Source organism: Lepus europaeus, chromosome X, assembly GCF_033115175.1.
Source record: "Lepus europaeus isolate LE1 chromosome X, mLepTim1.pri, whole genome shotgun sequence".
NCBI classification, from domain to species: Eukaryota; Metazoa; Chordata; class Mammalia; order Lagomorpha; family Leporidae; genus Lepus; species Lepus europaeus.
The window spans coordinates 192,511-255,678 of NC_084850.1; the positions used below are offsets into that span (position 1 = coordinate 192,511).

General features: G+C 53.1%; 3 protein-coding genes and 1 long non-coding RNA gene across 9 annotated transcripts; 3 read left to right on the plus strand and 1 right to left on the minus strand.

Annotated features, from left to right (window-relative positions):
* Positions 1-1,227: 1,227 nt before the first annotated feature.
* Positions 1,228-3,124, plus strand: LOC133753791 (uncharacterized). The gene is made up of 3 exons (XR_009865085.1): positions 1,228-1,350; positions 1,711-1,924; positions 2,913-3,124. It is a non-coding gene; the product is annotated as an uncharacterized LOC133753791 (long non-coding RNA).
* Positions 3,125-9,788: 6,664 nt separating this feature from the next.
* LOC133753161 (large ribosomal subunit protein eL42) lies at positions 9,789-10,233 on the plus strand. Its single transcript, XM_062183567.1, has one exon. The coding sequence runs from the start codon at positions 9,813-9,815 to the stop codon at positions 10,131-10,133; it is 321 nt and encodes a 106-aa protein (XP_062039551.1). The 5' UTR covers positions 9,789-9,812; the 3' UTR covers positions 10,134-10,233.
* Positions 10,234-25,961: 15,728 nt separating this feature from the next.
* On the minus strand, positions 25,962-50,226 carry IKBKG (inhibitor of nuclear factor kappa B kinase regulatory subunit gamma). Of its 5 annotated transcripts, none has more exons than XM_062184311.1 (11): positions 50,123-50,226; positions 47,347-47,394; positions 41,716-41,914; positions 38,850-39,061; positions 36,156-36,274; positions 35,240-35,392; positions 31,896-31,992; positions 30,445-30,588; positions 30,051-30,193; positions 29,824-29,885; positions 25,962-29,544 (listed from the first exon to the last, which is right to left on the minus strand). In XM_062184311.1, exons 3-11 carry the CDS (start codon positions 41,900-41,902, stop codon positions 29,402-29,404), a joined length of 1,260 nt encoding a protein of 419 aa, XP_062040295.1. In that variant the 5' UTR covers positions 41,903-41,914; positions 47,347-47,394; positions 50,123-50,226; the 3' UTR covers positions 25,962-29,401. The 5 variants fall into 5 exon arrangements, with proteins under 5 accessions (XP_062040295.1, XP_062040293.1, XP_062040292.1 ...); XM_062184309.1 differs by lacking the exon at positions 50,123-50,226 and adding an exon at positions 49,369-49,466 and having other exon boundaries at positions 36,156-36,271; XM_062184308.1 differs by lacking the exon at positions 50,123-50,226 and adding an exon at positions 49,369-49,464.
* Positions 46,114-59,747, plus strand: G6PD (glucose-6-phosphate dehydrogenase). 2 transcript variants are annotated; one of them, XM_062184306.1, is made up of 13 exons: positions 46,114-46,370; positions 47,240-47,370; positions 55,057-55,094; positions 55,171-55,279; positions 55,875-56,092; positions 56,868-57,026; positions 57,145-57,270; positions 57,362-57,455; positions 57,548-57,734; positions 57,860-58,095; positions 58,178-58,254; positions 58,377-58,469; positions 58,575-59,747. In XM_062184306.1, the coding sequence occupies exons 1-13, from the start codon at positions 46,136-46,138 to the stop codon at positions 58,663-58,665; spliced, it is 1,794 nt and encodes a 597-aa protein (XP_062040290.1). In that variant the 5' UTR covers positions 46,114-46,135; the 3' UTR covers positions 58,666-59,747. The 2 variants fall into 2 exon arrangements, with proteins under 2 accessions (XP_062040290.1, XP_062040291.1); XM_062184307.1 differs by lacking the exon at positions 46,114-46,370 and adding an exon at positions 46,576-46,654.
* Positions 59,748-63,168: the final 3,421 nt, after the last annotated feature.

The following is a 63,168-nucleotide window of genomic DNA, read 5'->3' on the forward strand; positions in this document are numbered from 1 at the left end:
TTGTGAGAGGAGGAGCGTGATGGGGGGCAAGAGGCGGGGCCCTGTCACCACACAGACCCCAGGAGGCGAGCAGCCCGCAAACTCATTCATTTCAGTCGGTTTGGCAGCTTAAATAGCCGAGGCAGCCAATCCAGTCCAGGGGCCGGCTACGCCCTAACCAATCACAGCCTGTTGCCAGGCAGTATCCGAAGCCATCCAATCACAGCCTGTGGCCAGGCAGGCTCCGAAGCCATCCAATCACAGCCTGTGGCCAGGCAGTATCCGAAGCCATCCAATCACAGCCTGTGGCCAGGCAGTATCCGAAGCCATCCAATCACAGCCTGTGGCCAGGCAGTATCCGAAGCCATCCAATCACAGCCTGTGGCCAGGCAGTATCCGAAGCCATCCAATCACAGCCTGTGGCCAGGCAGGCTCCGTTGCCAGGTGGGTTTGGAAGCCATTCCCGAGTACCTGGCGCGGGCTCGCCGGCGGCCATCTTGGCATGGCCTTCTCATGCCACCACAGGGGCGCCTTCCCAGGGGCCTGGTGGCGCAGGCGCGGGGCTCCCCGCTGTGGCGTGCTGTGGGAGGTCCGGAGCTGGGCGCCAAGCTCGCCGCAGAGCCCCAGTCCCTCAGCGGACTCTAGGAGGCGGGAAGCCTTTGCCGGGGGCGTCAGGAGGCAGCGAGAGCCTCGATGCATGCCCCCGGCAGGGGCTCCGACGGTGCCGGGGACGCCGGCGGCCGGGAACGGGCCGGCAGCTGGACCGGCCCAGAAGCAGCGGGCCCTGCTGAGGGGGCGGCCGCTCCTCGAGCCGACGGGGCGCCGCAGGCCGCAGGGCAAGGTGGCGAGGCCTCCGCCTCAGCCCAGGCGTCCAGCGCGGCAAGGCGCCAGGTGCTGGAGTTGTATCCTTTCCAAGGCGCACCCCAGGGCCGAGGGGCAGGGCGGAGGGACGGGGCGGAGGGCCCGGGCGGAGGGACGGGGCGGAGGGCCCGGGCGGAGGGACGGGGCGGAGGGTGGCCGAGGGCAGGCAAGGAGCGCTCTGGGGGCGGAGGACAGAACGAGGAGTCGGGGAGTCCACGGTGGCTGGAGGAGGCAGTCTGAGAGCACCGGCCAAAGTGGCGGGAGCGGGTGCTGTGGGCGAGCGTGGCGCCGGGAGACGGCGAGGAGCCCCGGCTAGGCCGAGCGGCGGCCCGGGAGGGCAGAGGCTCGAGCGCAAAGTTGCCTTAGCTGAATCCCCACCAGCCGACTTTCGGTGTCATTCCTGTCCGCCACGGAGGCAGAGACTGCCCTCAGATGCCTGGCTCCAGGTGCCCGGCCCTTCAGGGGGGCGGTCCGCAGGGAGCTCACAGTGACTGGCAGCCAGCTGCTTATGTACGTTCCAGGAGGGGCAGGCGGTGGCCGGGGTCGGGGGTGGAGGTCGGTACAGGCAGGCGGCCCGTCCCGGCGCTAGTCTCTGACAGAGGGCGCCCTCTGGTGGACATCTGGAGACATTTCGGTGTGAAGTCTAAGCAGGGGGCGTGGTCACTGCCGCACCTGACTGAGGCCTGCTGAGCCGCACGCTGGAGGGTTAGGCCCAAGGACTGCGGGGGGGCGGTGGCAGGGCGGGGAGGGGGGCTGCGGCAGGACTCAGGGCACTGGGCGGCAGGACTCAGGGCACTGGGCGGCAGGACTCAGGGCACTGGGCGTGAACTTAGCCCCTCTCACGTGATTTCTCTTTCCCTTCCCTTTTAGCCGAATAGCTGCCGAAAACTCTGGTCTTCTTCAGGTTTCCATAGCCTCCTTGTTCAACCAGCTGTCCTTGGTGGTGCAGGCCATGCAGCGCTTTGTGCCTCCAGGGACATCTCACCGTGGCACAAGGGTGTGAGGCCCAATCCTGAGTCTGGCCCTAGGCTGAGCGACTTTCTCTAGGGCAGAGACTCCTGGCATTTGGAGAGAGAACCAGTGGGTAAGGGACTCGCTCAAGCTCTTTCTCCCCCACCCCACCCCACCCCTGCTCTCTCTCAGAAAACTCGCCTGCCGTCCAGAGAAGGTCTCCACAGAGCTAGAAATCATTTTTAGTGATTAATATGCAGAGCAGCAGAATGGGATGTGTTATCACAGGCAGGCAGTCCACTCAGAAACCATAAAGACAGAAACTTCATCCTAGCAGAGCAGATACAAACCATTGCATTGATGTTCTCAGGACCATCAATAGCTCGTCCTCCTGTAAGTTGACCGCACCCTCTCTCACACATAGTTCATGATGCATTTGTAGCATGACAGTTGACAGTTGTGGTAAATAAATCTCAAAAAAAGAAAAAAAACCAAACATAAATCACATGTGGAATTCCCTTTAAGAAAGGAAAGGTATAATCTACTTCCCAAATAGTGGGTGCCAATGGTCCTTTTCTACTCAAATTACAGAACGATTTAGACTGGGCATAAAATTTTACAGTGCTTCAGGGCCAGCACAGTGGCATCGCGGATAAAGCTGCAACCTGCAGTGCCAGCATTCTATATGGGAGCCAATTCACGTACTGGCTGCTATATTTCCAATCCAGCTCCCTGCTGATATGCCTGGAAAAGCAGCAGAGAATGGCCCCAGTCCTTGGGTCCCTGCATCCACGTGAGGGACCCAGAAGAAGTTCCTGGCTTTGGATCAGCCTAGCTCTGGCCATTGCAGCCATTTGGGAAGTGAACCAGCAGATGGATTACCTCCCAACCTCCCTCCCTCCCTCCCTCCCTCCCTCTCTCCCTCCCTCCCTCCCTCCTTCCCTCCTTCCCTCCCTCTGCCTCTCTCTAACTCTGCCTTTCAAGTAAATACATAAATCTTTTTTTAAAAATGCAAGTACAGGGGCTGGCACTGTGGCACAGTGGGTTAAAGCCCTGGCCTGAAGCGCCAGCATCCCATGTGGGCGCCAGTTTGAGACCCGGCTGTTCCACTTCCAATCCAGCTCTCTGCTATGGCCTGAGAAAGCAGTAGAAGATGGCCCAAGTCATTTGGGCCCCTGCACCCACGTGGGAGACCCGGAAGAAGCTCCTAGCTCCTGGCTTCAGATCGGCGCAGCTCTGGCCATTGCAGCCAATTGGGAGTGAACCAGCGGGTGGAAGGCCAACCTCTCTCTCTCTCTCTCTCTCTCTCTCTCTCTCTCTGCCTCCTCTTCTCTCTGTGTGTAACTCTGACTTTTAAATAAATAAATAAAACTTTAAAAAAAATGAAAGCTAAGACCAGCCATCAGAGTTTTTCTCAAACCCTGAAGCTCCAGTGCCCCAAGAATTCTTGGTGGCTTACACCACTGTACCTTAGATATTCAACCCCTAAGGAGCCTTAAACTCCATGTCTGGAGTCTATGATCTGGGGTAGTGCTAACATTCAAGCATCTCCAGATGTCGGAACTGAGAAATCTCAGTGTTCCTATTTCTCTAAGCTGACCTCTGCAGTGAGTGAGGAAGGGGTTGACTATTTCTGAACTATTGGGTCCCATTGGCCAGAAGAAACAACATTCATACGCCAGGAACCAAAAGCCAGCCGCATTTTAAACCTGCTTTCCTCACAGCTAGTAGTTTTCCTAGAGCAGGGAGGACGCAACAGCCATCAAGTTCTAACTAAACTGCTAAGCAGGCCAGCTGCCACTCAAACATGGCTGGCACTGTCCACTTCCTGGAAAGGGAAGCTCTCCTTCCCTACTTCCCACAAAGAAGAAAGTCTCACGTCCTCAGCAGCAGGACGCAGACAGCGGGAAGTGGCTCTTCCTGCCTCCCTCTTCCAAGAAGCAAAGGGGAGGGGCAGGGAGCTATGCAATGAACAGAAAGCAATATGGAGAACAAAGCCAGGTGATACAAGTGTTGTCCAGCAATTACCGCTCAATGCTAAGAGCTCATCTGCTCCACACCAAGAACTAGTTCTAAAAATACATTGTCTCTAGAAGACACCCCACTCCAGCACCATGACTGGTAAGGAACAATGGCTTTAACGATGTTTCCAGCTTGAGCCTGAGGCTTGCCTCCAACTCTGACCAATGCAAAAAACAAGACTATAAACACTTGCATCTCAGAAACTGCCCCCCAAGACTCCGAGAACAAAGAAAAAAGGAAAAAATCTTTATACTGCCCAAGCAGTTTTCCCAAAAAACACACACACACACAAAAGCACAACCAAAGTTTATTCACCCACTGCTGCTTTGCAGTTACACACGCCTGGCTATAATAGGCTCACCATTATGATGTGGGCAATGAACTGATTAATATTTCATCTAGGCTCTTGTCTCCCACATAGATAGAATACTAAGTGGAGACTTGTATTGTGTGCAAGCATGAACAGATTATCTGGTAGTGAGGGGAAAAAGCATACATTTATGTGCAAGTATGGACCACCCTACCTGAAGAAATATACACAACATGAGTGTGCCAAAGACTGGCCCACAAACCAGGGGGTAAAGGGAAACAAAAACTGGACCTGCAATAGGAGAAGTCTGTCCAGGAATGAGAAAGGCAGGAGAGAAGATTTTCCATTTAGGCTGATGTTCACGTGCTGAGAGAAAAGAAGAAAAAAAAAATGAGTGCCAGATGGACAGCTACAGTAGCTTAAAATGAGATCTGTGGTGAGAAGAGGCCACTGTCTCATCTTCCACTTCTTTTATAACCTCTGCACACAAGTCTGGATGTGAAGTGCACTACAGGAGGGCAGGTGCTGTGGCATAGTAGTTGAAGCCTCCCACCTGCGGTGCCAACACCCCATATGGGTTCCAGTTCAAGTCCCAGCTGCTCCACTTCCAATCCAGCTCTCTGCTATGGCCTGGGAAAGCAGTAGAAGATGGCCCAGGTCCTTGGGTCCCTGCACCCTCATGGGAGACCTGGAAGAAGCTCCTGGCTCCTGGCTTCGGATCGGCCCAGCTCTGGCCATTGTGGTCATTTGGGGAGTGAAGCAGCGGATGGAAGATAATTTCTCACTCTTTCTCTCTCTGTCTGTAACTCTACCTCTCAAATAAATAAATAAATCTTTTCTTTGAAAAATAAAGGTGCACTACAGGAAAGTGGATGTTTTGATTGACAGGGGAGGGGGCTTCTTGCTCCACTCCATTCTGAGGGAAGCAGTGCTGACCCCAGCCCAGAACCTGTACCAAGGGGGTAGGGCAGGACTGAGCCAGGCCACTTCCCCATCCAGATCCCACATAATAGTCAGTTGGCACAGACAGAATCAGCCGGATAGCAAAAGGACAGAGAACAGGGGACATGTGTGTTTTATTAAGATTTTATTTGAAAGGCAGAGTTACACAGAGAAAGAGGGAAAGAGAGAGAGAGAGAGAGAGAGAGAGAGAGAGAGAGAGAGATTGATTTCATCTGCTGGCTCAGTCTCCAAATGGCTGCAAAGGTCAGGTCTCGGCAAGGCAGAATCCTGGATCCAGAACTCCATCCTAGTCTACCACATGGGTGGCAAGGACCCAGTTACTTAGGCCATCTTATTATGCTGCTTTCCCAGGCACATTAGCAAAGAGCTGGATCAGAAGTGGAGCAATCAGGACTTAAGCTGGCACTCATATGGGATGCTGGCATCACAGGCAGCAGCTTAACCTGCTGCACCACGACACTAAAGATCACCATTGTGATCTCACAAAAACTAAGCCAATGGGCAGAAAAGTAAGACAATTTTTACCTTCAAAAGAGAAAAAACTCGGAAATAAGTGAGATATGGGGCTGACACTAGCATAGTGGGTGGAGCCACTGCCTGTGACGCCAGTATCCTGAATGGGCACTGGTTCATGTCCTGTCTGCTCCACTTCCCATCCAGCTCTCTGCTGGTATGGCAGAGACCTTTGTCTTTTAATTAAACTTGTTTCTAACTGACATGATCAAGTGGTGGTAGAGGCCTTCCCAAGGTCAGAAGAGGAAAAAGGCAGGCGTCTGTCCTGGAAATGAAATGTGTTGCTATCTGCTTGCCTATGAATGTTGCAACTGCAGATCCTATCTGCTTCTGTGTAACCATTTCAGGCTCTGCTCCTTAGTACAGAGCAATGATGTTAACCCTTGCTAGAAAGCTTACAGCTCAGTATGTGTGTAAAAAAATCTTCAGTAGCTGTTCGCGTGCACAGTATTATATCAGTCCTGTGGCCACCATGTAACATTAGAATATCCAATCAAATGTATGCAAGTAACCATATAGGAGAGACAAAGAAGCTAAAGCCATATATAAGAGAAAACCGATCTCTGTCCAGGACTCAGGTTTTTGGATAAGAAATTGCACCTGGCCCTTACGCCAGCATAATAAAAGACTACATCCTGTTAAAAGGCCTTGGTGTCTTGTCTCGGTACAAGAATCCTACTCCACAATGACCCACCTCAGGCTGTCATGGAGCTCTGAGCCTCTGACAGCAGATACAGTGATAGCCCAGAGACCAGCTATATCCCACACCCTACTGTGCAGTCACAGAGTCTCCAGAGTCCCAGTTCACAAGGCAGCCACAGTCACAGGATACAGAGAAGCCCCTCTCTGCCCTGCGAGCCTGCCCCATCTGTGATGAGAGCAGCGATGTTCCCAGAGCCAACTGCCTGTGGGTGCTCTACCTTGGCCATCTAAGCCTCAGAGCCTGTGATAGGTTGAGAGGATGGGGACACCTCACAATCCTAAGTGGCTGCCCAGTCCCCTGTCAACCCTTCCAGCCAGACTCAACATCATTGGGAAAGGGGGATTTTTCCCTCTGGTAAAATCCCCTGATCAGGTGCACAAAAGCTGTCACAGCCTCTACTGGTGTCAAGATGGCATCTTCTCCCTGCCGGCTGCTGGGCGCCCTTGTGGGGGGATGGGGAGAAAGAAATGTGGTTTTCCTTGCCCCTCACTAGGGATCCAGCCCAGACTCAAATTCAGTATGGTCCCCAAGGACCTCCTCAGGCAATATCACCAGTGGTACAGGCTGTCACAGTGCACCTTCACTTGATTCTCAGAGGCTGCTGTCTCCGCTAAGCTCCCAGCTGCAGGAGTTGTGTGTGGTGTGCCCGTTCATTGTTGTGTCCATTACTTCCACGCTGCTCCACAGTGTCCATCTTCTTTCTGTAGAATTTCCACTGCAAACATCTCTCAAACTCTCCCCGGGAATACACTTTGTCTGTTTTTCTTCTGCTATTTCCCTCGTCCAAATCAGCATGTCTTTTCCCTATTTAGCTGTCTTGCAATCTCTCTCCAGACTTCCTTTTCATCCTCTCCACCAGCTCCTCCCCTAGGCGGCGGTGGTTTCCTGGTGGGCTTATGCTCATCAGCGGTCTACTGAATGCTTGAGTGGGACCTGCTGGGGATGTCCAGGCTTCTCGCCCTCTGCAGAGCTCTGCTGTCTGCCCCTCTGCATTGCAGACACCAGCTCCTCGTGCTCTCTGACCCAGCGTCTCACCAGGCTCCACCAGGGGTTTTGTCTCTGGATGGAAAGCTGGGCCAATAGCAGAGATTTTACATTCTGCGCTTCCCAGTTGCCATAGGTCACAATCCCTCCCTGCCAAGTAACCAGTTTCTATTCTGACATCTTACTTGTTTTGTGTGTTTTGGGGGTCTTCTCAAGTGGTCCCTCTTAGTCCATACAAAATCTCCCTTTGCACAACCTGAAGAGCTCTACCTTCATGGGCTGGAGGGACAGGGAGGCCATTGCTGGTGATGGTGCTAAAGGTTGTAATGACGATGATGGCTTAAGAAAATGCTTTATGGTTTATTTTCGAAAAGCCTGACCAGCCTCCTTCCAGCCATAACATAGACCTCCAGCTGCATGTACTGTAGGATTAAAACAAAATGAGATTATAACAAATCTTAACAGCTGCAACAAGTCTTCCCCTACAAGGTCTCTGCCACAGTCCAAACTAATATCCATCCCCTTGCTGTTTGCCCAGCAACTGGTCTGGGCACCCAATCACATGCCCCACCTTAGGTGACATCCAGGAAGATTGTGACTTTCAAACTACTCAGCCATTGAGGAACTGGGGGAAGGGACCTGTGCAGTAGGAAATAAAAGGGTAGTTGGTTCCTGTCTAGGGTGTGCCTGCCACCAGACACCACCTTGCAAGCTCGTGAACGAAGCCTCATTTCTCGCTGCAGTAGGTGGTCTCAGGTGGGCTTATTCCCACAATAGGAACTGTGATGAAGAACTTCAGGCTATAGCAAGGAAGATGAATTGTTGCCATAGGGCTTCCTGGCCTCCCACCCTCACGCCCACACTGCCCTTCTCTTTCCTGTCAGTCTTTATGTAACCAGCTGTTTCACATCACGATCCACTTGGCTCCCTAGCCCCATTCTCCCAATACAGACGGTACTATCATATCATACTTATTTCATTTTTAAAAAAGATTTTTAGGGGACGGCACCGTGGCATGGCAGATAAAGCTGCCACCTGCAGTGCCGGCATCCCATATGGGCGTCACTTGGAGTCTCAGCTGCTCCACTCCCAATCCAGCTCTCTGTTATGGCCTGGAAAAGCAGTGCAAGATGACCCAAGTCCTATGGCCCCTACAGCTGCGTGGGACACCTGGAAGAAGCTCCTGGCTCCTGGCTTTGGATCAGTGCAGCTCTGGCCGTTGCGGCCATCTGGGGAGTGAACCAGAGGATGGAAGACCTCTCTCTCTCTTTCTGCCTCTCTGTAATTCTGCCTTTCAAATAAATAAATATATATATTTTAAATAATATTTTTATTCACCTACCATAAACAGCTACAGAGACAGAAGGAGAGACAGGGAGATCCTCCATCTGCTAGCCCACTTCCTAGAAAACTGAATGGCCAGGGCTGAGCCAAGCCAAAGCCAGAAGCTGGGAGATTAACCCAGGTCTCCTACATGGGCACAGGGACCCAAACACCTGGCCTGTCCACTGCTACACTCCTAGGCCAGCAGTGTAACAGGGTTTGCATCGCAAGAAAAGACAACAAGGTCTCTTACAGGACGTAGTCTTTCATTATGCCGACATAAGGCCCAGGTGGCCCATCACTCCCAGGGTTAGGGAGAAAACTGCAGAGGAAACTCCATGAAAATTGGGGGACTTCAGGCACGGAAAGCCAAGACATAGTGGCAAAAACGGTTCTGCATGAAAGATCTCTGTGAGTGAGACCCCAGTGGAAAAAAGGAGCCATCAAAGAAGGAGGTAACTTTCTCTGAAGGGGGAAGAGAACTTCCATTTTTCACATGGCCCTGTGTAAAAGCCAATGGGCTTTGTGAACTCAAAAGGCTTCCATAGCCTTGGCAGCTCATGTCAAGAGGCTCAGGTGATCACTGACATCATAATAAGAGTGTCAGTTGTTATATCAACAACAGGAGTCACTGTGCACTTACTCCCCATGTAGGATCTCTGTCCTTAATGTGTTGTACTGTGAGAATTAACAGTAAAACTTGTTTTCAAACTGTAATTTATATTATGTGTGTCTGTGTGAGTATAAATAGTTGAAATATCTCATTAGTAAAAAGTTGGTCTTAGACCGGCGCCATGGCTTAACAGGCTAATCCTCTGCCTTGCGGCACCGGCACACCGGGTTCTAGTCCCGGTCGGGGCGCCGGATTCTATCCCGGTTGCCCCTCTTCCAGGCCAGCTCTCTGCTATGGCCAGGGAGTGCAGTGGAGGATGGCCCAAGTGCTTGGGCCCTGCACCCACATGGGAGACCAGGAAAAGCACCTGGCTCCTGGCTTCGGATCAGTGAGATGCGCCGGCCGCAGCGGCCATTGGAGGGTGAACCAACGGCAAAAAGGAAGACCTTTCTCTCTGTATCTCTCTCACTATCCACTCTGCCTGTCAAAAAAAAAAAGTTGGTCTTCTGTATATAAAGTCAATTAAAAATGAATCTTAATAGAAAATGGAATGGGTTTTCTTCTTTCCGAGCCGATAGCGCTCCGTCAACATGGTGAACGTTCCGAAAACCCGCCGGACCTTCTGTAAGAAGTGTGGCAAGCACCAGCCCCACAAGGTGACACAGTACAAGAAGGGCAAAGACTCTCTGTATGCCCAGGGAAAGCGGCGTTATGATAGGAAGCAGAGTGGCTATGGGGGACAGACCAAGCCGATTTTCCGGAAAAAGGCTAAAACTACAAAGAAGATTGTGCTGAGGCTTGAGTGTGTGGAGCCCAACTGCAGATCCAAGAGAATGTTGGCTATTAAGAGATGTAAACACTTTGAATTGGGAGGAGATAAGAAGAGAAAGGGGCAAGTGATCCAGTTCTAATCTTCATCTTCTGTTTTGTTACGAAGACAATAAAATCTAAAGATTACCACTGTTCATTTGGTCTTTTGGAAGGGAATGAACCAGAGCCATCAATAAAACTCCTCTTGGAAATTTTTAAGCTTCGAAAAAAAAAAAAGAAAAGAAAATGGAATGGGAAAGGGAGTGGGAGGTAGGATGGTAGTGGGGGTGAGAGGGCAGGAATGTTGGGGGGGGGGGGAGAAACACTATATCCCTAAAAGCTGTACATATGAAAATGTGTATTCACTAAATAAAAACCTTCAAAAAAAAAAAAAAAGAAAATTGTGGGGACATTGTGGACCTACATGGAAGATCTGGATGTGCACAACTTAGGAGCCCAGCAGCCGAGAGCTTCACCACCAGCTTGGGACTGAGGTGAAACCAGACTGCACCTGCTGGGGGCCGGCGCTGTGGCGTAGCAGGTAAAGCCACCACCTCCAGTGCCAGCATCCCATATGGGCACCGGTTTGAATTCCACCTGGTCTACTTCCAATCCAACTCTCTGCTATGGCCTGGGAAATCAATGGAAGATGGCCCAAGTGCTTGGGTCCCTGCACCCATGTGGGAGACCTGGAAGAAGCTCCTGGCTCCTGGCTTTGGATCGGGGCAACTCCAGCCATTGTGGTCAACTGGGAAGTGAACCAGAGGATGGAAGACCTCTCTCTCTGTCTCTACCTCTCTCTCTGCCTCTCCTTCTCTCTGTGTAACTCTGACTTTCAAATAAATAAATAAACCTTAAAAAAAAAGACTGCAGCTGTCAAAGCCACTGGCAATAAAGCTGCAGGAACAGCCTGGCAGGAGTCTGCCTTGGAGCCCTGTGGAGGACACTGTACCTGCCAACCTATAAGGAAAAAATGAGGGGCACGTTTGTCTCCCCAATCACCCAGCACTGGTGTCCTGTAAGGAGCCGAGAGAGGGTGGGTGCCATTTTGGACATATGTAACAGTTGTGCCAGCTCATGTCTGCATGTCCAGCAACCATCCAAAAGGAGATACCTAAGTCTGGCTGGGAGAATGGACAGGGGTCTGGGTGCTCGTGACCCTGGGAACCTCATATGGGCGTCAGCTCGAATCCCAGCTGCTCCACTTCCAATCCAGCTCTCTGCTATGGCCTGGGAAAGCAGTGGAAGATGACCCAAGTCCTTGGGCCCCTGCACCCACGTGAGACCCAGCTCCTGCTTTCGGATCAGCCCAGCTCTGCCCGTTGTGGCCAATTGGGGAGTGAACCCGCAGATGGAAGATCTCTCTCTCTCTCTCTCTCTCTCTCTCTCTCTCCTTCTCTGTAACTCTGTCTTTCAAATAAATAAATGAATCTTTTAAAAATGGATTAAAGACCTAAGTCTATGATCCAATAACATCAAATTATTAAAGAACATTGGAGAAACCCTGCAAGACCTTGGAATAGGCGACGAATTCTTGGAAAAGACCCCAGAGGCAGAGGCAATCAAAGCCAAAATTGACAAATGAGATCACATCAAATTTAGACGATTCTGCAGTGCAAAAGAAACAGTAAAATGAAGAGGCAACTGATAGAATGGGAGAAATTATTTGCAAACTATGCAACTGATAAAGGATTAAAAACCAGTATATATAAAGAGATCAAGAAACTTAACAACAACAAAACAAACAACCCAGTTAGGAAATGAGCAAAGGACTTAAACAGACATTTTTTAAGAGAGGATATCCAAATGGCCAGCGGACACATTAAAAATGCTCAGGATCACTAGCCATCAGAGAAATGCGAATCAAAACCACAATGAGGTGGGGGCTGGCGCTGTGGTGTAGCCAGTAAAGCCACCGCCTACAGTGCGGCATCCCATATGGGCGCTGGTTCAAGACCCGGCTGCTCCACTTCTGATCCAGCTTTCTGCTATGGCCTGGGAAAGCAGTAGAAGATGGCACAAGTCCTTGGGCCCCTGTACCCACGTGGGAGACCTGAAAGAGGCTCCTGGCTTCAAGTCAGCACAGCTCCAGCCATTCCGGCCATTAGGGGAGTGAACCATCAAATGGAAGAGCGCTCGCTCGCTCACTCGCTCTCTCTCTCTCTGCCTCTCCTTCTCTGTGTGTAACTCTTCCAAATAAATGAATAAATCTTTACAAAAACACAATGAGGTTTCACCTCACCCCTGATAAAATGGCTTTTATACAGAAATCAACAAACAACAAATGCAGGCAAGGATGTCGGGAAAAAGGTTCCCTAATCCACTGTTGGTAGGAAGGTAAACTGGTACAGCCACTGTGGAAAACAGTATGGAGATATTTCAGAAATCCAAATATAGACCTATCATATGCCCCAGCCATCCCACTCCTGGGAATTTAACCAAGGGAAATGAAATCAGCATATGAAAGAGTTATCTGTACCCCCATGTTTACTGCAGCTCAATTCACAATAACTTGGATATGAAATCAACCCAAAAGCCCGTCAACTGAAGACTGGATAAAGAAATTATGGGATATGTACACTGTGGAACACTACACAGTATTAAAAAATGAAATCCTGTCATTTGCAATAAAATGGATAAAACTGGAAAACATCATACTTAATGAAATAAGCCAGTCTCAAAAGGACATATACCATATGTTCTCCTGATCTGTGATAACTAATAGAGCCATCTAAAAGATAATCTATAGAAGTGAAATTAACAAAGGGCTACAAACTGGAAAGTAGGAAGTCAAATATCCCTGCTTGCAGATGACAGGATTCAGCATATACGGGGACCCAAAAGACTGTACTAAGAGACTATTGGAACTCATAAAAATGACTTTTGTAGGGGCTGGTGCTGTGGTGTACCAGGTAAAGCTGCGACCTGCAGTGCCAGCATCCCATATGGGCACCGGTTCAATTCCCGGCTGCTCCACTTCCCATCCAGCTCTCTTCTATGGCCAGCGAAAGCAGTGGAAGATGCCCGAGTCCTTGGGCCCCTGCACCCGCATGGGAGACCAGGAGAAGATCTTGGTTCCTAGCTTCGAATTAGCCCAGCTCCAGCTGTCGTGGCCATTTGGGGAGTGAACCAGCAAATGTAAGACCTCTCCCCTCTCCCTCTCTCTCTCTGTAACCCTTTCAAATAAAATAAATTTTAAAAAATCTTCAGGGCTGGCGCTGTGGCATAGTGGATAAAGCCACTGCCTTCAGTGCCAGCATCCCATATGGGCACCAGTTCAAGTCCTGGCTGCTCCACTTCCAATCCAGCTCTCTGCTATGGCCTGGGAAAGCAGTGGAAGATGGCCCAATTCCTTGGGCCCCTGCACCCATGTGGGAGACCCAAAAGAAACTCCTGGCTCCTGGCTTCAGATCAGCGCATTTCTGGCCATGTTGGCCAATTGGGGAGTGAAGAAACAGATGGAAAACCTCTCTCTCTCTCTCTCTCTCTCTCTCTCTCTCTCTCTTTCTCTGCCTCTCCTTCTCTCTCTGTGTAACTCTCTCAAGTAAATGAATAAATCTTTTAAAAAAAGAGGCCAAAGATATGAAAGATGTTTACGATGAAAATCACAAAGCATTAAATAAAGAAATAGAAGAAGCACAAAAAAGTAAAAAAAAAAATCCATGTTTGTGGACTGGAAGAATTAATATACTCAAAATGTTCATATTACCAAAAGCAATTTACAGATTCAATGCAATTTCAAATAAAATATCAATGACATTCTTCTCAGATCTAGGAAAAAATGCTGAAATTCATATGGAAACACAAGAGACCACCAAATAGCTAAAGTAATCTTAAATAACAAAACCAAAGTTGGAGGCATCACAATACCATATTTCATGACATAGTACAGGGGACCAGCACCGTGGCACACTAGATTAATCCTCTGCCTGTGGCGCCAGCATCCCATATGGGTGCCAGGTTCTAGTCCCGGTTGCTCCTCTTCCAGTCCAGCTCTCTGCTATGGCCTGGGAAGGCAGTGGAGGATGGCCCAAGTGCTTGTCCCCTGCACCCACATGGGAGACCTGGAAGAAGCACCTGGCTCCTGGCTTCAGATAGGTGTAGCTCCAGCCATTGTGGCCATTCAGAGGGTGAACCATCGGATGGAAGACCTTTCTTTCTCTCTTTCTCTCTCTCTCTCTCTCTCTCTCTCTCTCTCTCTCTCTCTCTCATTATCTGTATCTCTAGCTGTCAAATAAATAAATTTTAAAAATTTAAAATTGGACAACGCCATGGCTCACTAGGCTAATCCTTTGCCTGCAGTGCTGGCACACTGGGTTCTAGTCCTGGTCAGGGTGCCGGATTCTGTCCCGGTTGCCCCTCTTCCAGGCCAGCTCTCTGCTGTGGCCAGGGAGTGCACTGGAGGACGGCCCATGTGCTTGGGCCCTGCACCCCATGGGAGACCAGGATAATAACCTGGCTCCTGCCATCGGATCAGCACGGTGCGCTGGCCGCAGTATGCTGGCCGCGGTGGCCATTGGAGAGTGAACCAACGGCAAAGGGAGACCTTTCTCTCTCTCTGTCTCACTCTCTCTCTCAGTGTCCACTCTGCCTGTCCAAAAAAAAACAACAACAACAACAAAAATTTAAAATAAACACATAGTACATGGCAATTATAATCAAAAAGCCTGGTACTGGCACAAAAATAGACATGTAGACAAATGGAACAGAATAGAATCTACAGAAATCAATCTATGAATCTACAACCAACTTTTCTTTGACAAGTGAGCCAAAATCAATCCCTGGAGAAAGGATAGTCTTTTTAACAAATGGTGAGGAGAAAATTGGATCTCAGTGTGCAGAAGACCCCTACCTTACACCTCACACAAAAATCAACTCTAAATGGATTAAGGATTTAAATCTACAACCTGATACCATCAAATTATTAGAGGAGAACACTGGGAGAAACCCTGCAATACACTGTCATAGTCAAAGATTTCTTGGAAAAGACCCCAGGTGCACAGGCAATCAAAGCCTAAATAGACAATGGGATTGCATCCAGGTAAGAGGCTTCTGCACTGCAAAGGAAATACTCAGCAAAGGAGAGGCAACCAACAAAATGGAAAAAAAATATTTTCAAACTATGCAACTGATAAAGGATTTATATACAGACTCTATAAAGAGCTCAAGAAACTCAAAAAAACAAATCAAACAATCCAGTTAAGAAATAGGAAAAGAGGCCGGCGCTGCAGCTCACTAGGCTAATCCTCCGCCTTGCGGCACCGGCACACCGGGTTCTAGTCCTGGTCGGGGTGCTGGATTCTGTCCCGGTTGCCCCTCTTCCAGGCCAGCTCTCTGCTGAGGCCAAGGAGTGCAGTGGAGGATGGCCCAAGTGCTTGGGCCCTGCACCCTATGGGAGACCAGGATAAGCACCTGGCTTCTGCCATTGGATCGGCGCGGTGCGCTGGCCACAGTGCGCCGGCCGTGGCGGCCATTGGAGGGTGAACCAACGGGAAAAGGAAGACCTTCCTCTCTGTCTCTCTCTCTCTCTCACTGTCCACTCTGCCTGTCAAAAAAATTTGAAAAATAAAAGAAATAGGAAAAAACTTGAACAGGCATTTTTCAAAAGAGGAAATTTAAATGGCCAAGACACATGACAAAAATGCTCATGATCACTAGCCATCAGGGAAATGCAAGACAAAACCAAAATGAGGCTTCACCTCATCCCAGTTAGAATGGCTTATATAAATAAAAAATAATAAATGCTAGTGAAGATGTGGGGGTAAAGTTTCCTAATCCACTGTTGGTGGGAATGCAAACTAGTACAGCTATTATGGAAGACAATATGCAGCATCCCATGTGGGCGCTGGTTTGAGGCCTGGCCACTCCACTTCTGATCCAGCTCTCTGCTATGGCCTAGGAATGCAGTAGAAGATGGCTCAAGTCCTTGGGCCCCTGCACATGCGTGGGAGATCCAGTAGCAGCTCCTGGCTCCTGGCTTTGGATTGGCTCAACTCCAACCATTTGAAGCCACTTAGGGAATGAACCAGTGGATGGAAGACCAACCAATTTCTCTCTCTCTCTCTCTCTCTCTCTCTCTCTCTCTCTGCCTCTACCTATCTGTAACTCTGTCTTTCAAATAAATAAATCTTTTTTAAAAAGTTATTAGAACTAAGTAGTAACTTTAGTAAGATTCCAGAACTCAAGCTCTCTCCACCCCCAAACACTTAACCAACTACTCCCATGCTATCCTTCACTAGCCTGAAAGAAAACCAGTAAACCACAAAATTTTTTAAAGATTTATTTATTTGAAAGAGTTACACAGAGAGAAGGAGAAACAAATACAGAGAGAGAGAGAGAGAGAGAGAGAGAGAGAGAGAGAGATCCTCCATCCGTTGGCCCAAACCCCCGATGGACGCAACAGCCGGAGCTGCGCCAATGTGAAGCCAGGAGCCAGGAATTTCCTCCAGGTTTCCCATGCAGGTGCAGGCGCCGAAGGCCTTGGGTCATCCTCCACTGCTTTCCCAGGCCACAGCAGAGAGCCAGATCGGAAGTGGAGCAGCCAGGACTCGATCCAGCACCCATATAGAATGCCGGCACTGCAGGCGGCGGCTTTACCCATTACAGCACAGCACCGGCCCCCACAAAATTTTTATCTGGTGTTTCTGTGTCACTTACTCTGATCCAGCTTCCTGCTAATGTGCCTGGAAAAGAAGCAGAAGATGGCCCAAAAGCTTAGGCCCCTGACACCTTTGTGGAAGACCCAAATGGAGTTCCAGGCTCCTGGCTTCAGCCTTGCCCAGTCCCAGTCATTGCAGCCATTTGGGAAGTAAACCAGGAGACAGAAGAGCTCTCACTCTCAGTCTCCCCTCTCTAACTCTGCCTTTCAAATAAATAAATCTAAAAAATATTGAAGCATCTGAAAAACAGTAGAAAATAATCTCTCAGTAACTTTATGTCTCACAATCTCTCCTTAAAGAAATAACCATTCATTCTGTAAGTAGGAAAATGGAAAATTTTAAATGTTCAACAATTACATTGCAATGGATTTTTACACATTCATTCAGTACTCTTTTTGAATAATTTTTAGGACGTGGGAAAGCTAGTATATTCAAAGAAAAAACTTCAGGAAAGAAGTGTAATACTAAAGTTAAATACATACATTACACGTTAGTACTGTGCATTAAATGCGTAAATACCACTATACACATATAACTAAGAAAATATTCCAAATACTGATGGGTTAGTACTGAACAAGAGAATTACATAGATTTTCATATTCTTTTACTTCTGAAATTGTCTTCAATTGATCTGGTACTGGTAGAGCCTGCCCTCCAACCCAACCCATTACTAGGCTAAAAGGGAAGACATCTGGAGGCTCTGTAGCTGCAAAGAAACTCAAACACATAACAATTGCTCAGTTTTATTTTCTGCAGAAACAGTTAACACCCACTCCTCCAGCAACAAACAGGGAAACAAGCTGGCTGAGGTAAGAAGGCCGGCACACAGGAAAAAACTTGGAACTCCGCAATACAGCGGCAATTACCCCAAATATAAATGCCTATCACTTGCCTAGTAGGGGAAAAAAGGTCAGAACTGGGGACCCTTCCCCCTTCCTTGTTTTGGCAGAGTCAGGGACGCAAGGTGTCGAATGTTCCGGATCACCAGGGAAAGCCGATCAAGGAAGGAGCTGATGGCAATTTGGAAGAGAACAGGATCTTTAGCAGTCCATCTACTAAAAGAGAGGGAAAAGGGAAACCTGGTTAAAGGCGAGACCTCTCAGGTAGGTCCGGATACCACGCCTCCTGCTTCCCACCCAGTAAATGTCACTCACCCCACCCCAGATTCTTCAAGAACTCACACAGTCAGGTCACTGCCTTTCACCGCAAACTCCTCCAGAATCACTCCTTGGTGGCACGTGGCAGCTGGATCCAGGGACCTGCGGGCCATCTCTGCTTCCAGAGGGGATCGGAAAGGCGCAGTTAGAGTCCTGGGGGAACGTACGGTTAAGGCACCATCCACTACTGAGCTTGCTTGCGCCTCAGGCCTCCTTACACTTCAGGGGCCAGCCTTCACTCCAGGCCCCGGAAGCTATGCCTCGAGCCAGCTCAGACCAGCCCGAGCTGCTTGCCTGCCATTCCAGCTTTCTTCCGATCCCCCTCCCCCCCCCCGGGGGGGGTTCCGGGACAGGCAATTTTCCTGTCCTTCCAAGATGCCCACTCCTGCCGCCCCTGGTTGTCCCCTTGCAGAGCCTTCCGTCTGTTTCCCAGGCTGCCACGTACCTCCCTGGAAACCTCTCCCCAAAGTGTTGCCTGACCTGTCCTACCTCCGATCGCTTCCCCTCCCCCAGAGCCTCCTTCAAAAGGATACATCTCCAGCGGTTGGCTTCCAGGCCCTGCAGCCGGGACCGCTGTGTCTCCACTGGGTCCGGCAGCCTGTGGTGCTGGATCACCCCGCGGAGGAGCAACCGCTGCGTCGGCCGCTGCTGCTGCCGCACCAGGGCTACCTTGGTCGTCAGGGCCACGGTGCGCGTCCTGACCGCTGGCACCGGCCGGCCCAGCACGATTTCCTGGCTCACTCCCGGGATTCAGTGTGCTGTGGCCACCCTTGCCCTCAGTGCCGCCTGAGGTAACCCGACAGGCAGGGTGTCCGAGGCTCCGCTGGCCACCCTGGCCTTCTGAGCTACCCATTCCGCCATCCGCGCTGCCACCCGGAGCCTGCATGGGCTTCTCCGCCTTCACCCTCAGGCGTCCGCGGCACTCTCACAACCCGACAGCTCACGACGACGGTTTGCGACTGAGGGGATGAAGCCCCAGGAAAAGCCCCGCCTCTTTGCTCGCAATGCAACTTGGGATGCACACTGCGCCTGTGCAAACAAGCCACCCACATGCCCACCCAACAGCACTTCCGGTGAGCGCTGGAGGCCCTCATCGGTTGCCAAGGGAACAACCACTTGGAAACTCTTCCGTGGAGACAGTGCACCACCCCAGGGCACTTGCATCAGTGCCCCCCAGGTATTAGTTCCCTGAACGCTGGGCCAACCGCAAGTCTCAGGGAGCCCCTCGGCTGCAGAGACAAGCTTCAGGAAGCTCTCACCCCTTGGCATGGGACTAAATGGTGGGCTCCTCAAGAGCCTGTGCAGAGAGACTCTGCTCCATGTCCCTGGAGACACTGGCAAGGCTGCCAGGCACGTGACTGGCTCTCGCCAAGCCTGCCCTGCGCGCAAACCTCGGCGCCCTGTGCCACCGCGGTGCGGCTGCGCGAACAGACGCTGCGTCGTCTCCCGGCCTGAATGCCCTGACTGGGTCCCCGAGACCCCGTGAGGTCTGGAGGAGGCCACGCACGCGCCCGGCTCCCGCCAACAAACCCCGTGGGCCCGGAAGGCCGCACCCCGTCGGCAGGGCCGCCCTGACTCGTGACCACCCCGTCGGCAGGGCCGCCCTGACTCGTGACCAGGCTGCCGGCCTGTCCCCTCGCTCGGCAGGAGCCTCTGGGCCCAACTCCGCCGGTCAGGTGCTGTCCTGTGCTGTCCCTCCGTCCCCGCGCCTTGCCCAGCCCTGGGACACGAAATGACAAGAGCCCCGCAGTGCCGTTCGTTTCCAAAAGTCACTCCTGGGCCCTGCCAGTCCTCGAGGACTGCCCCACGCCATCCGTGTGGCTGAGGCCGGCCTTGCACCTCCAGGGACGTTTGTCACTGTCACGTCGGTGATGTTTGCCCCGTGAGGGAGCGGGGGCTGCACGTGCGCGTGTGTGTCTGGGGGGTGCAGTGTGTGTATGTGTGTGTGCGGGGGTGTGCGGGGTGTCGGCTGTACGCTGTGTGTGTGCACGGGGGGCAGTGCGGTGTGTCGGGTGTGCAGTGTGGGGGGTGTTAGCGGGTACAGTGTGTGTGTGCAGTGGGGGGGTGCAGTGTGTGTGCGGGGGGTGCAGTGTGTGTGTGTGCAGTGTGTGTGGAGGTGAAGTGTGTGGCGTGTCAGGTGCAGTGTGTGGGGTGTGTGTCTGTGGGGAAGTGCAGTGTGTGTGTATGTGTGTGTGTGCGGGGGTGTGCGGTGTGTCGGGTGTGCAGTGTGTGGGGTGTCAGGGGGTACAGTGGGTGTGTGTACAGTGTGTGTGTGGTGTGTCGGGTGTGCAGCATGTGTGGGGTGTGTCTGTGGGGGGGGCAATGTGTGTGGGGAGGGTGTGCGGTGTGTCGGGTGTGCAGTGTGTGTTGGGGGTTTCTGTGGGGGTGCAGTGTGGGGGGGAGATGTATGTATGGGGGTTGTGCGGTGTGAGGAGTGTCTGGGGTTGCAGTGTGTGTGGGTTGTGGTGTAGGTGTGCAGCATGTGTAGAGGGTGTATCTGTGGGGGGTGCAGTATGTGGATGTGGGGTGTGGAATGTGGGCGGGGTGCGGTGGGGGGGGAGTGTCTGTTTCAGGAGTGTGTCCTGGGGCCTGGGCTGCAGGGGGGAAGAGCTGTGACCCCTTGGGGCAGACCCCAGTCACCCCAGCTGTGCTCTCCCTCTCCTAGGAACAAAGTGTTGCGGCTCTCGGGGGGCTGGAGGTGCCGGGGGCCCTCAATTGGGAGGTGACCCTGTGTCTGCTGGCCTGCTGGGTGCTGGTCTACTTCTGTGTCTGGAAAGGGGTGAAATTGACGGGAAAGGTACCGCTGGGCTCAGCAGGGGAGGGGGCGGGTCTTGGCCGGAGGTGTGTGTCTGCTAGCCAGGGGCTGGGGCGGAGCAGGGAAGAGGAACTTAAGCATGTTAAATGACAATGGAGTCTAGGTGTTGAGGAACGAAAAGAAACAAATCCTGCAGGATCTTGATGCGCTTTTCTTTTTTGTTACATGAAGTGAGATTTGTGGTGGACAAGAAACATCTCTGTCAAAAATGTTTTTGGGGCCGGTGCTGTGGTGTAGCAGGTAAAGCCGCCACCTGCAGTGCCAGTATCCCATATGGGCGCTGGTTCAAGACCTGACTGCTCCACTTCCCATCCAGCTCTCTGCTATGGCCTGGGAAAGCAGTACAATATGATCCAAGTCCTTGGGCACCTGCACCCACGTGGGAGACCCAGAGGAAGCTCCTGGCTTTGGGTTGCCACAGCTCCAGCCATTGTGGCCATTTGCAAGTGAACTGGCATATGGAAGACCTCTCTCTCTCTCTCTCTCTCTCTGCCTCTCTGTAACTCTGCCTTTCAAAAAAAGTAATTCTTCGGCCGGCGCTGTGGCTCAATAGGCTAATCCTCCGCCTAGTGGCGCCGGCACACCAGGTTCTAGTCCCGGTAAGGGCACCAAATTCTGTCCCGGTTGCCCCTCTTCCAGGCCAGCTCTCTGCTGTGGCCCGGGAGTGCAGTGGAGGATGGCTCAAGTGCTTGGGCCCTGCACCCGCATGGGAGACCAGGATAAGCACCTGGCTCCTGCCTTCGGATCAGCACAGTGTGCCGGCCACAGCGCGCTGGCCGCAGCGGCCATTGGAGGGTGAACCAACGGCAAAGGAAGACCTTTCTCTCTCTCTCTCTCTCTCTCTCTCTCTCTGTCCACTCTGCCTGTCAAAAAAAAAAAAAGAAAAAGAAAAAAAATTTTAAAGAAAGTAATTCTTCAAGAAAAGTTTTCAACAGAATTCTCACCACCACCGTTCTATCACTCCCCTCCCTGCCATGTTTACACTCTGTCCCTGTCACCTTTTTCTCACTTTTTTGGCCCAAACTACACCACTGCCTTTCACATCGCATTGGTTAGCTGCTTACTCGATAAATTTTATCCTAGAATTTTTCCATCTGGACCACCGCATCAGCTGCTGTTTCTCCAGTTGACTTGGGGCATCTCCCACATTGACAGCAGGACATGTCCTGGACTAGTATGGTGCTCAGGGCATGGAGGGGAATGGCCGGAGAACTCTCTAGAGGACCGGCATCCTTTATTCTCTGTTTCTGAGAGAGTGACCTGGATCTGCCTCTGCCATGTCTCGCCCCCTTAAGAGTACTGGGAGACGGGGACTGCAACATCTGGGCTAGGCTTCTGCCATCCTCTGGACTCACTTCTAGTCCACCAACCTCTGTGCCACTACCACTGCTCTGATAACTATAGCATTGTAATACATTTTGAAATCAGGAAGTGTGTGTTCTCCATCTTGATTGTTTCAGGACTGTTTTAACCTGTCCAGAAGCCATGCTGATGGGGGAACAAATCACGATGCACTTTCTCCAACACTTCTCATCTAGCTACCTTGAACTTTGATGCAATATACTCTTCCTACCTATACATACTATCAGTATCTTCCTACATGAGATGGGAGCTGTCAAAAGCTAGGATGAAATTTACACTCAACATTAGTTTGCTCAGTATCAAGTTCTGCTAGTTTATGTTCAGGAACTACATTATCCACCCCTTGTTAACTAATTCAAGTTCAGTGGTTATATGTGGATAGACTCTTTTTCCAAATTTATCTTTTTCACCAAAAAACCTGAAGATATCACTTCTTAGGTTAAGAGCTGCTTGAATCTTTCTAAAAATTTGTTTCAGAAGAGTGACAGGGAGACAGGGAGAGACAGACAGAGATGTTCCATCAGCTAGTTCACTTCTCAGATGGTTGCACTGGCCAGGACTGGGCCAGGCCAGGCCAAAGCCAGGAGCTTCTTCTGGATCTCCCACATGGGCAGGGGCCCAAGCACTTGGGCCATCTGCTGCTGCTCTTTCTAGGCCATTAGCAGGGAACTGGGTTGGAAACAGAGCAGCCAGGACACAAACCAACACCCACATGAGATGCTGGCATTGCTGGCAGTGGCCTTACCTGCTATGCCACAATGCCAGCCCCTACTTGAATCTTTTGACATAAGTTTAAGTCTACTTGCGAAAAAATTACCATTCAAAATTTTATTCACTCTGTTTCATATCTTAAATCTCAAAATTAGGTTCATGAAAACAACTATGACACTCATTGAGAAAACTAAGTTAACACGAAGAAATATATACATCTGTTTTCATAGTTTATAAACTACTCAAGCATAAGAATATGTCTGATCTTTATTACATCCCCTCAAAAATGTACTGAGAACTTTGCAGTAACATTCTCTACCCCCAAGGCCTGCTCCAGCTGCATCGGCACTGGCTCACTCCAAGTTCTGGGCTTCTGCTAAGCCAGCACTAACATCATTTCCTTCCAGCCACCACGTTGATTATCTACCAGGACCTCATCAGTCACGAAGAGCCGTTCTCTGACATTTTCAAGATCTAGGAGATTGAGGGCGGGGTATGCCTGGAGGTGTAGGGGAGGATGGCCAGTAGGACCAAGGGTAACACCTATGATTCACTCAGTGGTGGAAATGCGTCCACTGAAGTCTTGCAGGATGAAAATTCTGAAAGCACAGTAATAAGTAATGTTGGGGTCATCACGAACGGTCACCTCTAGCATGCCAGTTTCACAAAAGAAGCCTACAAGTACAGCAAAAAGAGGAAGGAATAGGGACTTCCAATACAATGGGTGTGGAATTTCAGTCTTGTAAGACGAGAAGTGTTTTGAAGATGGGTTGCACAGCAGCGAGAATGCACCTGGCACTCAAGGGTACCCTGGAGAACAGTTAGGACAGAAACATTTTATGTTCTCTTTTACCACAATTAAAAGGGGAAAAAGTGCAGTAGGTACTGTGGTGCAGTGCATAAAACCACCACCTAAAGAGCCAGCATCCCATATGGGCGCCAGTTCAAAACCCGGCTGCTCCACTTCCAATCCTGGGAAAGCAGAAGATGGCCCTAGTCCTTGGGCCCCTGCACCCATGTGGGAGACCTGGAGGAAGCTCCTGACTCCTGGCTTCAGATCGGCGCAGCTCCGGCCATTGCGGCCACTTGGGGAGTGAACCAGCAGATGGAAGATACCTCTCTGCCTTTCCGTAACTCTTTCAAATAAATAAATAAATCTTAAAAAAGGTAGAAAGTTTACCAAGATTAAGGGAAAACATTTTATATATTTTAAATGGTTTTCTTGTAATCTATGTGTTTGTTAGATAACTCACACAAGGTCCATCATTTCTTTTTTGTTTCTTTTGACTTCGGAGGCATCTCAATCTGATAGCGGTATGCTATCTCCCATGACCTATTGTGGCTTTATCTATTTCTATTTACATGTCTAACACATCATTTACTATTTTATGTTACAGTTCAATACCTTCTCATTTTTGTCCATAGATGTTGGTGCCTTCTCCTTGCTTGTTTGTAGCATTGACTCTATCAGCTCTTAATGACTTTTGTGCCTGCCAGCTATAGCTCTATTGTTTATCCTTCCAAATAACCTATGATTTCCCTTTAGAATACCTATTCAAAAAAGCATGGAGCGGGTCTTTGGCAAAGCAGTTAAGTTGCTGCTTAGTGCCCCCATATCCCACATAGGAGTGCCTGGTTTGTGTCCCTGCTCCACTTTCCTTTTTTTTTTTTTTGACAGGCAGTTAGTAAGGAGACAGAGAGAAAGGTCTTCCTTCCGTTGGTTCACCCTCCAATGGCCGCTGCGGCCGGCGTGCTGTACCGATCTGAAGCCAGGAGCCAGGTGCTTCCTCCTGGTCTCCCGCGTGGGTGCAGGGTCCAAGCACTTGGGCCATCCTCCACTGCCCTCCCGGGCCACAGCAGAGAGCTGCACTGGAAGAGGAGCAACTGGGACAGAACCGGTGCCCCAACCGGGACTAGAATCCGGTGTGCGCCGCAGGCAGAGGATTAGTCCAGTGAGCCGTGGCGTCGGCCCCTGCTCCACTTTCTGATTTCACCTCCCTGCTAATATGTACCCTGGCTGAAGAGTTGGAACCCTGCCACTTATGTGGGAGACCTGGCTTTTGTTCCTGGCTCCTGGCTTTGGAGTGGCCAACCTTAAGTATGACAGGCATTTGGGAAGTTAAATGGCAGATAAAAGATCTCATTCAAATAAATGTTTAAAAATTAAATTTTATATATGTCAAATTTGTTTTCTTGCCTACTAGGGGAATTCTGTCATTTAATAGAGAATATCAGGGCTGGTGCTGTGGTGTGGTGGGTAAAACCACCACAGTGGTTTTAAATCCCATATAGGTACCAGTTCCAGTCCCAGCTGCTCCACTTCTGATCCAGTTCTCTGCTATGGCCTGGGAAAGCAGTGGAAGATGGCCCAAATCCTTGGGCCCCTGCCAGAAGAGGCTCCTGGCTCCTGGCTTCGGATTGGTGCAGCTCCAGCCATTGCGGCCAATAGGGGGTGACCCAGCAGGTGAGAGACCTCTCTCTCTCTCTGCCTCTCCTCTGTGTAACTCTTTCAAATAAATAAATAAATCTTTTTTAAAAATAGAGAATGTCTAGACTTAAATGTGTATTTTCAGAATTGCTATGCTTTATCACTTTTAATGTAAGAGTACAGCAAAAGACTTGTGTAAAAATGGAATTAAAAATAAGGTTTTTTTGATACACTAAAATCTGTAATCCACACATACAATGGGCCTTCAAGGTGTTCATGTAAAATCTGCATCATGAAAAAACTAGGCATTTGTTTTGCACTTAAAAAAAGTAGTACATCAAAGATGACATGAAATCAATCACAGGCAAACTAGAAGAACAGAGACCAGAAAGAGTAAAACCTTTCATGACAGGGCTGCAGAACAAATCAGGCACATGCTTGCTAATTCGAAAAAGTGATTCTATGTGGGTAAACACATAAATCCAGATGGCAGGCTGCTCTGATGGAGAACCGTGAGGATGGTGTGACCCCGTTTGTGATTGTGTTTAAGACTGGCTTAGACATGGGCGCAAGTTCGAGACCCGGCTGCTCCACTTCCGATCCGGCTCTCTGCTATGGCCTGGGAAAGCAGTAGAAGATGGCCCAAGTCCTTGGGTCCCTGCACCCACATGGGAGACCTGGAAGAAGATCCTGGCTCCTGGCTTCAGATTGGCTCAGCTCCGGCTGTTGTGGCCAATTGAGAGAAGCAGTGGATGGAAGACCTCTCCCTCCATCCCTACCTCCCTCCCTCCCTCCCTCTCTCTCTCTCAACTTTGACCTTCAAATAAATAAATAAATAATTTTTTTTTAAAAAGTGACAGAAATCCTGATGGAGCTTCAAGATAAGCCTGTGCCACTCTGTGCTGAGCATTCATTGTCCCAGGGATTCTGCCTGACCAGGACAAATAGGCCTCTGCTCTCCCTCTAGTGGAGAAAGAGAGAAAACAAAAAACAAAATGGTCATTTCAACTGTCAGGCAAGGGGCAACGGGATTGAAGACAAACACTACGTTTAGATGAAGGAAGTGCTGTTTAAACTTAGACTTGGGTGACAGAAAGAAATCAGCCACGCAAAGATTCGTGGAAAGAACCTTCCAGGCAGAGGGGACAATCAGGACAAAGACTTAAGACAAGTGGTACATGTTGGAGGGAAAGTCCAGTGTCACGTGGCTGGCCCAGCAGGCTGGCAGAAGGACAGGAAACAAGGGCTCAGCAGCCCAAAGGTTTTGTGAGCCAGGGTTGCGTGGGCCTTCGGTTTCAAGAATGACAGAAAGCCACTGAAGGGCTTGAAGCACAGTAGAAACAGCAGCCAGCTGGCCCAGATGGAGACTAGATGGCCCCACACCTATAAAGGCTGAACCCATACTAAACTCTGCAGCCTGGTGGCCATCAGCAACCTACGTAGAGTCCCTCTGGCAGAACTGCTGGACTTAAAGAATCAAAGGCACCTGCCTTCAGTCTGCACTTGCCCTAACATGTGGGCCCTGGCACGTAATACCCCATTCTACGGTGAGCAAGGGCCCCAGAAACACACACACATCCAAACCCCGAAGCTGTGAACATGACCTTATTTGTATAAAGGGTCATGGCACATGCAATGAAGGTAAGGATCCTGACTGCCTAGGTGGGCCCTACATCCAATAACAGAAGAGAATACACAGATAAAAGTAGTAGAGAAGGCCATGTGGTCAGAGAGGCAGAGACCTGCAAGAGGGGTCAACAAGCTGAGAACACCGGTGAATGCCAGCAACCACCAGAAGCTAGGAAGGCAGGCCCAGGTTGATCCTCTCAGAGCCTGCAGAAGCAAATACCACTGATGACTAGATGTCCAATTTCTAGCTTCCAAACCCATAGAAGAAAGAGGCTTTCTTGTATGAAGTCACCAAGTTTGCGCTGATTTTTACAGCAGCCACAGGAAGCCCATACACACACACACACACACTCATACACTCCCCTACAAGTGATCTTGTAGGGACTGGCATTGTACAGAGGGTTAAACCACTGCCTGCAACGCCAGGATCCCATATAGGCACAATTTTGAGTCTCAGCTGCTCCACTTCTGATCCAGCTCCCTACTAATGCACCTGAGAAAGCAGCAGCAGATGGCCCAAGTACTCCCTGCCACCCACACGGGAGACCAGGATGAAGTTCCAGGCTTCTGACTTCAGCCAAGCTCAGCCCTGGCTGCTGTGGCCATTTGGGGAATGAACCAGCAGATGAAAGCGCGCTCTCGCTCTCTCTCTCTCTGTCTCTCCCTCCCTCCCTCTTTTTCTCTCTCCCTATGACTTTGCCTTTCAAATAATTTTTTTTAAAAGTGTCCTTATACCAAAACCATAGTGCCCCCAGAGAACCTGTCTGCCTTTAACACTTTCCCCAAGTACATCGGGGCCACTCCTCCAGGGCAGGCGCTGAGAAAGCCCCCAGCCCAGGCTTTGTTTCAGAAACCCTTTAATCTAATTGCAGTCAGCCACATCACTGTCAAGCAACAGGAAAGCCTGTGCAAGAGATCGGGCATAGATTCACAACATCCCAATCCCAGCTCAAGGAGCTTGGAGGAGGTGGGAGCGGATCCAGGCACGGAGGAGTCAGCAGTGCGAACACGTCACACTCTTTCTCAGCTTCCAACCTGTTTTCCTGTACTAGATTTACAGAGCTCACATTCATGGCTGTCAGCACTCGTGCTGGTCAGGAAAACTCATTTTTTAAAAAATAAAACATTAAATTTATTTAATAGGCTATCCTGTTATGCATTTGTATAGGAAACATAATCAAATAAAGCATGTCTAGCAAATGACATCAACAGAACTGAGAGACAAAATCTTTAAGTCTGACTTAAAGTGTAGTAGGTGGGGATTAACACAATCTATGTACTATTCATGGTAACTTCAAAAATGTAAATTGTAGAATGACATACTTGTTTAATTTATTCATTAGCTTTCTTTTGACAATAGAATTCTACACAAACACACACATAAAATTAGAGTGGCCTCAGCACCCTCCTAGTTAGCATTTCTTTGAGTTAGATTACAAGAATAAAACAATTCAAAAGACATATACTCCCTGTGTACTTCACACACCAACCCAAGTGGTACCCTGCGCCTTGTAAGACAGACAATTCATCTGATTCTAGATATATTCAGCATAAGTGAAAACAAAATCTTCTGAACATTAGCATGTTTCCAACATATCATGGAAATACATTCAAAGAGAGGGAGTACTCAGTGTGGTCAGTAAGGCTCTTTGCATGCACAAGAACACATTTCTGTGTTAGAAAAAGCCAAGTGGACACGTGTGAAGCAGCCTCTGTCAGAGCACACATGGTCACAGCAACTCCGAGCCAAAGCAGTGAGAACAAACGGATCAATGTGATGACGTAAAGGAAAACAAATTCAACGTCAAAAATCACTAGCAGCAAAGTCAATGTGGGAAAAGATACTTGCAATTTCTATCACAGACAAAAGCTAATCGTGCTAATGACCAACCACCTTCTAAAAACCAAGGAACAAAACCTAATGTCTGAATAGGAAAATGTATAAAAGGTACCAATAGCCCATTCCCAACAGAGGAACTGAAAAGGGCCTTCAACTCTGAAGACACTTAACGCCATTAGCCGATAGCAAAACGCAGAAGGTTTACCCTCCTCCTCCGTGTCAAGGGTACAGACAAACCATGGGAGCAGAAAATCAAGCTCCAGGGAGAGAGGGGTTGCAGTGCTGCTGCCAAGACACGTGAATAATGCACAAGGATGTTTTCTGACAACAAGAAGACTGGAAGCAGCACCAACACTGTTACACACAGTGTGGCCTGGTCACACAATGGACACCACACAGCCCAAGAGGAGAGGCTGAGTCAGTGCTGGCAGGAAGATCTCCCTGAGGGCCCCTAGCCTCCACTCCTGACTTGGGCAGGGAGTGGGGGTGGGAGACTGGGGAGGAGGAGAGGGAAGAAGAGGAAAGGATCAGCCCCAGAGGCAAGTGGTTCAAGCAGAAGGATGGGTACAAAAAGAGTAGAGCACCAGGCCTATCTGCGGCTCCATGCACCATGTGAGATGTGACCCAGCAGACCCGAGGGCTGGAGTGCAGGCCCGCGGCCAGCTCCAGGGGATTGACGCAGCAACCACTCTTTCTCACTAGTCCTTAGCTCTGGGCAAGGTACAGTCCTGGGCATGGCGTCTGCAGCGGCCTTTGAGTGCGCTGGCCCTACTCAATGCACTCCATGACGTGTATCTGCAGGGTGTCCATATCGGGAGCCTGATATTGGCACTTAGGACAACAGAAGTCGGGTGGCTCCTCTGGGGGGCTTCTCCTCTGGTTGCTCAGCGTCAGATAGAAGGAGTGGTGGGCTGAGAAAAAGAACAGGTGTGCTGTGAAGGCTTTGTGCTTAGCTCCAGTACAGATCAGAGGGGAGGGTGGACAGGCACTGAGACGTGATCCATGTGTGGCCAACAGCCACCACCACAGGACTTTCCTCCCTTAGCCTTGGGCCGACACAGCTCCCACTCAACTCCCACCCTGACCCCCGACAAGGCTCTGGAGAGCAACAAGGAGGCCAAGACTTGACACTCTTCGGCACGCAACCTGCCTCCCCCACCTCCTCCCGTAGCCCATGTATTCTCCCTCACCTGGGGCAGGGGGCAGAGGGGGCTGGGAGACCTCTACATGCCGCTTCCTCATATCCTCAATCCTGTGAAAACAGAAGTCATCAGATGAGTAGCTGGTTTTACAAAGCTCCTAGCTGAATTCGCAAGAAAAGCTGTGGGCAGAACACGGGGGGGGGGGGGGGGGATGACTCCTAACCCGCACAATTACCACGGATGCTGCGCTCATGCACGCGCCCTCAGAAGCCCACCTGGCTGACTCCTGACAGCTGGCCTTCAGCTTGCTGTATTCCCTCTGCAACTGCTCCAGCTGCTCCTGCAGCAGCTCCTTCTTTTCAGCCAACTTCTCCCGGGCCTGCCTCTCAGCCTGGAAGTCTGCCTTGTAGATATCCGCCTGCCAACGCGAGACAGGGACGTGCTCACCACCTATCAGCCTCTCTGTGGGCACACTGTGTGGGGTACTAGGGATGGAAGGCGAGCCTGCTCCTGCCCTCCCTGACCCCACATCAGCATGGACCACAGAGAGCTCAAGGAGCGATGCAGAGGCTCAGGAACCTCCAAGCGGCCACCAGAGACAAGGCCAGGCTGCGGTGCCAGGGTGGGCCCAACTCCTCACGTGCCACTCCGGCCAGAGGAGAACCTCACCTGGGCCTTCAGGACTGGCACGGTCTCCATCACCATCTTGTGCTGCTCGGCCTCCTCCTTCAACTTGTCAATCACTTCTTGCTTGGCCACCAGGGCCTCCTCGGCCTGCCGGAGCTGCTGCTTCAGATCCTCCAGCTGCATCCCCTAGAGACGGGTGAGGGACACTGACCAGGTCTCCCAGGCCAGCACTACTCCCGATGAGGAGAACTGACAGGGACAACAGAGTGGCCCTGGCTGGCCCCAGCCCCTTGCATTTGAAGGCCAATCACAAGAGCCCAGTATGGGCAGCGAAGGCTGCATTTTGTCACAACACAAGAGGGCAGAAGAAATGCTCAAGGTTTTCTTGGGATGTGTTAAGAATCGCAGGACTGAGGGGACCTTGGAGGTTACCCCACAGAATCTCCCACCTGGGCAGCTGTTCCCCTCACAGAATCCCAGCAGGCCAGGCCTCCTCCTCAAAGGACAGGAGCCATGTGCCTTCCTGAGGCTGCCCACTCCGCAGTGAGCCAGTCCCACACACTAACACTCCACTGACTGCATGCCTGCCCACACACAGCCAGAGGTCTACTCAGCCCATCTGGACATCGCACCCCTACACACACAGATACATACATTCACAGGCACACACGCCACACCACAGCAAGACCTCTCTCTGAAGATTTTTTTTTATTTTTTTTATTTGACAGGTAGAGTTATAGACAGTGAGAGAGAGAGAGACAGGGAGAAAGGGCTTCCTTCTGTTGGTTCACTCTCCAAGTGGCCGCCACAGCCAGTGCTGCGCCAATCCGAAGCCAGGAGCCAGGTGCCTCCTCCTGGTCTCTCATGCAGGTGCAGGGCCCAAGCACCTGGGCCATCCTCCACTGCCTTTCCGGGCCACAGCAGAGAGCTGGACTGGAAGAGGAGCAACCGGGACTAGAACCCGGTGCCCACATTGGATGCCGGCACCGCAGGCGGAGGATTAACCAATTGAGCCAGGTGCCGACCCCTCTCTGAAGATTAAGTAGCCATTTTTGTAACTAGCTCTTCCTCGTGTGACCTGGTTCGGCCTTAATCCTTATAAATCTCCTCTGAGTACAGTCACAGTTGACAATTAGGTCAACTTGACCCAGCTTAGGGCTGATGAGAACAAACAGAAAAGGGCCCCCATCCATTATCAGGGTGTATCTCAGTTCAAGGAATCCAAGCCAGGAGCCAGGCTGAGAATGTCTGGAGGGAGGGAACAGCCAAGGGGACAAGCATGCCCCTGGCTCCACAGAGAGCTCATCACAAGGCCCTGGCCCAGCCACAATGGGGCAGCCTGCTGATGGGCCAAGGCTGATGTGCAACAAGGCCCACGGGTCCCCATATTCTGTGCTCATAACTGGAACCCTGATAAAGGTCTAGGGCAAGTCAAGTGTCCCTCCCAAAAGCTAATTCTAAGGAGAGGGAGAGACAAGGCCAGCCTTACTTACCCGCTTCCGCTCACCGCTCACCATGCTGTTCTTGATGTGGTTGTCATAGTCTTGGAAGAGCTGGTGATATGCCACCTGCAACTGGGCCAGCTTCCGCCTGAGAAAAAGGAGCTTTGCTGGAGACATTGCATTGTCCGAGGCCAGCCACAGCTTAGTCTGCCTCCAACTCTACCCTCTTCATTCATGCCTTCTCACAGACCTGGAAAGGGGCTTTCAAGAATGCCTTTGAGGGGCCAGCACTGTGGCATAGCAGGTAAAGCCACTGCCTGCAGTGCCGGCATCCCAGATAGGCGCTGGTTTGAGTCCTGGCTGCTCCACTTCCGATCCAGCTCTCTGCTATGGCCTGGGAAAGGATAGCCCAAATCCTTGGGCCCCTGCACCCGCATGGGAGACCCGGAAGAAGCTCCTGGCTCCTGGCTTTGGACTTTGGATCAGCATAGCTCCGGCCATTGCAGCCAATTGGGAAGTGAACCAGTGGATGCAACACATCTCTCTCTCTCTCTCTCTCTCTCTCTCTCTGTCTCTCTCTCTTTCTGTCTCTCTCTCTCCTTCTGTCTCTGAGTAACTGTGATTTTCAGATAAATAAATAAATGTTTAAAAAAAAGAATGCCTTTGAATGCCTCAGGCTCAATTCTGAGGCAGCCCTAGTTAACCACAAGTCTTACTGAACCTCAATTGCTTCCAAAATAGTAAAGATCACTTTCCTTAACACTTAACATTTTTTTTGACAGGCAGAGTTAGACAGTGAGAGAGAGAGACAGAGAGAAAGGTCTTCCTTCCGTTGGTTCACCCCCCAAATGGCCGCTACAGCTGGAGCATTGTGCCGATCCGAAGCCAGGAACCAGGAGCTTCTCCTGGTCTCCCATGCAGGTGCAGGGCCCAAGGACTTAGGCCATCCTCCACTGCCCTCCCGGGCCACAGCAGAGCTGGACTGGAAGAGGAGCAACCGGGACAGAATCCAGCGTCCCAACCAGGACTAGAACCCGGAGTACTGGCACCACAGGCAGAAGATTAGCCTAGTAAGCCGTGGTGCCAGCCGACACTAACATTTTTAAATGTTTACAGTAAAATGGAACTATCCTGCACTCTTTTTTTAAAGACTAATTTATTGTTTTTTATTTGAAAGTCAGAATTACAGAGAAAGAGTCCACTATCATCCATTCACTGGTTTACTCCCCAAATGGCCACAACAGCCAGGGCTGCGCCAGGTTGAAATCAGGAGCCAGGAGCCTCAGTGGGGTCTCCCAGGTGAGTGCAGGGCACCAAGTGCTTTCCCAGGCACATTAGCAGGGGGCTGGATCAGAAGTGGAGTAGCCAGGACTCGAAGCCAGCACTGAGGGTGACAGCTTAAGCTTCTATGCCACAGCACCAGCCCCCTATCCTGCACTCTTCAAATACGTCAACTTCAGGAGTAAGCATTTGGCCTAGCAGTTAACACCTACAGCCCACATCAGAGCACCTAGGTTCAATTCCAGCTCCCTGCCAATGCAGAGCCTACGAGGCAGCAGTGAGGGCTGAATTAGCTGTGTCCTTGCCACCCATATGGGAGACCAGGGCCATTGGCAGCTTCTGTGGAGTGAACCAGTACGTGACAGTGCTCTTATTAGCTTGCTCATTCTCTCTGTGCTTCTCAAATAAGCAAAACAAGTTTTCAAAAATTTTAGAAAGATTTCAACCTCACAAAAAACATAAACCAGGTAATTGTTCTAGACTAGACACTCAAAAAGCATACCAAGGGGCCAGCACTGTGGCATAACAGGTAAAGCCACCACCCCTGACACCAGCATCCCATATGGACACCGGTTCGAAGTCCTGGCTGCTCTAACTCCAAACCAGCTCCCTGCTCATGTGCCTGGGAAAGCAACAGAGGATGTCCCAAGCCCTTGGGCCCCTGAACCCACATAGGAGACCTGGAAGAAACTCTGGGCTCCTGACTCCTGGTTCTGGACCAGCCCAGCTTCAGCCATTCTGGCCATTTGGGAAGTGAACCAGCAAACAGAAGATTGATCTCTCTCTCTCTCTCTCTCTCTAACTCTGCTTTTCAAAGAAATAAATAAATGTTTAAAAACAAAAACATGAGGCCGGCGCCGTGGCTCACTAGGCTAATCCTCCGCCTTGCGGCGCCGGCACACCGGGTTCTAGTCCCGGTCCGGGCACCGATCCTGTCCCGGTTGCCCCTCTTCCAGGCCAGCTCTCTGCTGTGGCCAGGGAGTGCAGTGGAGGATGGCCCAAGTACTTGGGCTCTGCACCCCACGGGAGACCGGGAGAAGCACCTGGCTCCTGCCATCAGATCAGCGCGGTGCGCCGGCCGCAGCACGCCTACCGTGGCAGCCATTGGAGGGTGAACCAACGGCCAAGGAAGACCTTTCCCTCTGTCTCTCTCTCACTGTCCACTCTGTCAAAAAAAAAAAAAAAACAAACAAACAAACAAAAACATGGCCAAGGAAAGAAACTCAGGGTCCTGGGCAGGATGCTGGTAGAAGGCTTCCAAGAACATGTATAAGACACATGATTGGGGCCGGCACTGTGGCATAGCAGGTTAAGCCTCCACCTGCAGTGCTGGTATCCCAGATGGGCGCCGGTTCAAGTCCCGGCTATTCCACTTCCAATCCAGCTCTCTGCTATGGCCTGGGACAGCAGTTGAGGATGGCCCAAGTGCTTGGGCCCCTGCACCCAGATGGGAAACCCGAAGGAAGCTCCTGGCTCCTGGCTCCCGGCTCCTGGCTTCGGTTTGGCTCAGCTCCAGCCATTGTGGCTATTTGGGGACTGAACCAGTAGATGGAAGACCTTTCTCTCTGTCTCTCCCTCTCTATAACACTGCTTCTCAAATAAATAAATAATTTTTTTTTTGGCAGGCAGAGTGGACAGTGAGAGAGAGAAACAGAGAGAAAGGTCTTCCTTTTTGCCATTGGTTCACCCTCCAATGGCCGCTGCGGCCGGCGCACCGTGCTGATCCAAAACCAGGAGCCAGGTGCTTATCCTGGTCTCCCATGCGGGTGCAGGGCCCAAGGACTTGGGCCATCCTCCATTGCACTCCCGGGCCATAGCAGAGAGCTGGCCTGGAAGAGGGGCAACTGGGACAGAATCCGGCGCCCCGAACGGGACTAGAACCTGGTGTGCCGGCGCCGCAAGGCGGAGGATTAGCCTGTTGAGCCACGGCACTGGCCTAAATAAATAAATCTTTAAAAAGAAAAAAAAGATGCATGGTTGACTCCACCTCCAGCAAGTCTGACGGAGAGTTGGCCCTCACACATAAGCAGTCACCATAAGGGGGCCCAGGAAGTAGGAAAAAAATCCTAGGCCCTCTGGTCACTGCCCCCACCCCACTCTTCCCACCAACTCACTTTTCCTCTGAGGCAGCCTGGCGCTCCATGCGGAGGGCGGCCTCCACGCTCTGGCTCTGCATGCGCAGCTGGTCCACCTGCACGCTGTGCTGCTGCTGCAGCGCCTCCCGCTCACTCTCCAGCTGCCTGGCCTGCTCACTGGCCGCCCGGGCCCTGACAAAGGGAAGGGAAAGATTGAGGACAGAGGAAAGACCAGCAGCAGGGGCTGTAAGCCAGCAGCAGGCGGAAGGGGTCAGCTTCTGAGTCTTTTGTGACCAAAGATGGGAGCAACGGCAGGGGCCAGCACAGAAGAAGTTCTGTAGGGGCCCAGCAGGCCTGCAAAATCATGGCAGGTGGGACTCCAAGCGTATTCAATACATCTCTAGCAGGCTCATTTTTAAGTGGATCGTTTTATACAGCCCACAAGTGATGTTATAAGTGTCCAAATGGCCCTTGGCAGGGAAAAGGGTCCCCATGCCTGAAAGCAGTCATTGTCTGACCCGCGAGTTCTCATTCGCAAGTAGACGTCTCCAAGCTGCTGCTGTCCCTGAGCAGAGTCCCGGTGGGAAGCCTTTTGGGCTGTGCCCCTCCCAGTGGGAGGAGCCTGAGGAGGGGCTTCTCTAGTCCCAATATGCAGCTGCTGCCCTTTACTTGATCAACCACAGCTGTGGTCTGGGGGAGTCCCTTGAAATGCCTCCTAAGGAAATTGTCCAAACTCCAGCCCAAGGTCAGAGAGCCCAAAATCACTAGCTGGGACCCAGGTCCTGCATGCCTGGTCCACAGCTCTCCCAAACGTGTCCTGATGGGATGAAGGTGTTTCAGGCAGTGACCTCCAGTCCATCCTCTCATAGAGGGGCCCCACAAGAGGCACTGAGGCCCACCCCCTTCTACAAATCCTGGAAGTGGCCTCCAGAGTACACTAGCCCTCCCCACTCACCTGCCCTCCAAAGCCTGTCGCTCCTTGGTGGCAGCCTCCAAGCGACTCTGGCTCTCCTGGAGCTCCCCCAGCAAGGATGTCACCTGAGCTTTCACAGAGGCCTTGTCCTCAGCCATCTGCTGCAGGAGAAAAAGGCAATTCCTGTTAGCCAAGTAGTTGAGGCTTCTCTCCAGCCTCAGCACCCCCAAACCCAGTGCCCTGGGATCCCATCAGCCCACAGCCACTTGACCCTCCCCGATCCCCTACCATCACCATCTGCTAACGGTTGAGGCACATTTTTCCCATGGTTTCCTTCTACTTCTCATAGTACCCTCCCCTCCTGATCCCACCATGGCAACTGAGGCAGTGCAGAAGGATGGAGTTCCGAGAGGCCACACTTCCCAGCCCCTTCCCCATCCATCAGACCCCAAAGGGTTGCAGGAGCACAGAGGCCCTCAGTCACATGATGCTACTAAGAGGTTGGCCACTGCCCCAGCAAGCAGGCTGCAACAGTTGTAAAAGGAGAAGAGACATGAAGGCAATAAAGAAAATACATGCTCTGCTCCACAGGCCCAGGTCACTAGAAGCTGAGCGCTTTCACAAAGCAAGAGTGGATATTGGATTTTGTTAAATACTGAGAACTGGGGACAGGCATTTGGCATAGTGGCTGAGCAAACACTCGGGATGTCCACATTCCCTATCACAGTGCCTCGGTTTGAGTCCAAGCTCCTCTTGTGATTCCAGTTTCCTCCTAATGTACACCCTAGGAGGCCACAGGTCACGGCTCAAGTAGCTGGGTCCCTGCCACACAGATTGAATGCCTGGCTCTTGGCTTCAGCTTGGCCCTGCTCTGGCTGTTGCAGGCATGTGGGGAGTGAAGCAGCCTCCCTACTTCCCTCCCTCTCTCCCCCCACCTCTCTCCCCTCACCGTTCTCTCCCTCCCTCTCTCCCCCAATCTCTCTCCCCCACCTCTCTCTCTCTCTCTCTCTCTCTCTCTCTCTCTCTCTCTCTCTCTCTCTCCCCCTCTCATAAATAAAAACAAACCACTGCTCTGAGAGACCTGACCAGACTCTAACAGGCTTCCAGCAGTCTAGGGCTGCATCCCTGGGAGACCTCAGCCCCTTTTTCAGCTCCTGTCTGGAAACCCTCAGGGCCATCAGCACAACATACTGCTCTTCCTGCCCAACACCTGAGCCAGGCCCCAGCCCTCTCTCCTGGGGTATTTTCTAAAAAGGACCCAGCACTGTGACTCCGGCTTCTGTCCCTTTGGCACGTCTGCGTCTCTCCCACAGCCCAGAAGTGCCTTCCTCCAGGACCTGAGAGCCATTCCTGTAACAGCGGTCTCCAGGAAGGACGATGGCCGCAGGCTCCCAGGGTCCCTGGGCACAGAATCCTGACTTCCACGGTTGGCAGCTCACGGACACGCTGGCCTCATCGCATTGACATGGGGCGCCCCGTGTCGCTTTTCACTTGAGCCGCTTCCCCTCCTGATCCCCCACCCCCGACACTCCCTCGTAAACGCCTCTGCAGCCTGGGACGGCCACTGCTCAGTGTTTCCTCTACTGGTGGGAGCGAGTGGACAGAGGCTGTTCCCGTGGCTCTGACCAACATGGGCTTTATCTGTCTCTCAGCCTGGTGTCCTCAGAGAGAGAGAAGAGACACAGAGACTCACAGGGAGAAGGCCACATGACAGAGACAGGAAGGATGTAGCGGGGGCTGAGGACGCCAGTTTGCCAGCAGCACTAGGAGCTGCGGAGCGACAGAGCACGTTCTCCTCGCGGCCCTGGAAGGAGTCTGCCCTGCCACACCCTGGTCTCCGACTTCCGACTTCCGGCTTCCGGCTTCCAGAACTGGGAGACAACAAATCTCCGGTGTTTAAGCCCCTGGCCTGGGGCACTCTGTTCTAGCAGCCACAGGAAACTCATAGTATCCCCAAATACACAATCAATACCTCCAGCAGGCACTCCCAGCAGTGAGTCATGCTGGCCCCTGGGCCTTGCCTCAAGGGCTGGGAGCCCAGCAGCAGCCAGTTTCCTGTGCCTGTCCCCACTTTGTCTCTCCCGGCTGTCACAGGCATCCTGGGACCAGCTGAGTTCTGACACAAGGGCCCGATACGCCCTCCTCAGTACACACCAAGCACACTTGGGGGTTCTCACAGTGCAGAACCTGGGGCCACAGGCCCTGTGCCCCCCAGACCCAGCCGCTAGGGCATAACCTCCAACCCCAGAAAACACTGCCTGACAAGGGTACCCAGGTTTACCCAGGGCCTAGGACCCTGTCAGGAGGCCTATGCTAGCAACACAATGGACAGTGCAGGTCTGCCCTCGGTGCTGCCTGTCCACAGCACCTATAGCCCAGCCTGGTGAGCTTCCCTGGGTGACAATGCCCCATGCCTGCTGGCCCACCTCACTTCAGGGAGAATCAGGCACTATCTGCACAACTCCCTGGGGATAGGGGGAAGCCACTGGGAGGCTGGCACCTGTTCTCTCCTGGACCGTGGCCTTTCCCTGTAATAAACCATACTGTGAGCACGGCGGCTCTTCTAGTGCCATGAGTCCTCCCAGAGAATCATCGAGCCAGAGGGTGCCCTTGAAGACCCCTGAGTTACGCACTCCCCATGGGAACACCAGCATCCCTGAGGGTTTTCAGAACATGGCAGCTGGCCGCACAGGTGGGACTAGAGCGCCCGGTTCCCAGGGACAGCCCCCCCACTACCTGCTGGCATCTCTTCAGGTGCTCCACCTCCTGCAGGGCCTGTTCTCTCTGCCTCTTCAGGTCGAGCTTCTCCAGGTTCAGTCTCTCCACCAGTTTCCTGGCCTCCTGGAACTTGCACAGGAGGAACTCCTTCTCCTCCCTCTGGCTGACCTGGAAACGCAGCAGCTCCTCACAGCGCTCCCGCAGCATCTGGTTGCTCTGCCGGATGGCATCTGGCGCAGGAGACACAGCAGGAGGGAAGTGAGCACTGGCAGCCGGGCAGCCTGGCCAACCAGCCCTGTCTGCGGCCAAACGTGCCTGAGGCAGAGCCACCCCTCACAGCCTCCTGCCCGTAATACCAGGCTTCTCAAAGGAACTTCTAGAAGGAACAAGTAACTTTCAAGTGCTCCCTGTCATATATTTATTTCAATGCCTCTGAAGTCTCTCCAACAAAACAGTAAACGTATCAGCTTCACTGGAAAGTATGTGTCAACGCTACTTTCTTTGTGAGCAGCTAGCTCTGTAAGTCACTTGGCTTCTGGTTCAGTCCAAAACATGCCTGCCCTGAGCTCCTCAGTTCGGTCCTCCGCCACCTGCATCTCTGGTGTCTTCAGGATCAAGGGGTCCTCACACACCTGCATACTCGGGATGGCCACGAAAGCAGACTTCACCGTGGCCTTGCTGGCTTTGATGGGGCAAGTTAGGTGCCTGTCTAAGCTTCAGTGCCTGCCTCTGCGTATTCAACAGGGACAAGAACACCTGCCCTCTAAGATGAAGAAGCAGGCAGTGTGCAGAAACTCAAAAAAGAGCAGTCGTCTTCTCGCCAGACTAAGCCGTGAGCATGCATCAGTGCCAGTGGCAGGTGGCTGGCAGAGGCCAGAAGAAAGGAAAGCCACATACCCAGGGACCACCCCAGGTAGAGGAAGAAGCATCTGATAAAAGCGATCAGTGATGTGCAAAGGTTCTAGGACAACCACAGAACCGTATACAACGGAGGTAGACAGCAGTTTCACATCACTGAATGTTCCAAACCCTTGGCCATCACTGCTGCCTGCCCGCTCAGCTGAGTCTCAACTTGTGTGCAATGTCTTTTAAATTTCTTTTTAGTGACGTAAAAATTCATGTAACATCAAATTCACCATTTTAACTATTTTAAAGTATAGTCATCCAGTGGTTTTTAGCTAATGAAGCCACAAGATCATGCAACCATCAGCACTACCTAATTCCAGAACATTCCCAGCACCCCAAAAAGAAACTCTAAACCCAGCAGCATTCTCTCCCATAGGCCCCCTGCCCTAGCTCCTGGCATCCACTCAACTGCTTTCTATCTCTGAGACATGTCACGTGAATACATGCAAGCTCTTCCGGGAAGTTTCTTCACAAACGTTCTGAGCAAACACTATACCCTCCCTTGTTTGCTTTCACAGCCTACCCTACAGACACAATCATGAACACCTTGGGGGACAATCACCTTCAGGGCCCCTGGGGGTCTCACATGCTGCCCACCAAGCTCTATCCAGCTTCCCAGTTGGAGGCAATATAGCCTCAAGTCTCCACTTGCTGCCAGAGACTCCCAGCACAGTGGGTCCCACTCAAGGACAACTGTGACTCCCAGGGGACTGGAGGGGCACTATTGGCATCTGCTCACCATGCCACAATGGCTAGGACAGCCCTCGCCACAGAGAATTAGCTGGCCCCAGAGGTCAACAGAACTGAGGTAGAAGACACTGCCCTAAAGCAGCCACTTCTGGCTGCTGCTCTGTGCTCAAGACAGGGCCTCAGGGCCAGCGCCGTGGCGTAGTGGGTAAAGCCACCATCTGCAGTGCCAGCATCCCATATGCGTGCTGGTTCTAGACCCGGCTGCTCCACTTCCGATCCAGCTCTCTGCTATGGTCTGGGAAAGCAGAAGATGGCCCAAGTCCTCGGGCCCCTACACCCGCATAGGAGACCCAGAAGAAGCTCCTGGCTCCCGGCTTGGGATCAGCACAGCTCTGGCCGTTGAGGCCATCTGCAGAGTGAACGAGCGGATGGAAGACCTCTCTCTCTGTCTGCCTCTGCCTCTCTGTAACTCTGCTTTTCAAATAAATAAATCTAAAAAAAAAGGCAGGGCCTCTCCAATGCAACCTTCAAGGAAACCAAGCAGTCTCTTGATGGCTGTTTCCTAGGAAGAGGACACACATTCCAGACCCAGGCCTGCTCCCTGAGTGCATGGCATCTGCCGCCACCACTCCCTGAGGCCACAGAGCACGTGACTCATCAGGAAAAGACCCTACATCACATCTAACGCTCACTTAAGGAGGAGGGGAGTGGGGCTACGACTGTGGCAAGAGCCACTGGCCAGCTAGGACATGAATGGCCAACTAAAGACACAACTGAGGCATCAGCCACCCCACTGCAGCAGGGGTCACGCCTCTCTCATGCTGGCCAGTACCACCTCCTCTCAGGGTGGGCCACACCCACTTCCCAGGACAGGCCACAGCACCCCCCTCCCAAACAAGACTGCAACCCACCCCAGGAAAGTCTGAGTCCCCTCCCAGGAAAGAGGTCCTCTGAGGCTGGGCCACGCTGGTGCAGCTTGGAAGTGTCAGTCCAGCCCCAGAGTTCCCTGGGGGGTCAGCCAAGGCAGCCCACTTTGCTGCCCACCCCTGCTTTCTCCCATCTCCTTCCCTTCTCTGCCTCAGCACAGACCATGCCATGCACCTCGGTCTGCTCCCAGGGAACCGCACCTGGAACCAGGAGGGAAGGTAGCTATGCTTGAAGCACAAGCTGGCTCTCAGGGTGCCCTCGCCCCACACCCAGCAGACACAGAGGTGCACGAGAGAAGCCTTGCCTCCGGCAGGACCGGATCCCCTGACTTCGTACCCCACCTACTTGCTGTCCACCTCACCTCGGAGCTCTTGGTTCTCCTCCAGACAGCGCTGGAGAGTGTCAGGAGCACCCTGCTCTGCGGGCAGATGCAGCATGGCCGGCTTCCCCAGAGAAGACTCTTCAGGCAGCACGTCCTGGTCCCCTGCCGGGCCGCCGCTGGGCTGCACCATCTCACACAGCTGGTTCTTCCAGGGCTGCCTGTTCATCCAAGTCACGGTCTTCGAGAAAGGCAGCAAAGGCATCCCATGAGACCCAGGCAGAATTCTCATCCCCAGCAGGGTAAGTACACTCTGTGCAGGAGCTCTGGGGCCATGAAGGCAAAATGCTGATCCCTTTGGCCAAAATGGGGTTTCGATCTAAGAGGTCACAAATACCCTCATTCCAAAGGAAGATGTTGAACAACCTCTGTGAGATTTGCACAGGCCATGGCTTAGCACTGGTTATGAACTCTGTACCAGCACCCATCTTCAGGATGCAAACTAAAGGCAGGAACTTTGCCCGAGGCAGAAAACTAAGGATTACTGTAGCAGGAGACATCGGTGTGTGCTGGGACCCCTACCCTTACACAGACCTTCAAGCCAGAGGGGATGCTCCCTCCCAAGCACTGTAGGCTGAATGGTAGCCCCAAAACCTATAAATGCAACTTTATTTGGGAAAGTATCTTTGCAGATGTAAACTAAGGACCTTGATCAAAATGAGAGCTTGCTGGGTTATTCAGGTGGGCCTTAAATCCATTAACAAGTGTCTTTATAAAAGACAAAAGAGAAGACAGAGGAAAACATGCAAGGAAGAAAGCCAGGTGAAAACACAGTCAGAAGGGGCCAGCATTGTGGTGTAATGGGTTAAGCCACCATCCCATATAGGCACTGGTTCAAGGCCTGATTACTCCACTTCCAATCCAGCTCCCTGCTAATGCACCTAGGAAAGCAGCAGAAGATGGCTCAAGTGCTTGGGTCCCTGTACCCAAGTGCGAGACCCAGATGAAGTTCCTGGCTCCTGGCTTCAGCCTGGCCCAGCCCTGGCCGTTGCAGCCATCTGGGGAGTGAAATGGCAGACAGAAGATCTCTCTTTCCCTCCTACCCTAACTCTGCCTTTCAGATAAATAAATCTTTTTTTAAAAAAAGAAGCAGATAATAAAGAGATGTGGCCACATGCCAAGGAAAAATCAGAGCCACCAGAAGCTGGAAGAGACAAGAGAGAACCCTTTCCTCTCAGGGCCTCTGGGGCTGCAGTCCTGTCGACTTTTTGCTTTCCAACTACTGTCCTCCAGAACCACGAGATTACATTTCGGGTGCTTGAAGCCACCAAGCTTGTGGTCACTGCCTACAGCAGTCCTCACAGACCTAGTATATGAGGGGACTCATAGACCTAGCAAGAGGGGCTTTGAGTCCACTACAGTCTAACAGGTGTAGCCCCTGGAGTCAGATATGCGCTGAGGAATCTTCAAAGTGGGAGCTGGGCTGTCAGCCTGACACAGTTGGGGAAGACAGGCTGAGCTGCCTGTGTTTTCTTAGAAACCAGAGGTGGTGCGTGGGGAACAGCACCAACCCCGGGGACCTTTTAAATCCTGCCAAGAAGACCGAGCACCAGGAGGAAAGTGGCCAACCCCAACGCAAGTCTCCAGAAGCAGGCTCGACATGAAGGAATGTCACTTTAACACCAAATAAACTTGGCCACTTGGACTATAACACTGATCCTGTCCCAGTGAATATCCGCTGACCCAACCCTCTTCCTCCATACAGTTTCCTTCCCTGGCTTCCAGAACAGCCAGCCCGTTCTCCCAGTTTCCTGTCTACCTTACTGGCTGCTCCTACTCAGGCTGCTTCTCTGGGATGCCATCCCCTTCCTCTTGGGATGCTCCACGACCATGTCCTGGGCACTTCTGCTCTTCCTGAACTCCATTCTTTCCCAGGCAACTTTCCATGAGGCCTCTTGGTTTTAACCTCTAGTTAAATGCTTTTAATGTCCAAAATTAGATCTCTGTCCTGAACTCCAGGCATGGATCAAACTCCACGTCTACTCAGATACCTAGTAGTCTTCTCAAAACTAATTTCTCTAAAATTCCAGACACTCTACAAACACCAGTTCCACCCAAAGCCTTCCTTATCAGTTGATGGCAAACCTAACCTCCATTTATCACGAGAAACTTAGAGGAGTCCTTTGCTACTCTTTTGTCTTGCAGTTCACATCTAACCCATCAGGAAATGCTGCCAAAATGTATCCCAGGATTCATCTGGTGACTCTAGGCAATTAACATATTTTAGGTGCCATAGTATTGTCCTTTGGTCCTTAAAGTCCTTTCTTAGCAAGATGCATACTGAAATATTAACAGAGGATATCTGAAATTCACTTCAAAATGAAGGGGGAAGTCCTGGATACATAGCCCAGAAAAATGAAAACACAAGTCCACATATGAATGCATGAGGGATTACTCATAATAGTCAGAGTGGAAACAACCCAAATGTCCATCAGCTCATTAATAAATTAGATGTAGTACATCCACATGCTACCATATGAACAAAGCTTGCAACTATTGTGTTGAGAGGAAGAAACAAGTCACAGAAGAGCTCATATGGTATGATCCCACGTGTATGAGCTGCCCAGAATATGCAAATTCATACAGACAGAAAGTAAATTAGTGGCTGCTTAGGAGTGGTGGGGAGGTAAGGTGCGTGGTGGTGACAGTAGCTAACAACACAGGGTTTCTTCAGGAGGACGGGGGTTGTACACTTTAAATGAGTGAATTGCGTGGCATGTGAAGTACTTTATTAAAGCTCTTATTGAAAATAATCCTGGGGGCCGGCGCTGTGGCGAAGCAGGTTAACACCCTGGCCTGAAGCACCAGCATCCCATATGAGCGCCAGTTCTAGTCCCGGCCGCTCCACTTCTGATCCAGCTCTCTGCTGTGGCCTGTGAAAGCAGTAGAAGATGGCCCAACTCCTTGGGCCCCTGTACCCGCGTGGGAGACCCGGAAGAAGCTCCTGGCTCCTGGCTTCAGATTGGCGCAGCTCTGGCCATTGCAGCCAATTGGGGAGTGAACCAGCAGATGGAAGACCTCTCTCTCTCTCTGCCTCTCCTCTCTCTGTGTAACTCTGACTTTCAAATAAAATAAAACAAATCTTTTAAAAATAATTCTGATTATGGTAAGTCTAAATTAAATTATGCATCAATTGATCCTTGGAGATGGGTACATTGGATTAATTAGGCTTATCTGTGCACTTTTGTATATTTTTAAAATTTTCAATAAAAATGCTCAAAGCATCATCATCATTCACCTGGACTGAGGCAGTAATCGCTTAATGGGCACGCTGCTTCTATCCTTGCCCCTACAGTCTACTGTCTCTCCCCACCACGGCCACAGCAATCAGTATAAAAGAAAGGTCCCATCGCATCGCTCCTCTGAGAACCGTACCATGGCTCCCTATCACTTTCAGACTAGAAAGCCAGTGCCTACAACGGCCTACATAAAGACCCTGCATCACCCTGATCCCCCATTTCTTCCTCTCCAACTGTTCTCACCTCCCTCCCTTGCTCAAATATGCTAGGACGGCCTGTTCATGAAGATCGCAGAAACAATATTAAGATCAGGGAGATAGTAAGCGTTTTTGCAAAACAAGCAAACTGAGGCCCACGGGGTAAGATAGTTTGCTGGCAGACTATACTGGCGGCCTTTTTTAAAAATCTCAAGCGCTCACAAGTTTGCTTATCAGAAAATGTCTCCAAACTAGAAAGAGTCCTCGCCTTAAGGGCATGGTTAGGCTCCGTGGCTCCGGTACGGCCCAAACAACCCGGCCCGCCTTCGCCTGTGCTCCACAAGTGCGGCAGCAACCGGCTGGAGGCCCAAGAGGAGGGGGAGCCTGGACGTCCGGGGCAGTCTCGAGGGCAGTGCCGCGCCCACCCAAGGGATCCGGTCTTGGCGGAAGAGAACCTCACCTGTCAGCAGAGTTGGTTAGAGTGAGCGGGACAGGAGCAGAGGGCTCCGAGAGCTCTGAGGACCCCGGCGTTCCAAGAAGGTCCCGGTTCAGCGGTCGCCCTTCCCTTCCCCGCTGTTTAACCCCCCGCTTCCGGCTTCCGGTGTCGTAGCCAAGGGAACCGGAAGTAAAACATACGATCTGGGTCCCGGAGAAGACCGGAGACCGAGAGAGGTGCGAGGCCGCGGTAAGACTGCATCCTGCTGCAGAGGGAAACGCGAGTTCCCCAGCTTTGGCCTGCCCACGGGACGCTCCCCAGTCATAAGCACCACCCGCTTCTTTTCAGGGCTTCAAGACCCACACTACCCCTCATCTCTCCGGCGACGGCATCCATCCTCGGGGACTCCCCACGGCCCCGCCCCTGCCGCGGGAGGAGCCGGGACGAGGCTGCACCAATAGGGCCACTTTGACTAGAGGGCAAGTGCCGGTTCTTCTAGGGAGCGAGGAGGGCTGTAAAACGGCCCTGCCATGAGCAAAAGGGAACCCAAGGGAAGCGTGGCCACGCTGCCAACGGAAGTGGAGCCCACTGCTAGGGCGCGGGGGTCCCCCAGGGCGAGCGGGAAATCCGACCCTCTGGGCGAGGCCAGCCTAGCGATGAGGACACGGGAGAACTGCGGGGAGCTGCACCCGTGCCCGCAAGGCATTGCGGACGCTCAGCAGCAGCAGAGACCCCACGGAGTCCACGAATTGGCCACCGGCGCAGGTGCCCAGGCGCTGGCGGGACTGGGCGGATCGGGCGCAACGGAAACCCGGCCTGCGCGCGCAGCTGCCCTCGCCCCGCCCCGCCCCGCCCCGCCCCGCCCCGCCCGCGCGAGAGAGCCTGGCTGAAGCCCCGCCCCTCGCGCCTCTCCTGAGGTCGGTCAGCTCAGCCGAGGCACCCGCCCCCGCCGGTTAAATGGGCTGGCGGGGCTCAGCCCCCGGAAACGACCGTGCAGTCCGGGGCAGTGCGCGGCGGGCGGCGGCGGCGGCGGCGGCGGCGAGGCGCAGGTAACGGGGTGGGCGGGCGCCGCTCCAGCCGAGGGGAGTGCTTCCCGCGCGCAGCCCTTCCTGCACGCTACTTGCCACGCTTGGGAAACGCGACATAATCCATGGGGTCTTACTGATTCCCTTTGTACCACGCACCGCTCTCACTGGGCCTCTAAGGACCCAGACACTGAGAGTGGCGGGGACCTGCTGAGGGCTCCCCAGGGGGACGGGGGAGGGCGGGAGCCAAACTCCGTCATCCACTCACCCTGGTTTCTGCCAGAGCTCAGAGTGAGATGCCCTAGGCACGCGGTGCAGGTGTTCACTCTAGTTAGACTTGATGCTCTAACTGGAATCTTGGGGTGCTCAGGGCGATTTTATAACTCGCTCTCTGGAAGAGGTGAGCCGGGAAGCACGGCCAAAGCCCAGAGCCTGCAGTTTCCGACTCACCGAGCCTGCTCTCCCACCCACCCCCAGTCCCCGCCCGTCCCAGCCATCAGGAGGTGGTCAGCCGAGTGAGGACCTAAAGGATCCCTGATGGGAGATGGGGGCCAACTTCTCAATGGTCTTCTGTTCTCCCGTCTTGTCAACAAGCCTTTCCTCCCACAGGCAACAACATCATGGCAGAGCAAGTGGCCCTGAGCAGGACCCAAGTGTGCGGGATCCTACGAGAAGAACTCTATCAAGGCAATGCCTTCCACCAGGCGGATACTCACATATTCATCATCATGGGTGCATCGGTAAGTCTCCCCAGGCCCCGAATCCTAAAATTGAACACGTGAATGTGACATTGTGCAAGGCGCTTCCCACTCTGTGCAAAAGCTTTTCCAGCCAATTGTGGGGCCACGTGGGCCCTTCCTGTTGCTTCCACCCATGTGCCAGTATCAAGCCCACACTACATAATATGCCCCCACTGGGGGGTTGCTGAAACAAACCTCTGCTCAGCTATCGACCGTAGACCCACGTCCTGGAGCTCCAAGATCCTGAGGAACCACCTAGCTGGAAGTCTTCCTGCTCCCCAGGGAAAACTGAGACGGAAAGAGGAATGCTACTGATTGTGTAGTTTTCTTTTTCCCGCCTGTTTGTGATTTGACAAGTGCTGTTTCCCACCCCACCTGGCCCCGGTTGTCCAGCTGCCGGAACTGCCATTTCGCTCCGCTAGGAAAGGCCAAAGAACAAAGCCCAGGCAAGCATATAGCACATTGATGGCGCTTGGGGACAGCAGAACAGGCAAACATGTAGCATGTTGATGGGACTTGGGGACAGCAGAAGACAGAGAGGTGGTCCTGGTAGAGCAGTGTCCCCCTGTGTGGCAGCAAGGCATAGGCGGGACTGATGAGAACAGAAATTCCAAGTGGTCTCCACTTTGCACTTTTAACTCAGGGTATGCCCACGAATGTGCTTCCAAACATGTGGCCGACCATCTTGGACGTTAACTTCCCATCACCCTTTGCCAGATCTGCCGCTCGCTCCCTGCCACCTCTGTCTCTGATCAGAACTTGGGAAAGGAAGGAGACTAGCAAGGGAGAAGGGCCTTGCCTATGAAAGAGCAATGGTCACCCCAAGCACTGTCTTCTCACTCCAGAAAAACCTAAGACCTGGCACACACAGGGGTACAGGCTTGGCCTCAGCTCTGGCCCCAATCTGATCCCGCTAGAGGAGCTACATTGTGTCAGTCGCAAACTTTAGTCTCAGGAGCAAGTTGGAGGAGAAAGTAACTGAGAATTATTTTTCTAATCCTTCCCCATCCCTACCCTATGCTGTCACAAGGATGCTCCAACAGAGTGACCCGGGCCACAGTGATGCCTTATGTGTCCAGCTTTGTGTATGACCTGGAGCAGGTGTCTCCCCTGCTTCAAACCTCCGCTTCCAGCCAGCAGATGAGGGCTTTTGAAATAGGTGCAAAGGGGCCAGTAACTTGGCCTTGATTGTATGTCTTCTGGCTACCTTCCCCTGTGTGGCCCTGGGGTTGGGCAACTCTGTTTCATTGCAATTGGTAGAGTTCCTCTTTGTTCTTCTTCGCTCTGGGAGTGACAACCAGAGGCTTTCAGAGCCAAAGGGGGAAGTGTAGGCCCTGGCGTAAGCCAGTGGGGGAGGACAAGGGTCCTCTGAAGAGCCTTATTGTTTCTTTCTCGCTCCTCCTGGTGGAAGAGGCTAGAGCAGGGGGGTGCACCCTGTGCCTGGGCAACACCCAGAACAGCTCCCACCCTCATGCCTCACTGGGTGCCAAAGGTAGGCAGGGTCCTGTGGCTATGGGAAACAGCCATGGTCCCTGCCTCCTCAAGGACAGAGTTTCAGAGTGGCACATGGAACAGAAGATAAAAGTGGCCACTTATGTCCCCAGTCCCTGCTTTAGCCCTCAGGTCTCACGAGGAGGGCCAGGAGAGCAAGCCCTGCAGGTGAAAGCCAGGGAAGCGTCCCACGCACACCCCAAGCCCTAAGTCAGACGGAGCTCAGCGTGACCCAGAAACCAAAAGGAGGCCAGTGGCTAGTGGGTCCAGAGCCTGGGCAAACAGGCCACTGTGGGGCGGCTAGCCCACGTGGCCAAGCTCTGCCCCTTCCTCCTCCCTGGCTGGCTTGCCCAACTCTCACCTACATGCCCAGCTTCCTCCCCGGGGGTGGCCCAATTGCCAGCTCTCAGAGTTTCCACATGGGCACAGAGCTAGCACTCACTGTCTCCGGCCGCTTCCCCCTTCCCATGACTCCCACCCCAGCAGGAAGGGGGCCGAGGTGCTTACCGTCCTGCTCCGGAGAGCTCTGGCCTTGAAGACCAGAGAACCTTGAGCCCCAGAGAGCATCTTCCCCCACCTGATAGGAGCCGGGCCAGGCTGCGCGAGGTGAGGGTCACAATCCAGCCGGCCCGGCTCCTCCCTTTCCTTGGGACATTGCTGGGCCGACTCCCCCCAGTGTCGATAAGATTCTTGCTGTGTCATGAAGCTGGCACTCCCCCAAAGACCTGGTGACTCACAAGCCCTGGGGAGTAGGAGGGAGGCCCTTTTGTTGGTTCTGCACTTGTAAGTTAGCTCAGCAGTTCCCAGGTTCTCACTCAAGGGATGGGGAGCTGCCTGCGGCTGCCACCACCAAAACCAGAAGCTCCACCTCAGGAGCGTGCACCGAGACGAAGGGCCAGAGGGGTTTGAGTTTCTAAGCAGGCCGCTGCCGCCAAGCCGCAGGTGACCCAGGCAGGTGACGGCCTACGTCCCTTTGCTCTGGCCTGGCCACTCTAGGTGCTGGGGATCCTAATCAGGGCCTGCTTCTCCTGGGGTGCACACCACTCCCGCCCTGGTCCTCATCTTTTGCCTGAGAGGGTCCCAGGCACCTCTGGTTACCACCACTGCCACGCAGGCTTTCCTAAGGGCTTTCTGCATGTAGTCCTGCGGAGTACAAGGTGAAAACCTTTTGGGGACAAGCTCTCTCCAAGTCCTGAGGGCCCCACCAGAGGGAGCAGCGTATCCTGCCCCCGCCCCCACTGTCCTGGGGCCTCGGTCCTACCTTGCCTCTCTCTCAGGTGACTCAGGAGTGCAGTGCTGTCCATTGTGCGCATGGAGCTGAAACAAGGCAAGCAGGTTCTAGCACGGCTAATCCCAAAGGGGAAGGCGAGAGCAAACAGCTGGGGGTGTGGGGCCGTGTGACTCAGCAGGACCGGCCCCTGCCGCCCCGTGCGTGGCCCGCTCCCTCCCAGTTTGTTGGGATTTGGTCCTAAGCAAACACAGCCTGCTGTTAGGAAAGCCAGAGGTTTCCGCAGCCTGGGGTTCTCAGTGTTCTGTTCAGGATCTAGTTCCCAGCATGCTGGCCCTGTCTGCAGAGTGTGGGCTGCCGGTGCCTCCCGGCCCCACTAAGGGGAGAAAGCAGACATGGGCATTGGCAGGTGCCTGTGGGGTAGGGAGCTGGGCCCTAAAGCAAGGGCAGCATCTGATGTGAGAGAGGCAGGAGCTTCTCCCGGGAGCGGGGGACAGAGCAGTATCAGCAGTGAGCAGTAGGTGTCACATAGGGAAACTAGGGCTGCGAGGGTCCCGTGAGCAGCTTGAACCCAGCTGGCAGCAGACATGGGGCACTTCTCTGAAGACAGCCCCTGTGAGACCATTTAGGGGGCCCTCAGAGTGGCTCACGTGCGACACATGGCTAAGGTGACCTCAGGAAAAGCGGAGGCACAGTGCGGCCACTGAGAGCCCAGCTCTGAAGCCCCAGGAGGACCGAGAGCAGGGGACTCTGCCCTTAAAGAATGGCCCACCAGGAGCTCCCCTCGTGGCTTCAGAACTGCCATGCTCTGGTGACACAGCCTCAGCACTCGTGTTCAAAAGCTGCTCGATATGTCCCCTTGTCACAGTATGCAGCTGTCACTCATACGTACTGGAGGGGACAATAGGTGTTTTCACCCTCAGGGGCCCGCGGGGCTTGGGACCAGGGCAAGGAGTGTCCTGCCTGCCTTCTGTACAGTTGCCCATGGCTACCTCGAGACATTTGCCCCAGACACAGGGATGACTGGATTCCAAAACACTTGTTCGATGGCGGTTCAGGGCCTATGTCACCTAATTTGTCTGCAAGGAGGACTGAAAAGCTACCTTCACATTTCCTGCTCAGGTCTTTAACCCCTGGCATCGGTTTTTCTGTCCCAGATGAGTCAGACCTGAGCAGGGACAGGCCCAGTGCCCTACCACTGGGTAGACACTCCACAGTCACCCGCCCCTGCAGTCCCATGCTCCTCATTATAGGGGTGGAGATGAAAGGGCAGGCTCCCTGTGCTGTTGCGCACCCTGGCCTGGCCACTCCTGCCCCCTTTGTTTTCCACCTATTTTATCAGCTTCCAAATGAAAGCCTGCCTGCCCTTGCTGGCGCCGGCGCTGGGTGGGCACATCAGCCCAGAGGGAACCTCCTGTGAACCTCCTGCCAGCTCCACCCCACATCCTGGTCATGTCTGTAACTGAGCAGGGTGGCTTCGCTGCCATGGCCCTGCACATGTGCTTCATCGGGTTACTTTCTAGGCTCTTTGTCATTTTTTTTTTCCTTTTGTAAGTGGCAGAATTATTTTGAGTTGCTTTTTCTCAACTGCTTGCTAGGAGGACAGTTGACTTTTTAAGATTTATTTTATTTATTTGAAAGACAGAGTTACAGAGAGAGGTAAAGAGGAGGTCTTCCACCCACTGATTCACTCCCCAGATGGCCTCAACAGCCGGAGCTGAACTGATCCAAAGCCAGGAGCCAGGAGCTTCTTCCAGGTCTCCCACGTGGGTGCAGGGGCCCAAGGACTTGGGCCATCCTCCACTGCCATCCCAGGCCATAGCAGTGAGCTAGATCAGAAGAGGAGCAGCCAGGACTAGAACCGGCGCCCATATGGGATGCCAGCACTGCAGGCCAGGGCATTAACCCACTGCCCCACAGCGCCAGCCCCATGTCTATTAATTTTTATAACGTTTCATTGGAATACCTTGTGCCTTCTCACCAGCTCAGCGCACTCACATGAGCCGCTCCCATCAAGAAACAGAGTAATTTCTGACCTTCCCTTTGCTTCCTTCTTCTTCCCACCATCCATTTTGTGTACACATGGCAATGCCAATTGGTTACATACCTTCATGGCAAGATGGGACATTTCCATCTCCCCAGAAAATTCTGGGGTGCCCCTTCCCAGCCAGTTCCTCCCTGCTCCAGGCAAGTACTTGTCGAATGTCTGCCACAGCAGGTTGGTGTGGCCAGGCCCACAGCTTTATTGACATACATTCCTACTTAGTGTCCAATTTCTCCTTTGTTCTTTGGCTCAGCAGGATTTTTTTCCAGTGTACTAGCATTGGGGAGGTCTATAGCTAGTTCCTTAATGTCACTCAAGCAGTGTCCTGCCAAATGGACAGAAGATTTGTCCATTTACCTGTTGATTAATTTCACCATTTGGGTTGTTCCTGTTTGCGGAAAATAAGACTGCCTTGAGCAGTCATGAGTAGCACGAGGGAGTGGATTGGCCAGATGGCACAGTAGGTGTGGCCTTCAAGTGATAACAGGCTGCCAGACTGTCTTCTGCATGGGGACACTGGCCCCAAACACGTAGAAACACTTGGGTCTACGGAACTTGTTAGATGGAGGTTGGTGTTTCACTTAATAAAGAGGCATGGCCTTCACTTAGTAAGAGACTGCCAAACTCTTGTGTGTGTGTGTTTTTAAGATTTATTTACTTAGTTGAAAAGCAGAGTGGCAGAGAGAGAGAGAGATCTTCTATTCACTGGTTCACTCCCCAGATGCCCACATCAGTCAGGGCTGGGCCAGCCCAAAGTCAGGAGCGAGGAGCTCCATGTTGGTCTCCCGTGTATGTGGCAGGAACCCAAGTACTTGGGCCATGATGTGCTGCCTCCAAAGCGCATTAGTAAGAAGCTGTATCAGAAGTCAAGGAGCCAGGACTTGAACCAGGCACTCCAATACAGGGTGCGGGTGTCCCTAGGGGCAGCTCAACCTGCTGCACCATCTCGATCGTCTACCTTCAGCATCTGTGAGGTGTTCCCCACACACGGTGTTGCCGAGCTTGGACTGAAGCCATCTAGTGCGTGTAAAGTGGTATATCATTGGATTGGTTTTTTACTGTGTTAGAAGAGGCCCATCTATTCATTTTTTCAGTGGCATGTGTAGATGAAGACTTCATTTCTCAATCATTATGGTGGTTTTATGTCCTAAGAAATCTTTGCCTACTATTATTAATTTTTTCAATCTAGCAAATTTGCTAAACTCCTTGATTCTGATGGCTTAACCTGTAGATTGCGTTGAAGGCTATTTTCATAGACAAACTGTCATCTATAAGTAATAGCAGTTTTGTTTCTTTTCTGCCAAACCTGAGGCCATTTTCATTTTCTTGCCTTACTGCACTGGTAAGGGGCCTGTATTCTAACAAGCTTTTCTTGTTCCTGATTGTTGAAAGGGAATTATTTTCAGCATTTCCCATTAGATATGGCATTTGTTGGGTGTTTTACAGATGCCCTATACCAAGTTAAGGAGGTTTCCTTTTATGCCTACTCTGGTACCCATTTTTATTATGTTTAGATAATTTTCTGAAACATTCTGTCTACATCTGTGGAGTTGATCAAGGCTGCTAGATCTCAAAAGGCAGAGATTAATTGTCCAAGTGGTTCTCCTTTAATCTCTTAATGTGATTTGCAGTGACTGACTTTTGTGTCTTAACACCAAGCCAACATTGTATTTCCAGGGTAAACCCTACTTGGTTCTGATGGATTAAGTCTTTAACATTGCCAGATTCACTTCGGGGTGTTTTTTGCATCTGCCTGAGTGTGCGTGAATAACTGGCTTTCCTGTGTGCCTTTCTCATCAGACCTCGGTACTGGGGTTCTGTAGACCCTGTTTGGTGGCTTGAGGGCGTTCCCCTTTCTTCTGTCTGCAGGAAGAGTTTGCTTCAGGGGGGATTCCCCTCTTCCTCGCGTCCTGGGAGCACCCCCTGCGATAGTTTCTGCACTGGGGATTGTCTTGGTGGGAAGGTTTGTGGCCAATGTCCCACTCAGGTCACTTGCTCTGTTTTAGTAGGTTGGGGTTTTGTTTTGTTTTTGTTTTTAGGTTGGGTTTTTTTCTAAAAGTGTGTCCATCTCATCTGAGTTGTCAAACAATGACTTCTGGCTTCATCAATCTTTGGATTAGTTTTCCATCGTGTTCATTTTTAATTGCATTGTTTCCTTCCTTGAGATTTGTTTGTCTTTAAAATTCTACTGTCCTGGGGCCCTCGCTGTGGCACAGTGGGTTAAAGCCCCGGCCTGCAATGCCGGTGTCCCAGCTGCTCCACTTCAAATCCAGCTCCCTGCTGGTGCGCCTCAGAGAGTAGTGGAGGATCGTCCAGGTCCTTGGGCCCCTGTGCCCTCTTGGGGGACCCAGAGGAAGCTCCTGGCTCCTGCCTTCGGATCGGCTCAGCTCTGGCCATTATAGCCATTTGGGGAGTGGACCAGCAGATGGAAGACCTCTCTCTCTCTCTCTCTCTCTCTCTCTCTCTCTCTCTGTGTGTGTGTGTGTGTGTGTGTGTCTACCTCTCTGTAGCTCTTTCAAGTAAATAAATGTTTTAAAAAGTCTACGATCCTTTTGCTAACTCCTGAGATTGGACACTTAGCTTGTGGCCTTCAAACCACTCTTTTTTGCTAATGGAAGTACTTCAGGCCACCCCGCACAGGTTGGATACAGGGCACTTCTGTCCTCATTTAGTTCTAGTGAGTTGATTTTGCAGGTTTTCTTGAGCGTGGGCAACACACTCTGCCTGCCCTGTTGGTCAGAGTGCAGGGCAGATCAGGCTCCCACCTCAGAGCTCCTCTGGTTGGAGAGGAGGGGAGGGAGATGTCACATAGACTCACTTGGGACTGAGTGCTGACCCGGAGTGAGTGCCCAGATCACCCAGGGCAGGGGCCGACGTGGGTCATGTCCCCAGCTTCTGACCACACCTGTTTCCTCTGCCACAGGGTGACCTGGCCAAGAAGAAGATCTACCCCACCATCTGGTAAGTACGTGTCTCCGGCGGCCCTGTACCCTCTCCGCCTCGGACAGGCCTGGCCACAACTGTGCTCTGCCCTCAGGTGGCTGTTCCGGGATGGTCTTCTGCCCGAAGACACCTTCGTTGTGGGATACGCCCGCTCCCGCCTCACGGTGGCCGACATCCGCCGGCAGAGTGAGCCCTTCTTCAGGGTGAGTGGCTGCAGGGTCTCCCCTGGCCTTGTCCTGTCCTCTCTGCCTGGAGCCCACAGGGGGGACACCCCCACGCCCACACCAGCCCTGTCACTTCCTGGCCCTCCCCAAAGCCGCTGCTGCCTGCCAACCTGAGCGTGACTATGGAGAAGCACAGGGCAGGGGCAGGGGTCCTTGCAGCCCGAGACACCACTTCCCAGCCCCTCCCTCCCCCGCTCCCCCATGCCGGCTGGGGAAGCCTGCAGGTTGGCGGTTTCTTAACAGTCATAGGTTGGTAGAATGTCCGTCTCCCAGCTGAGAGTTTCCTGAAATATGACTTCCTTTTTTGAGGCACAGGGTCGCCAGGGATGTACAGGGGTCACCATATCACTGACTGGCTGCCTGGGTTTGCACTGCCTGCCCAGAGATGTGCAGAGCTGCTGAGATGAGCGTGACCCCGGCATGCGGTCAAGGGCAGCAGACCTGAAGGGAGTCTTCGCCAGGCCTCCAGGGAAGGCCACCTGGCAGGGGAGCGAGCACAGACTGGGGCAGAGCAGACCTGAACGTGTGACAGGGGCAGCGGCAGGGCTGAAGTCAGTGCCTCCCTCTCTCCCAGGTCAACCCCGAGGAGAAGCCCAAACTGGAAGAGTTCTTCGCCCGCAACTCCTATGTGGCTGGCCAGTACGATGACCCTGCCTCCTACCAGCGCCTCAACAGCCACATAAATGCCCTCCACCAGGGGCCACAGGCCAACCGCCTCTTCTACCTGGCCTTGCCCCCCACCGTCTACGAGGCCGTCACCAAGAACATCCATGAGACCTGCATGAGTCAGACGTAAGGCTGATCCTTTACTCCCCTTCCCTCCCTGGAAGCCAGTGGGCAGGATCTGTTCCCCACTCCTTTGAAGAGCCCCTGGGTGAAACTCTAGGCAGTCTTTTGAAAAAGATGTCTCCTTTTTGTTCAGTCATCCCTGAAAATGCTGCCACCCGCATTTACCATTCAAAAAGCTCCCTTAACAGCGTGGATCTCTCTAGAATGGTCTCTGGCAAGTGCCCGCCAGGACCACAAGATGGCAGTGTTGCTCCATGAAAGACTTGCTGCCGCCGCCCGCTCAATTTTGAACATTTCAAGTCCTCGCCGGCCGCCAGGTGGCGCTGCTGCTCCATGAGAAGCGCCGTGCTGCCTTTCAGCACTGCATCCCTTTCTCCTGTTTCTGCTTTTGAATCCAGAAGGTTCTGTGGGAGCCGGCAAAGAAAGGGGCCTTTTCTCCTCTGAGAACCAGTGGGGAAGCTATTCCCTTGTCGCCGCCAGCTGCCAGGCTGCTTCCACTGCAGACCCAGGGTAGGGCAGGAAGAAAGAGGGCCACACCCACAAATGCTACCATTACCACTACCACCCTAGCTGCCAGGCAGGCGTGAGAGCTGTTGCAGACGCCAGCACTTTGACTAAGAAGATCTTGAGCCTGGCCTTCAGGGAGGGGCATACAAGATGACCTCAGATATGAGGAAGTTTTGTACCAAGGGAGGGGCCCTGTCCAGCCCGGCAGAGCTTCCCTGGGTCACGTGCTGCTGGCAAGGGTCAGGGTGACATGGCCGTGGGCTCCCGGCAGAGGCTGGAACCGTGTCATTGTGGAAAAGCCCTTCGGGAGAGACCTGCAGAGCTCAGACCAGCTGTCCAACCACATCTCCTCCCTGTTCCGCGAGGACCAGATCTATCGCATTGACCACTACCTCGGCAAGGAGATGGTCCAGAACCTCATGGTGCTGAGGTGAGGGCCTGGGGAGCCCCCGGACCTGCTGCTGCCCTGAGCTCAAGTCCTTCCCGGGTGCAGGTGAGGGGGCTGGGCCTGGCCCAGTGTGGAGCTCAGCTGTGCTCTCTCCCTACAGGTTTGCCAACAGGATCTTTGGCCCCATCTGGAACCGGGACAACATCGCCTGTGTGATCCTCACTTTCAAGGAACCCTTCGGCACTGAGGGCCGTGGGGGCTATTTTGATGAATTTGGGATCATCCGGTAAGAGCCACCCTTCCTGTTCTGCGGGCTCTTCCTCTCGCCAGGAGTCTTGCAACCTGAACGTCTGTTCTTCGGCCTCCTCTCCCACCAGGGATGTGATGCAGAACCACCTCCTGCAGATGCTGTGCCTGGTGGCCATGGAGAAGCCCGCCTCCACTGACTCCGATGATGTCCGCGACGAGAAGGTAGGCGCGGGTGCAGCCTCCAGGACCCCTGCTGCCCTGCACCCTGCCCTGCTGCCCCCAGGGCTCACCCTCCCCTGGCGCCTCTCCCCCAGGTCAAGGTGTTGAAGTGCATCTCAGAAGTGCAGGCGGACAACGTGGTCCTGGGCCAGTATGTGGGGAACCCCAATGGAGAGGGGGAGGCCGCCAAAGGGTACCTGGATGACCCCACAGTGCCCCGCGGCTCCACCACCGCCACCTTTGCAGCCGTCGTCCTCTATGTGGAGAACGAGAGGTGGGAAGGTAGGCGAGGGCCGTGAGGAGTGGACAGGCCTGGCTGCTGTGACACACCCGCTCTGCTCTGCCCCGCCCCTCGCCCTGCACTCAGGGCAGAGCTGCTCCCAAGGCTGGCCTTGCTTCCCACGCAGGGGTGCCCTTCATCCTGCGCTGTGGCAAAGCCCTGAACGAGCGCAAGGCCGAGGTGCGGCTGCAGTTCCGGGATGTGGCCGGTGATATCTTCCACCAGCAGTGCAAGCGCAACGAGCTGGTGATCCGCGTGCAGCCCAACGAGGCCGTGTACACCAAGATGATGACCAAGAAGCCTGGCATGTTCTTCAACCCTGAGGAGTCCGAGCTGGACCTGACCTACGGCAACCGATACAAGGTGCCACGCCGCGCTGGGGCCGGGGCGCCCCTGGGGTGGGGGCCCTGCGTGGCGGTGTCAGCAAGGCCCCCCTCCCTCACAGAACGTGAAGCTGCCTGACGCTTACGAGCGCCTCATCCTGGATGTCTTCTGCGGGAGCCAGATGCACTTCGTGCGCAGGTGAGGCCCCAGCCACCCACCCTGCGCCGGCCCATGTGTGGGCACCAGACATTGGGGCCAGCGAGCCCCCGCCCTGCCCGCACACCCCATGGCCCTCCCAATGTCACACTGTGTCCCCACAGTGACGAGCTCCGGGAGGCCTGGCGGATCTTCACCCCTCTGCTGCACAGGATTGAGCGGGAGAAGCCACAGCCCATCCCCTACGTTTACGGCAGGTGAGGGCCGGGTGCATGCTGGGGAGCAGAGCCTGCCGGGCGGGGCAATGGGGAAACGAGGGGCGGGAGTCCCTCACGTCTCTCCTTCTGCCTGTCACCGCCCAGCCGAGGCCCTACGGAGGCAGACGAGCTGATGAAGAGAGTGGGCTTCCAGTACGAGGGCACCTACAAGTGGGTGAACCCCCACAAGCTGTGACCCCTGGCACCTGGCCCCCTGCACCCCGCCCCCAGCCGCCCCATCTGTGTCTTGTCTTTCACAACACCCGGCCCCGCGTCGGGATGACTTTGGGACCATAGGCCTCAGCCTCGCATTCCTGGCCCCTGGCTTGGGGCGCCCCCTCCACCCACTGCGGCTGCCGCCGCCGCCGCTCCCAGAGCCCGGCTACATTCCTCAGCCGCCAAGCACTTGAGACTCACTGTGACCTCCCCAGGCCACCGCAGCCCTGCCTGAGCCAGCTGTCTCCACAGGACCTAACCCATCCTCCCCTCACTCCAGCCCCAGCAGAAGGAAGAAGAGAGTGGCCTGTCTCTCTGCCCCAGGGCTCCTTGGGACAGTAATGGCCGGAGCAGGAAGTTAGGGACACTGGGGAGAGGCCACGGGCTTCAGTGGAGCAGTGGCCGAACCACACTCCCTGACGGCTGTGGGCAATCCTCTGGTGGGAAGGGCACGCATGTGGCCGTGTGAGAGGACCTGCCTGTGACCACGCCCACCTCGGTGCCACTCCACATTCCGCGTCGCCAGCCGGAAGAGACCTCGTGCTGCCTGGCAGTGTCTTGGGCCTCCTGCACTCCACAGCCTCTCCACCACAAGCGCAGGCAAAGCAGAAGCAGCAGCTGGGACCCTCCACTTTAACCCCTGCCATTAAATTTGCAAAGAGCCCCACCTGTCCCCTAGTCATTTCCTCCCTAGCACCTGTGGCCGTGAAGGAGCGGGCCTACAGCCACCTGCTTGCCTGGAGACCCAGCCCTTTTTTTGTTCCCCTTGTTGCTTGCTGTTCCTTCCCCTGCACTTGCTCCGGGCCTGCTCACCTCCAGTCTCACGTGGTGCCTCTGCAGGGACCCAAGCCTGTCCCATGTCCACGCTGCCCCCCGAGTCTTCCTCACCCCGCCTCTGCTCATTGTTGCAACCACAGCCTGAAGCAGGAGGGCAGGTCGCATTTCCTTTTACTCTGCACTCCAACGCTTGCACTGCTTGTCATCCGCACTGTCCCTCCCTAACCAGGGCCCCTTCAGGGATGGGGATGCAATCAAATGTGTGACTAACATCAGAGGTTAAGAGGCAAAGAGGTAGGCCGAGGTCATGTTCAGCTTTTGGGCCTAGGCAGGCACTAAGGCACCAGAGGTATGAGCTCCTGCATCTGTTTCTATTGCCTCCCCGGGGTACTAGAAAGCAACAGGGGGCTGAAAACCAAAGATGGATTTCGGACCTTTACCAGGACATCAGACATTGTGGAAGAGGGCCCCACCCTGCTCCAGGATGGCCTCATCCTAACGTGCACCTACAAACACCCTGTTGCCATGAAAGGTTGCTGTCTGAAATTCCAGGTGGACTTGAATTTGGGGGACCCTTCACTATACCGCACCTAGTGGGGGCCACAACATTTTCGCCAGCCTCCATCCTGGGCTGAGTGAGGACACGTGGCAAGAACTGACCCTATGGCCCAATTTCTCACGTTGTCTGAGGCTGCCAGGGAACAAAATGATCCGATGGTGGGGATAGAGTGGCCTGGAAAAGAGCCAGGCAAGGAATGCTATGCTCCCGACAGGCAGGCTATGTGCCGTGACCCTGCAGGTGACAGTGGTCACATCACTGTGTCACCAGGAGTTAAGCAAAAGAGCTCCTCCCCGTACCAATGGCTACGCTGCAGGCCACACGGCCCCACTTGGAAACGCGGTCATCTGTTTTCCTTATGCAATGTGGGAATGAGCTAAGGAAGAAACTCAAGTGGCAGACAGGCCTGTGCTTGTCCCATGAGCTGCCCGCCCCATACACATGCCCAAGCTACAACCTTGTGTGCCGTGTGTGTCAACAGGAGGGGGCACCTCCCAGTCGTGGGAGGCCATTACCACGGTCACCTAGTCTAAATCAGGAAGGAAGGAGGAAGTCTTGGGTCCTTGGGCGTTGTCAGCCTGGGCTGTCCTAGAGCAGTCTCCAGGGCTCTGTGCTCAGGATCACAGAGGCAGGGGCCTTAGTCCTCTGTTCTGTGAGTGCCCGTGGCCACCTGGGAAAAAGACATGACTCCAGCTGAGATCCATCTTCCCGAGCTGATGGGGCCACCAAGGGTGAGCCAATTTATGTACTAGTGATGAGGCTGCCGCCCCTTGTCCTCTGGGCTCCATGTCCTAGCCAGGCCTGCTGCCCTCCATAGGAAATCAGGTGCCCCTATAGGGCAGCTGGGCCAGAGACTGCCAGGACAAGACGTGGAACCGCAGTGAGTGCACATCAGTGCCAGGATTTCAACACCGCGTGCACACAGTCGCCTCCTCTGGGTCTTATGGATGTTACTGGGTGCTAGTGTGGTTAAAGAGACCCGATCCTTGTCCCCAAGGGGTCTCAATGCCACCTGGCTGCGTTGACAAGTCCCAGGATGACACACAAGGTCTATGAACTCCGGAGATGGTGGGCTCCCTGCCATCCCCCAGCTGGCCACCAGAGGGCACCTTGCTCGCATCAGCTCCCTGGAGAGAGCCATGTGAATCCCAGCCTGCCCTGGCCAGCGTGCTGGATCTTCAAAGTTTCAAGTAGAAGCCTGAGATGACATGGAACCCTTGGTGGAGAACGAATGCTCAGAGGCCCGTTGTGACCCTGCAGGGGATCTTGGTGCTGACAGCCCCTTGTAGAGCCCCTGAGGGAGCACCCCACTCTTGCTGCCCGCCCCTATGCCAGCCAGCTGTGTCCAGGGGCATGGCAGAGCAGAATCAGTGCAGAACCCGGGTGAGGACATGCAGCTGTCCCCGCAGCCCTCAGGTGCCTCCACTGAGGTGCAAGTGTGAGGGGCCAGGTTAGGGTAGTCAGGGAGTTGAGACTGGTGTCACCTCAGCTCTAGGGGCCCACACTGAGGATTCAGCAGAGCCTAGGTGGCCTCTGACACGCCTGTCACCTCAGTCCTGGACGCCGTATGAGTGCAAGTCAGGGATGTCAGCTTTTCCTCAATCTCTGTGCGCCTGCCCAGGGACAGGGCAGGGGGACCCAGGTGGGGACAATCACCTCAGCACTGGGTGAACAGGAGCAGCATTAGGTTCAAGTGTCAACATCCAAGGGTCACCTAAGTGCTGGCTGCCTAGACAGGGCAGGGCTTGATGGCTTGGGGTAGAGCGTCACCGTTCACCTCGACTCAGCATCTGGCCTTTGGTGCAAGCATGAAGACCAGGCGAGGACATTCAATGTGACCTCGTGTTCGGGGCCCTGTGCAGATAAGCACCAAGGCAACATTCCAGGAGCACTTTACGGATGGGTGCTACACAGAGGCTGAGACAATACCCAGCAGACGGCAGCCGAACGCTACACAAACCAGAGACACGCAAGTCCAGGTGATAGCGTCTGACTGAAAGCCCAGACTTTGGTGCCTGCTTGGCTGAGACGTGAAAGGCCAGGCAGAATCACCTGTCACCTCAGCTCTGTGGGCTTAGGCCTCGAGTTACCCCCACTGTCACCTGAGGCAAGCAGTCCGGGGAAGTCACTGAAGCCACCAACTGTTACCTCATGCGGGGTGCCTGCACTGGGGCAGGAACGTGGGGACCCAGGTGAGAGCAGTTGGCTGAAAGCACAAATCCTGCTGCCCAGTCTGGGCAGGGTAATGAGGGGCCACTGACATCATCCAACTGTGGCTGCATCTCTGGGTCAGGAAGCAGGCGGAGCATGAACGGCCGGCTGGGGAGTCACGGCACAGGTGGCCACAGGTGGTGGCACTCGATTGTCACCCGAGATCCCAGGACAGGACAGTTGGCTGTCACCTCACCTCTGGCTGCCTGCTGTGGGACACAGATGACCGCCATCATCTGGGCCTGCACTGGGCAAGAGGAGTAGAAATGAGGTGAGGGGATTCCACTGTCACCGCCTGTGGGGTGCCTGCGCTGGGACAGACATGACACGACACAGGTGCTGTCTGTGAACTGACAGCCCACACCTTTTTTTAAAGATTTATTTATTGATTTATTTGAAAGGCAGAGTTACAGAGAGGGAAAGACGGAGGGAGGGAGAGAGAGCAAGATCTTCCATCCGCTGGTTCACTCCCCAAATGACCACACAGCTGGGGGTGGACCAGCCTGAAGCCAAAACATTCTGCCAGGTCTCCCATGTGGATGCAGGGGCTGAAGCACTTAGGCCATCTCCCACTGCTCTCCCAGGCACATTTGAATGGAGCTGGACCACAAATGGAGCAGCCGGGACTCAAACTGGGGGCCATATGGGATGCTGGTGCCACAGGTGGCAGTTTTACCTGCTGTGCCACAGCACCGGCCCCAGGGCCCCCCCATCTTGGCCTGTACTGGCAACAGACAAGGAAGCCCAAGTTAGTAGTCACCTGACCCCTCGGCACTATATACGCAGAGCTGTGGGAACCAGGTGAGGGAAATCATTGTTAACTCCGATCTGGGGAGCAAAACATACCCAAGCAGTGAAGCCCAGGAAAAAAACAATCACCTGTCGCTTCACTTACTGTCCGTGACAGAGGCATCAGGGCCCTATGCGTGTAGTCAT

Excerpts from the sequence above, each read along its gene's own strand:
- IKBKG (XM_062184308.1), bottom strand. The coding sequence starts at position 49,428 with ATGCTCTCTGGGGCTCAAGGTTCTCTGGTCTTCAAGGCCAGAGCTCTC. Across the intron at positions 39,062-41,715 it reads GGAGAACCAAGAGCTCCGAG|ATGCCATCCGGCAGAGCAAC; the intron begins GTGAGGTGGACA and ends CTCCTGCGCCAG. Across the intron at positions 30,194-30,444 it reads TGCCAGTCCTGAAGGCCCAG|GCGGATATCTACAAGGCAGA; the intron begins GTGAGGTTCTCC and ends TCGCGTTGGCAG.
- G6PD (XM_062184306.1), top strand. The coding sequence starts at position 46,136 with ATGAGCAAAAGGGAACCCAAGGGAAGCGTGGCCACGCTGCCAACGGAA. Across the intron at positions 55,095-55,170 it reads AAGATCTACCCCACCATCTG|GTGGCTGTTCCGGGATGGTC; the intron begins GTAAGTACGTGT and ends CTCTGCCCTCAG. Across the intron at positions 58,255-58,376 it reads CAGATGCACTTCGTGCGCAG|TGACGAGCTCCGGGAGGCCT; the intron begins GTGAGGCCCCAG and ends GTGTCCCCACAG.
- LOC133753161 (XM_062183567.1), top strand. The coding sequence starts at position 9,813 with ATGGTGAACGTTCCGAAAACCCGCCGGACCTTCTGTAAGAAGTGTGGC.